The following is a 51,495-nucleotide window of genomic DNA, read 5'->3' on the forward strand; positions in this document are numbered from 1 at the left end:
GTGTGAATGAGTGTGTACTCTGCAGCTTTCTGTGTTACCTTTACATGTGCAGCCATGCATTCAGCTGACTGCTTAGTACCTGCTGCTTCTGTATGAATGTTTGCTTGCTTGTTTGTTTGTTTATCTTCCAGATAATCAGATAACAGTTTGGCGAGGTGTGGGTATTATCGAGAGAAGAGCCAAAACATTTTTCAGGGGAAACTGGTTCAAAGCACAAATTCAAATGAACCGGTTTTAGAGCTCAACCTCAGGAAAGTTGAGAGCGTCAAGGCTGGAACATGCTTCTCTATCTATACGTTAGCAAACGCATGGATGTCATTCAGAGACAATAGAGATTATACTTGTACAATTTGAGTTTAACACGTTCAAGCGATGTTGAGATTTGGGAGAGGTGTATGTGTCAGTTCCTCTAAGCGTCTCTGCAGCATGTGTAGCATAATTCCTTCATGACTTACCTGCCACTTTCACTGTGTGGCAGCCAAACGATGATAAGAATACGCTGGGACTAAAAATGCTGGTGCGTTTTAAATGTTCACTTCCTCTTTAGAAACAAAGCAAATCTCCTTTGATGGTGTAAACCATCTCTTTGAATATTAAAAATAAAAAAGCTCTCATGTCATTAGAGGGTAATTCCGAGTGTGTTTTAAATGCATCTTACAGAAATCTGTTCGAGCGGAAACAGGTTGACCCTGTAGACTGTTCGGAAAACCATTTCCATCTACCACTACTGACTAACTGGTTGCAGAAGGGGAAATATCCTGGTTTGTGGTGTATGGGAATATTGAGGACCCTCTTATCATAAATCACTCAGTGTCACGGTGCGGAGAAGGCATTTGCCAAAAAGAATGCGACGGCGCAGATTCCTTTGAAACCAGTTTGAAAGTGTAACCTGGCAATTTCACACTACAGAGGATTACTAACAAGCCATCACTTTTGTTTTACTTTCCATTTATTAAGAGCCAACAATGTTTAGGCTTTGGGTATCCACATCTGTATCTAATTGGCCTGTTATTCTTTGTTGTCCTTATTGTAAAGAAATTCCATGGAAAGACCATAAACATTAACATGTTTGTACCTCTCTCAATACTTTATGACTTCACTACTCTTTCTGTGGCTCTCAGCCTTGAGCCTATTTGTTCCTAATGAAGAGATAAATCTTTAAAAACAGCTCACAAATGTTTAGGCTCAGAGTATACACTGACTATATCACCCAAAATACATATAAAAATTTAAAAAAACATTTTGCCCACTACCCTGGTAATTATGTGTTAGACCTACAGTCGCTGTGCAAATGTGCTGAAGCAACAGAGGCCGAGAGAGGTTTGGACTGTTCAAACAGCAGGTTGATGGTTTGTTTAACGCCATGTTTGAGCAACGCTGGTTGACTCAAAGAGAGAGAGACAAAAAGAGAAAGCAGACAGGTAGGGTGCGTCAACAACAGGTTAATGGTATGTTCAGTGAAGTCCTACAGGTTCAACACAGTAGACTGCCTGGTCCTTTATCTGTGAAACAATTAGGTTTTCATTTACCGAGACAAACAGACAGGAGAGTATTGACTTCTCATTCCTCTTATCATTCTTACATAACTCAATCATTTCTTTAACAGCAACAGCAGGAAGATCTCTCCCCTCTGCTTTGCTTTTGTTCACTCCGTTTCATCATGGTGTACTGGGTCGCCATGCACTGCTTTCTTCTCTTTAAACTACTGAAGTTCACAAAGTTTAGTATATTTGTGAGGCAGAAAGTCAGCTCTTAGATGACAGGCTCAATCAATTGTTTTCCAGATTAAAAAACTGTGGTGAAAACTGAAGCCCTGGAGCCTGCAGTGAGGCTGAGAAGTAAAAGAAATCAGTTCTCCCTCTGTCTCTCTACAGCAGCAGCCAGACTTTGTGGAGCTGCATCATGATAACCTAAACACATAATTAGCTATGAGTTTGTCACATGCATGTGTACTTACAGTCAGTCACTCTTTCAGTCTCCAAATTCAACTAATTTTACTCAGAGGCCGGGGTCAGATAGTGGAGGCCTTGAATACCTTACACGAGGACAATTAGCTATTGTGACAACAGCGGGTCTTCTTTAAGAATTGTGAGCAGATTGTTTAAGCTAGTATTTTAAGAATTTCGGTGGAATTTCATGCTTGTTTTTTTTTCTTTTTTACATGAGAGCTGACAGTAGAGAGATGACAGAAAATGAGGGGAGAGAGAGTCCTCAACGGTCCACCGATAGACTTATACTGGGGATTCTACTTTTCACTGTCAGTAACTTAAACCCCTAAGACATAAGCATTTTCTGGCTTATTTACTCCTCTACAGTGAACTGAATATATTTTAATTGTGGAAAAAACAAGACATTTGAAAACGTCCTCTTGGGCTTTGGGAAACACATTTTCTTACATTTTATAGACCAATCTGTGGGAGGAATCTGACTGAATCTGATGCCAGTGAATGTTTATGAATATGGAGATTTAAGTAGTTTTATGTCTAAATCATACTCAGAAACTCTTTTAACCAGACCAACAGTCATTTTTTCTGTTTTTCCTTTTCTCCTGTTGTCTTCCCTATTATTTGTTGTTTTGCAGAGTCTTGCTGTGGGTTCCTGTTCATGTGGAGAAGAGGAAGTAAACGGCTGATCTCCACGTGACTTTTCTATTTTGCTTTCTTTGCATACCATTTGTGTATCTCTTTGTCTACAGCTGTGTCGTTCAATCTCTTACTGATTATTCATCTGTGTCTCCAATTAATATGACTCTAAGCTCAGGATGAAAATCACTGCCACTAAACTTCTGCAGAATCATCAAAATCTGCCAAATCCAGTTTTTTTTTAAAATACTGCAGTGTTATTTCCATATTTAATAAAACTTATACCCAATAGGAATTACTTTTAGACTGATAAAATGTTAAAATAAAATATCTAAACAAATATTTAAAACACATTCGATGTCCATTCCAAACATTTAAGAGTGTGTGTGTATATATATATATATATATATATATGAAAATTCTCTTTCATTGATTAAAAAGTTGCCTTTTAAAAGCACAAACTAACAATTACTTTAATTCTAAAACATCAGTTCATAAAACTAACCTCAGTGCTCAAAAGGTGGTACCTACTGTGTGTAGCTCCATCAGTGGGTTGTGATATCGGTGTGGGTGTGTGTTATAAATCCACACCCTCTACTGAACTGCAGTCATCCATACTGCCTCATCACCTCCATCTCTCTCTACCTGTTGACTCATAACCATCCACCCCTCCTCCTTCCTACCCAACTCTCCATGCACAGTTCAGGTCAGTCAATGAGCTGGATCCTCCACAGTCTGCATTTCTGGACTGAACACATCAGGATGGATCGGTCTGATCTAAAGGCAGCCTTCTTTAGCTGTATTTGAAGGGCATAACTGATGTTTGCAGCCATTAGTATGCCATAATCCACAGAGATCCCAAGTCCTGATCTCTTTACTACAGATAAAGCTTTACTATACATATTCCAAGATAAACGATTATCTTAAACGATTTATTTGTTGTGTGCATTTAGAAAACAACTCCCATTAAGCTTATCCATCTCGACAGCGTGCGTATTACACGTCATCCTAACTGTTATCCATCATATCACCCATGCCCTCTTCTAACGTCGTCCTTCTAGCTGTAATCTTTGCTCTCTGAAAGCATCTATGCGATTAGCCGACAGAAAAATTTAATGAACAGCAATACATCATTCTTTGTTTAATTTACCATCCCCGTCTGTATAAGCGGAGTTAATCACACAACATATTGTTGGGTAAGGCTATGAATGTTTTTTTAATCATTACAAACATCAAGGTCATTTTAAATAAGGGGTTCACGTGATATTATAAACATAAAAGTTCTCTTTTTTTTTTTTCCCCCTCTGCCTTTCATTCTCACTTATGTTCTTCCTTCTGTTCTGTATTTCCTCCCCTTGTCTTATTGCCTTTCACACATCATCGCCTCTTTCTTTCATCCCTAGCAGCTAGCACAACACTCAGAAATGACATAACCAAGTGTGTGTGCCAATAGGGCTCTGCGATGTGGCCAAAATCTCATATCCCGATATAGGTCATTTCATATCCCAGTGTAAATTTCTCTGCATGATAAAGGTAGGGTAAGCGATTTTCCTGCTGCTATAGCTAACATCCCAACAACAGCATGTCTTGGTGAACTAGAAAGTAAGCCGATTGTCTGTGGGAGAGTCATTAAACATTACCCGACAAGGCATGGGTACCGCTCCTCAATACCTTCATGGTATCAACCAAAAACGCCCAGTATCGAGTAGAAATGAAACGTCTCCAGTCGAACCAGTACTTCAATCAATACTTTTTGTAACCAGATCACAGCAAAAAAATACTTTTTGAATGGTATCGAATGGAATCGAAAGAAAGAGCCTCTTTTTTCTCTTTATGTGCCTGCACCATTATTAAAAAAAGACCTGCATGCGCAGAGTCCACGCGTTATTTTAGCAACCTTCGGCTGCGGCCTCAGGCATGTTCGTCACTGTTGCAATTTTATCACCACAAGCTTGGCTTTGCGTTGGTTTCATCTTCTAGTATCATTTAACACTTTTTATTTGCTATTCACATCACTTGTCACAAATCGATCACTGCGTTCCATCACATCAATTAAACGCATTTGTGGTGCAGCAGCTATCAGCTGATTTTACTCAGGGACCCTCTGGCTGCGTCTGATCAGCTGGACGTGCAGCCTCTCTTTTCCTCTGTTTGAGTCTTTAGTGTAGGCTAGTTAAGTGACTTGTTTAAAGAGACTCTCGTTTTATACTTTTGCGACTCACCACTAAAGGAAAAAGCATTCGCAGAGATCTTTTAAGTCAGTTTATTGATCGAAAGTTAAAATAATTTTCCGTTGTTTACTTTTAACACATGTATCAAAAAATTAAACTGAATGCAGCAAAATTGTTTGCCACAATTTCTTTGGTCACTAAACTATTTCACTCCTCCTCTCTCATTCAAATATAAAAAAATTCACAAGCTGGAGTCTTTCCCCATATAATACTAGCCGTGATGATGAACTAATTAGGATGAGGAGGATGTAGGGCTGGACGATATGGGCAAAAATGTTAACACAATAAAAAGTTTCATATATCTTTCGATATCGATAATTATCACGATAACTCAAGTATTGTTATTTCTTTCGAGTTTAAAGGCTGATTTTTGCTCCTGAGGGAAAGTTAAAGAATTGTGGTTTAAACTCTTCTTTATGGTAAACGCATGAGGCCAAACAATGGATCGCTTGCCAAATCTGAGGTAGAACATTCAAACCAGTTACGATAAAATCTTTGTCAACAAAAATGCAAAAAATTTAGTAAGAACTTTTTTCAGTCCCTTTTCCTCAACAAAATAAACATCTTAATAAAAAATTTAATTAAAGTAAAAGTAAAGTAAATAAAATCGAACATTGAATTTAAAATTGAACATTTGTTATATTGTTATTGAAAAGAATTATTATTATTAGATAATTATTACTGTTTTATCGTCCAGCCCTAGGAGGATCTGATACAATTTCCCAGTTATTTTATTATTATTTGAAACAAGAAAAAATAAAATAGATAACCTTGCTTGTCCATAACAACAATAAAAATAACAATAGGCTACCAATCAACTAGTATGGCTTCAAAAGATGGCATTTTATGCAAGGTATCGATTGAAGTACTCTATTGGTATCCAGGGGTGGAAGTTAACTTTTTGGCTCACCAGCCAGTGAAACTGGTAGATGGAAAAAAATCCACCAAACATATTTTTTACCGGCCAAAAATAATAAGTTGCCTTTGTCACGTAAAAAAAAAAAACAAAAAAAAAAAAACCAAACTTAATTTGTTTCAGTACGATAGAGCATAATTTTATACCATAGACGTTTTTCTATTGTAAAACTAAATACATTGTCATACCACACAGCCCTATATGGTAATGTGTGTATTTCTATAATGTGTGCGTTTCTATAATATGCGTAGTCAGTTTTGCAGCAAAGTGAGCGCATTCACGGTTTGTGTGTCCACGCCTATATTCACATGAGGCTGCCTATTTTCCTGTCAGCAGTGAGACTTCCTTGAAATCAACCGCTCCCTCTCTCACACACACACCCACACCCCCCACCTAACTATCAGGAACTATAAATTTTAATATCGGTGATGTGACTAAGCCTTGATAACATCACATTTTAGGCTGTAGATGTAGGGTGTGCTTTTGTGTGTGTGTGTTTAATGTAATTGTACACAGTTTAAGCCAAAATAACTACACAGTTATTATATATAGACATGACTGGTTATTAAACAGTAATGCAGTCAATAATTGTTTACTATTGTGTGTGTGTCCATGTAGAAACTTAACACGTCTGTAGCTCGTATCTGAAAGCTATTTGCTATTCCACACACACACGCGCGTGCATGCGCCGTCTAAGTTCACCTTCAGTACAGGATGGATAACACGTACGCACACAAATGCATAAACACATAACCACACACACCCACATTTCCACTTAATACACTCTGAAGGAAAGAGGGCGGGTCAACGGTTGTTTTGAGTGGCATTTTCCTTTAAAGAGGAGTTAACAAGGAGAATAAATGTAACTGTCAAACACTAATCAAATCTCCAAGAACATCAGGGGGAGCTACAACTACAAGTGGAAGGGAAAGGGAAGAAAAGGAGGAAGAAGAAAATAGGAGTGGATAGAGAAATATATATAGTAGGAGTGGGGAGAAGGAGAAAAATGAAAAATAAGGAAAGACTGACAACAGGGAGAAAAGATGAGGGTGAAAGAGTGAAAGCGAAGTGACGTATTGAGCATGTCAGGATGGAGGGACGGAGGGATGGATGACAGCAGAGATGCAGGAGTGTGGAAGGTCGATAGCTCATAATGTCACTCCTGATATAGCTGAGACAGAAATCAATAAGCTGTCTGTGTCTCTCCCGGCAGAACTTTAAGGTCTCATGAAGCTGCAGCAGGACCGGATTTTCTTCCGAGCTGTTAAGTGTTTCTTAATACAAACAAGAAGTTCAAACAGGATGTAATAAGGCCGGGAGATAAGATCTAAATTCGCAGACAGACTAAAGATTTAAAAATGACTGACCACTTGTAAGTAGTAAGCCATTCTTAGATGCATCGCGATGCAGACATGGAAGATTCTGAATCGATTAACAAAAAAAAAACAATTATTTAAATATTAATTGATAATGTAATGTTGACGGAACGCAAAAGGCGGAACTCACGGAAGTACAGCGGCGGTACCGTCTGTGACACATAACAGACAGACCAGGGTTCCCCCTGTATTCGGCCGCATGAATAACCACCCTACTAAAATGTCACACAATCATCAATATCAATGTGCAATTAATGATTTTAACTCGTACACTGTGCGAGCATGGTGACACTCGACTCTCGGCGAGCTCTGTGTGTGAGGCCGAGTGAATCAGAGAGAGCAGCAGAAGAACATGACAGTGAAAGTTAGCTGAGAAAAATATTAGCAGTAAGTTTCAGCCTGGCAGTACACGTGCAGTGTAGGTCAGTGTGTCTGTAGTTTCCCCCACTGCTGGAAAAGTGGTAGGCAGTTAGCGCTAGCTAACATATCCCCAGTACAGCATGTTTTTTGGCTGTTATGTAACGTTAATATTAATTAGCTCAGCTGTTTGTCATTAGTGCTAACTTACCTACTTGTCAAGGGTTGACAACATCAGGTACAAGCTTAGACTAAACTGGTGTCCAGCTCCGTCCTGTATACATACCGTTCCTTTACATCCTGATATTCAAGTTTTCAAAGTCACCTGACAATTAGGTGTTAAAGAAATGAAGGTGGTGACCATGGAGCTGAGGTTAATGAAGTAAATTAGGGATGCAAACTAGTCCTTTTATGCTAATGAGGAGATGTTTCTTTTGGATTTTAATGTGCAAATTAAATGCTTAGTAATTATCCAGAAATCCTTTATAGGAAAAAAAAAAAAAAAAAAAAAAAAGATGCATCAATAATCATTTTATAATCGCAGTTTAGTTTTTCTATATTAAATACTATAATATTAAAACCAAGTGAGCCCTACATTGTTACATAATAATTCCTATATGAAACCTATACACCTCGTTTACTGTTTCTACACCTGCTGTGAAGACAAATCATTCATCTGCACAATGTAGAGAAAACATGAAGCAATGTTTTTCCAGACACTGTTTTATTGAGCACTCCACATCTGATGTGCATAAAGTAATTTCTTGTTCTGATTAGGGCTGTGTAGAGTTTCAAATGCCTGAAGAATCATGTTGATAATGACACAACCAAACCATAGTTTTTGATATCTTACTTTGCTGAGTATTAACATGTTTTTCTGCAATTATTCAGTTAACAAAATGAGCCAAATTGAATTCAAAATATATATATATATATATTTTTTTTTTTAATTCAGGTGATATCTGATCAATGAATATAACTAATCTGACTGAGGATTTGGGCCGGCATACTTGGTTTTCAACACTTTGCAATACAACAATCCTAAAATCTTGTGCATAACTTTAAATAGCAGCTTGGTAAATAAAAATAAAATAACCTATAGTTTGCAACCAGCCTTTGTGCATTCACGTCTACTCAGTGATTCAAAGTGTGAGCTCTTCACAGGCGTGTTATGATGCCCTGAGGAGAGATTTATCTGAACAGCAACTCTCTACTTAATTAGACATGACTTCTGTGTGCGTGTGGGGCAGATGGCAGGAGTGCCCCCGTTGGTTCAGTGCCATGTTGGTGAAATACCAGGATATGATACCACAAGCTCTGATTCACACACACAATCCACTACAACCACCCCTCTTCCTCGTTATCTCACAGCAGAAGTGACTCATGTGTACTGCTCACTGTCCTCGCCACAGGATGTCTGCAAGTTCCATCATGTTACATCCAAAATGCTTTAATATCATAATGACACAAGAACTGACCAAACCCGTGGCCTCTCTGGTGATGTACGGCCCCCTCACAACAGCAACCTTCCCGTCTCTTTAAGACAGGATGAAGATAAAAACTCGGAAACATTTCCGTCTTAAAATGGGGTTGTTAAAAAACAAGACATCTAATCATAAAGAATTGGCAGCAGTGCACACGGCAGAGCTTCAGTGTTTTCTGTGAGTCATCCGAACATCCACCGTTACACAATAATCCTGTATTTCTGAAGGCTGAACCATCATCTGTGGTTTGATAAGTCACAATTATTTCCACATAACAAGACACTGGGCCTATTGCAAGAACCGCTTTGGCAACCAGATTTGTTCTTAAGCTGCACGAACGAGTGATTTAAGAGAATTTGTGGCATCCACAAATACAATTTTCTTTTAGGTATGAATGAAATTCAAGAGCGGTCCCGACCTTTTGTACGAGTCACGTAAATACAGCCTGCCTTTCTCCGCTGGGGAAAAGCCTTTAGTATCATAATGCCTTAAAGGTCCAGTGCATTTCGTTACTATGTTGAATACATACGAAGAAGAAGAACAAGTAACGTTAGTAGTAGTCATCTGGTTTAATAGAAAAGAAGAGAAATTTGGACAAATGGAGGACCACATGCATTATTTAGCACAAGAACCGACAAAGCCTTCCAGCCACTATAGCCTCTCCTGTGTTCTTAGAAAGGGTGGGGTGAGCGGTGACTTATGGTGCAAAGTCAGGTATTGCATATTAGGGATGAAACGATTACCGGTTTAATGTTAAACCACTATTATTGTACACATTTAAAATTACCATGATAATTGTTATAATCTCACGGCAAACACTGTCCAGCGTCTCCCAGAAGCACACGGGTATGCGCAGAATGCGACATGGGTTTGTTTTTTTTAAATGTAATCACAGTTAAAATTATAAAAAAAATAAAGGTTAACAAAACAATTTACTTTTAAAACAAAACATACTAAACAGACTCAAACATGACGTGCTCTCTCTCCTGCTGACAGCCATTTATGAAAAACGTACACAAAGCAGCGGACACGAGTCACCTCTATCCTGATGAACAGGTTAGCATGGTAGCGACCTGTCAATCACAAGGTAATATACTAAATGAACATCATGCCTTGTTAAACTCATTTAAAATGTTTACTGGGGTAATAAATCAGCTGAGTAGCAACATTTTTCCATTATTTCTTATGGAACTCGCCCCCTGCTGGCCGTTAGAGAAAATGCAGCTTTAACTTCCATCTGCATGGTTTCCCTTTCGACCCAGAAGCTGCCGCATGATTGTGATTAGAGAAATAACATTTGACAACCTCCCATCATGTAATTACAACTCTGGATTGGACATCGGTGCGCGCCAAGAGCTGCAAAACAACTGCAGTATGTTAAGTGTGTTTTTTTGTTTTGTTTTTTAAGACTAATGTTTTTACTGTTGAGTTGCTAGTTCAACTGTCCCGACGTTACGTTTTACTGGTTATTGTTGAGTCCTGCAATTGTATTTGTAGTTTTCAATATAAAACTTGTTGAAATGGTTTCAGTGTGTGTATCAGTCTATTTCACCATTTTTTGGCAGGACTTGAAGCTCGACAGTGTGAAAGTCTTTTTTTTTTTTTTTTTTTTTTTTTTTTTACACATTTGCTGACTTTTTTGTGAAAAAAAACCTTCCCACAAATGGAGCAGAACAGGTTGCCTTATATGGTAGTTTTAGGGGCAGTGATTATGCCAATGATAAAATCTCCCAAACATGCACATCCTCATGAACAGGTGGCATCCATCATGCTTTAACAAGCAATTTATGATGAGTTTCTTCAGTTTAGTGAGTTTGGTGAATCCGACTTGGAAAAGTCGTCAGAGGAAAAATGTAAGACAAGTTCCGGATAAGAATATTGATTGAATGTAAAACTACATAAATCAGGATTCCACGAGATAAACATTTCTCGTAACATTTACAGTTAGTGGACGGTTAGTGGTTTTGTGAATCTGACCCCATGATAAAAAAGGAGAACTACCACATCAGTAGTTTCACATGCATTTCACAAGAACTGACACATCTGTTTTTGTGCTAACTTGACAGAAACGCAGGATATGCAGTTTTCCAGCAAGTCAGTCAGCACTCAGCATTACAACCTGTCCAATAATTGGTGTTTGTGTATGTAAACCTTAATTTATCAACTAGGGCTTCAACTGATATTAATTTTCATTACTGATTATTCTGCTGATAATTTTTCCTAGTTAGTGACAAATGAGCACCATAATTTTGCAGCGATGTCTTAAAATTGTTTCGTTAGTCCAGCCAACAAATCCTGGAAAAGGCAGCGAGTCCCATCAAAAGTTTTGTTCCTCAAAATTCACTCATGGAAGAAGGTGAGAGCCAATGAATAGCAGAGAAAGGAGCACTGGATTTATACTCCTGCAGTGACTTGATGCTAGGGCTAAACGATTAATTGCATTTGTGATATTATCGCGATGTGATAAAACAAAATGTTTCTAATCACAAAGGCTGCGATTACACTCTGGTCACATGACACCCAAGAGTAAAGCAGTCTGCAGACGAGGCATCAACTTCGCACCTTACGCTGTACCTTGACTTGTTTTTGTACAACGGCCTTAAGCTTGACAGAAGCTGATACTACAGAAACTTTAGTGTCACACAGGGAATGGAATTAGTGGATGAAATCGTCGGGCCATCTGCCGCTTTGACGGACAGGAAAATGCACAACAGACAGACACGTGCAGTAAGGGAAGCGTATTGTGGCGATCGGCGCCTCCGTCACACACACAGCCACCAGTCAGCTCAGGAAATATCTGTGAAATGGCGTTTCAAACCAAACGCACATGTCTGAAAAGCCCAGTCTGTCCTGAGTTACAGCCTGAGTACAGCCAATACGCTGCTCACCAGCACTGGAGGCTGCGACGGAGGGGAACTCCGGTGTTGATGGAGAATTTCTAAGCTTGTCTATTAAACAAGAGAGGCATCACTTGTTTTGTTTTTTTGTTGGCCAACCTCAAACTGAGTGTTTACAGAAAGATAGACTCCTAGGAGATTTGAACTGAGATAAGGACTCATTAACTGATGGTTGAACTGTCGGTTTTGTATTGAGCGTTTACTGTAAAATACATCGCGGTGAACTGTGTTTTTCCTGTCATCTTCCGACCTGATGATAATATATCATTATTTAATGCCATGACTTGACTCAAATTATCTTTCTCATATTATTAAAATTTGATACTTCTCCACCATTGCTTATAATAATTCACACAATTCATGCATCACAACACAGGACTGACCCACAAGAAAGAACAGTGTATATTTAATCTAATATTGTGTTGTAATACTGATGATATGTAATATTGTGTCATACTATACGCTGATTTACTGCTTGTCCGTTTTGAATATGAAAATTAATTGCATATTAAATCGCATTTGCAATATTCTTTAAAAAAAATAATAATAATAAAATTCGCAATTACATTATTTTCCAAAATCGTTCCGCCCTACTCGATGCTGATGGCTTTGGTAATGCTCGTACCCTCAGATTTTCCCGCACATTTTCGAGTGGCCTTTTATTGTGGCCAGCCTAATGCACACCTGTGCAATACCCATGCTGTCTGATCACCATCTTGATATGCCACACCTGTGAGGTGGATGGATCTCGGCAGAGAAGTGCTCACTAACACAGACTGACAGATTTGTGAACAATATTTGACAGAAATAGGCCTTTTGTGTACATAGAGAAAGTCTTAGATCTTTGAGTTCAGCTCATGATGAATGGGGGCTAAAACAAAGTGTTGCATTTATAATATTGTCCAGTGTATTTGGGAAAAGCTAAGATTGATCATGTCGATGTCAGGATCCAGTCAGTACAAACTTTGGAGCAATAACTCCACTAACACCAGAGCCTTTGCTGGCTATTTTGGACACGAAGATGCGTTCAGGGCCAACTGAAAACTACAGGCAGCTAACGATGAACATCTGAGAGCAGTGAAACACAGGCAGACAGGCAGCAAAGGGCAGCCTGCTTAACATCAAAGAGCACACAGCTGGTAAAATCCACCCCCACCCAGCTCTGTTCCCCTCTCAGATGGCCCACTTCCAGTTTTAACCTCTGCTCATTCATTACCCAATCATCATCACCAGCACTCATATCCAGTCATTCTAAATCCAGTCAGTAATAACCTATATTTCAATGTTCCTAAACATCTTAAGCTTACTCACCCTCATTTCTCTTTATTTTAAATTCCACCTAGTTTTTGGTATTATTTTAAGCTTTTCCAGGACTTTATGACACAACCAGTGTAAGAAGTATAACAATTATAATAAAAAGAACAGTAAACATGCATATCATATTTGAGGAGGTGTAAATGTTAGGTGAAAATCTCCATTAGGAATGAATGGAGCTGCCAACTCAGGCCTCCAAGTCTGACACATTCCTTTTCATTAACTCAGCTTTATTGTATTTTTATTTTTTTAAACTGCTGGGTACTGACTCAATATGCATGTGTGACAGACTATGAAAAGAAAACGTAGAGGCAGATATAAGAATAAAAAGAAGCAAGTCAAATATTCTGAAAATTAATTTTAAACATGCATTGCAGACATATCAATTTCTAAATTTAAATTGCAAAAGCAGTCAAGAAAGTTATATATACACACACACACACACACAGACTGAGATTGTTCGGATGGAATAGAAAAGTTTATTTAATTAGACTTTTTACCTTCATGTCGTTCATGACGAGCTGGAAGAGCCCTCCCAAGGCGCTGCATTCCTTCTCTATACCCGCATCCATTTTTCCACAGGCTTGGAAAAATCCTCAACTTCCCAACACGCAAACTTTTTACCTCCAAAAAAAAAAAAAAAAAAAAAGGAAGACAGAGAGAGAGGACGCTTCCAGCCAAGTTTTGAAATACTCCAACACAATAATCAATAGGCTTTTTTATGTAATAGCAGGAGGAGAATTACAACACCCCGAGGGCAAAGTCCACCTTTAAAAAAAGAAGCCAGCCGAAAACAGCAGTGGAAACGGAGGAGAAGAAAACACACACAGGAGTAAAAATCCAGGTCGGGGGAAGCCGAGAGACTCACACAAACGTTAGGCTTCCAGTCAGCCGATACTACCAGCCGGCCAACTTGATACACGTCCGAAAACACACCACATCATGACTGAATCACCGAGCAAGCGGTCTGCGAAAAAAAAAATGTCTGACAGTTGTTTTAAGTTTAGCTCCGGCTGGTTAGGTCCCGGGTTTAAGGGGGGAACACAGCTAACCGCAGCTAGCTTCCTCGGCTAGCTAACGTTAGCGTCAACCTGTGACTGCGTGTATGCGTGTTTGGCTTTCCACACGAAAACACACGCACGCACGCGCGCACGCACACACAGCCCGTGATCAATCACTTCGTCCAAATAAAACCGTCCACGGCTCTTATCTGACGTCCAGCTGGGATTCAAACCCTCTACAGTCGTTCTTTCACGAAGTGCATCCGAGTGATTTCACGATGTTTTCTTGCGAGTTTTGACGAGAGAGACAGACGTTTTCCTCCAGTTACTCCAACGGGAGTCCTAACCTACAGTGATTCAGTGTGTCCCCGAACACCGCGGCAAGTTAGCCGAAGTGACACGTCCCACATCCGGCCAAGAGTTTCACAGTTAAATTCTTCAATCAGTCAATCAAAATGTGTGCGGCTCCTTTTAGACTGGGTGCAATTGAACAGAGGTGGAAAGCAACATTACTCAAGTTCTGTACTTTATGAAATATTGTCTTCTAGGTTCATCTGGTAATCCTGCCATTCACTTCACATACTTTAGTTGTGTTGGTAAAGGTTTAAAGGGTTCAGTATGCTTGAAATTAGTGGTGGAAACTACAATACTCAAGTACTGTACTTAAGTAGAATTTTTAGGGATTTTAATTGAGTATTTTCATTTTCTGCTATGAAAAGTCGTCGGGTTCATCTGGCAATCATGCCATTCGCTTCACATAGCCTACATTTAGTTGTGATTTTGAAGGTTAAGGGCTCAGTATGCTTGAAATTAGTGGTGGAAACTAAACTAAGTGCATTACTCAAATACTGTAAAAGTAAAATTGTGAAGTACTTGTTTTTTACTTGAGTATTTCCATTTTCTCCTATGAAAGATTGTCTTCGGGTTCATCTGGCAGACATGCCATTCACTTCACAGAGATTTTGTTGTGTTGGTAAAGGTTAAGGTTTCAGTATGCTTGAAATCAGTTGTGGAAACTAAACTAAGTACATTACTCAAGTACTGTACTTTAGGACACTTTTGAGGTATTTGTACTTTACTTGAGTATTTCCATTATCTGCTACTTTATACTTCTACTCCACTACAAATCAGAGGTAAATATTGTACATTTCATTTCACTACATTTATTTGATACCTTTAGATACATTCAGACTAATAATACAAAATGTTATCAGCAAATACATTATGATGTATCATAGGTAAAAAAATAAATAAATACATAAATGTATAAAAACACATCTCCCAACACTGCAATTTAAAGTGCTCCACTTCTTGAAATAGCCTTGTTGCCATAACTTTGCTGAGAATCATTTCAACTTCACTGGAGGGAAGTGATGTTAAAATTATATTGGGAATGGTTGTTAAAACAGCAAACAATAATATAATACAGCAGACTATAAATAAGATCAGAGCCACGGAACCAGGTTCTATAGAAAGAACCATCATTCTGAAAGTGTGGATCATACACATACAATAAGGAGAGGAAAAAACAGACTCTCTGGCGCATTAACACATTCACTTGTACACCAGGTTCAATGACTAATCCATGACTTTCATTGTGTCATTTATTTGGTGAAACTTTGAGACTCAAAATTAGCTTGTTGTGGGACAAAGGAGACATCTTACAGCTTCACGTCTGATTGAAAGACATTCCAAAGCTGCAGGTCCCCCTGCTAATCTGAGGCTTTAATTTTGAAGGGTTCTCCGTTTGCGGTAGACGCTCAGTTCGCCTCAATTGACGCTGCTGCGTGTCTGTAGCTGGAGGAGGTTTGTTGTGTGTGGCAGACGCGGCGGTCCCGCAGGGCGGAGCTATGACGACTAGAGTAAAGGATTTTGCCCAAACATAAGAACATACTGAGACTTTACTCGAACTTAACTAGAAGGTGACAACAGTAAAGTATAGCAGAGATTTACAGAAGAGAAAACATACTCAAACAATTGATAGATAAACAAACATAAACATTAACTACAATTTTTACCTATTAAAACGCAACTATTTAAGAAACAGTAAAAGAAAACAACAAATGAATGAAATGTAAAAGTGGTAGAATATAGACGCACAAACTAATTTATATAGGGCCTATATAGGCCTAAACATTTCTTTAAAGAAGAGGGAGCAGTTCGGTTACTTAAGAACAGTAGTTCCCAACATCTGCAGACAAGTACAGGCCAGGGAACAATTGCTACAAGGCCACAAGAAAACAATTTGAAAACAAAAAATGGAATAATATTTATGGAATTTTTAATTTTTAAAATTGCTGTAATTGCCTTGAACATGACCATGTTGTTGTCTATCTTGCATTTCCCTAATTTCTTTTGAGTTTGAGCTAACAGAGGTCTTCACTGTGCAGGTAAGTAGTGTGTCATCATCACCCACTTTCACCAGGAGTTAAATGAACCAGTCAGCTTGTTTGGTGCTCAGGTGAACATGATGCACGAGCCTGTGCAACCTACAGTTACCCATTACATGCTTCTCTGTACCCACAGAGAGGTTTAGCTTCCTAACTTCAGTTTTGTCACACACACACACACATATATAACTTACATCTTAACAGTTTTAACAGGTGATTTATACGTGTGTGTTGCCATTGAGCTTAATCAGCTGGTTGATTCGGGTACAATCAACATGACATGACCCACATAATGATATTCATATACACACACACACACACACACACACACACACACACACACACACACACACACACACACTGCATCTTTAAACAAGTTCGTTTAGTAATTTTCACATTTGTATTTTAAATATAAGTTACATCTTTAAAGTTTTACCAGGTGATTTATACGTATTTGTTGCCATTGAGCTTAATCAACTAGTTGATTGTGTACAATTACACAACATAATGATACACACACACACACACACATAGGTATATACACTATATGGACAAAGTACTGAGACACCCCTGTCCCTCAACAGTTTGTGCTTGGCCTTTTCCTGCTTCTATTTCACAAAGCGCCCACGCACAAAGCCAGCTCCATATAGAAATTGTTTTTCCCAGTTTGGTGTGGAAGAACTTGACTCGCCCGCACAGAGACCTGAGACCTGAGCCCTGTTCATACTGAGTTCATACCTACTGTTCATCATCATGGAGCAACCAGCTGATAATAAACACCAAGCGTTCACAGTTTGAGTGTCACAGTGTATTTTACTGATTCACCCGGCAACAAGCTGAGTCACGGCACCGCCAGCCCTCCTGCCAGTCTGACTAACATGGCAACCAGCATGTTACAGTGTTTTGCCGAATCACAGGACCTATCAAACGCCAGTCTGGTTTCCATGGAGACAAAAACATCAATGTGCACATAGCCTATAGCGTTGTATAACAATAAATAAACAATAAATCTTAATTGTTGTCCTATTTTTAAACTGGGATCTGGTTCAGTCAGTGAGTTGATTACATGTCTGCTGTGTTTTGTAACTACTGCAATGACATAATCATGCACATTTTCAGTACACAAAAAAATGCAGATCAAAGTGTTTTATGCTGAAAACATAAACAGTGTACAGAAAGAGTTTATGTCACAGAGAAAGCACATAAGTTAAACCACTAAAAATCTCTAAATCCCACTGATGTCATGCATCTCTCTGTCTTTGTTAGAAAACTCATGATGTCTTTTCTTGTTTAGCTGTGATCAACTTTCCGTGTTCTTACTGCACCCAAGGCAGCGTTTTGATTAGCGCCAGTAAGAAACACTCATACAGGCAGGAATTATGTTTTCTGATCTATCTTTATTGTCTGGATAAAGAGTCAGTTTATGACAGTTTATGTCAGAAAACAAAGGGACATGACGCCATTGACAGGTGTCCAAAAGAAACGCAGGTTAACTTGATTAAAAGAAAGCTGTTTTTTACCTTTATTTATTAATTCAGGGGAACTTCTATGAGAGAAAGCCTCTGAGGCGGATCACATCTACACTTGCAAAGTTCCTAATATAACCACAGTCTGATCAGCTGGTTGTGTTGAACCACTGGAGCAGTTGGGGGTTTAAGGACTTGCTGAAGGGCACCTCAGTGGAGGTAAATGCGGGAGAACAAGTACTGCTTGTTCACTTTTCCACACCCAGCTGGTCCAGGGATTAAACCAGCAACCTCCTGGTTACAAGCGTGCTTCTCTAACCGTCACCACTGCCCAATCAGTGCAATTTCTCTGGGTTTGAAAATTGTTGGAAACATTTGGGATAATGTAAGTACACAACTCAAGACAGGCAGAAGAAAAGTTACATATAAAATATTTAAAGCTCTTTTGAATCTTAGGAACATGAATTAATGTTCACCATAGTTGGTAAGAAAATGCGCCCCTTGAAATGTTGGCGGTCTTTAAAGGACATGCATAGCTTAACACTATGACATAACACTTATGTCACCTGGAAAAACACTTGTGTAATGCTAAAGAAGTTATCTCATGTCATTTTTTTCAACTTTCATCACATTATCATCCAAGACTACTGGTAATATCTTCAGTGTTAGTTTGTTCCTAATGGTAACGGCTGGACACAACTTCTCAGTGACAGTGTGTATGAAGCTGTGTTAGTATCAAGATCAGAGAAAGACAGCGTTCCTCTGTTCCAGGCCAGGTGAACTCTGATCCTCTGGAGCTAACCAGTCTGTACTGTCTCCAACCTCAACGTCCCAGTTGAGTCCCTGAATTAAAGCACTCAGAGACCAGGACAGAGACAGGGGTCTCTGCTGGACTCTTTCCCCTGCAGCCTTGTCTTCAGCTCTCAGCTCCTCCTCTGTGGCTCCGATTGTGTCTAAAAGAGCTGCCGTCTCTCTGCTCAGAGCCTCCATCTTTACCATCACCATCTGACTCCTCTGCTACTTATCCTCTGTCACAGCAACGATCCTGGCCTCCTCTGAGTTCTGCTTTAGTACTCAGACTTTAATTGTTATCAATGTCAGTGAGTGGGATTGGACATATTGGCTATTTAGGTTCCACCCGCGTGTTCATGCTTTGCAAGTTTGTGTCACACCTGCAAGCTTACCAGGACCAGTTTCAAACAAAGTCAGGTCAGATTAAGTTTTAATCTTTTAATCTTACATCTTCAGAGAAATAATGTGCGCCAAAATAGTTACTCAGAGCTACAGCGACACCTGCTGTCCAGAGACTGAATCAATATCAGGTTCAAACAAACACAGACATTTGCTTTGGTGTTTTGGTGCTTAACAATGGACATAGTTAATAGAAAGATATAGAGATAGAGCAAGTACTGCACGACAGGAAACATATGTAAAATATACAATTGACATTAAGATATGAAAAGATAAAAGAATAATAAAATTTGTGCAATTGTTAATATTAGTTATTACAGACATGACAAGGCAATTGTAATTATATAGCACATTTCACAAACACAACCAATTCAAACTGCTTTACATTAAGCATTAAAACACACAAAATGAATAAAACAGAAATGCCATTTATAAAAGAAATTTATTTTCTTACAGAGACCTGTAAAGACACGTGGACAATAATCAAGTCTACTAGAAACAAAGGTTTCTTCCTTCATAGACCTGTTTTAACGGACAATAAAAAAAGGCTCCAATAAAGGTTTGTTATTCATGTTGTCTGTATGTTTTAAATATCCTACTCCAGGTTTACTTTAAATCTTCTTATCTTTGAATCCCAAACAATATTTTCATACCCAAGAAAAACTAAATGTACTTTGTAGCAATAGAACAAAAGTACGTTTTCTGCTTTATCAAATGAGCAGCTCTACATGGTTCCTTGTTTTAGTTGTAAAAATATCTTAAAGAACTCAAAATACAAAGTAGTAGTTAAGTTGTCTGATCTAGTCAAGAATTAAAGTCAGATCTTTTTGTTGCATTTAAGCCAAATTCATAGACTGTTTCTGAAACCAGCCTCCATCTCCTGCACCAACTGTTTTTAACTTCCTCGTTCTACAGTGGAAAACGTCAGACTGCTGGAGACAAGTGATCCTACTTCTACTTGAGTCGAATATTTGTAGTACTCTGAAATAAGAAATAAGAATCATGTTAGACATGTTTTAAGTCTTTGTAACGTAAACAACAGCAGTTCTTGGGATCAAAACTAACATTTCAAAGACAAAATACTAATCTGGTTTAGCCCCCGATACTTTCACTTTGTACTCCAAACCAATAATCACTATGCCGTGTGTTCAGAGGAGTATTTCTGCAGCACCTTAGTGAAGGTTAAACTGTTGTACAGAAATTAGCAATACACATCTTTCCACTTGGTCCATTCCTCCGCTCCAAAACAAACAAGCCAGGTGAATAAAACTGGTAAAACACTAAATAATGCACTTCCAATAGATAAAAATGAGTATCCCAGAGGGGCTGTGTGCCACGCTTGCTGCTAACATTTGCTCAGATTGTTTCTCTGATGACTGAAGATCCAGACCTTTTTACCGGGAGCCGAATTATCTGCAGAAATCTCCTCCTCTCCAACACAAATGGAGCAGCTGATTAAAACCAGTAGAAACACTAAATAAAGCAGTTAAATCAGCGTTTCCCCAATGGTGTTTGGCAGACAACATATGCTGTGAATCATCTGCTAAGCTTGTTTCTCTGATAAGATCTAGACATCCCACGACTAAAATCCATCATCAGTTAAATTATAGCCAAAAACAACCAAGATCTAAAAACTGTAACTTAAACAAAAAGTCAATTTATGACAGCTTCTGGGTTTCAACCACAACGCTTAGGCATGCACAAAGGAGACATGAGGCCATTGAGAGGCATTCAAATGAAACGCTTGTTACCTCAATTAAAAGTACACAAATCTCTGGTTTTCAAATTCTCAACATCCCAGCCGTGAGTCCCTGAGTTAAAGCCCTCAGAGCCCAGGACAATGTGATAGTAATCAAACCTCTCTGGGTTTTCAGGAAGCTTCTGTTTCTGTCCACATGCCACACTGGTCAGATCTCCAGACAGGATGAGTTCTGGATGAGCAGTGTTTGGGTCCATGATCACAGGAGTGTAGGAGACCACCTTCTTCATCTTGTTCCAGATGTTGAAGGTCAGGTTGCCCAGGTGTTTGGCCTCGTCTATCAGAGCTCCTGAGACCAGCTCTGGATCCTCCAGCAGGGGGCGCTGCTGGACTCTTTCCACTGCAGCCTTATAGTTCTGCAGGAATGAGACGTCTTCAGCTCTCAGCTCCTCCTCTGATTGTGTCTGAAAGAGCTGCTATATCTCTGCTCAAAGCTTCAATCTTGACCTTCATCACCTGACTCTTCTGCTCCTCTTCCTCCCTCACAGCAGAGATCCTGGCATATGGCAGATGAATAAAATCAAGCGTTTATTGAATATTTATTGAACACTTGTTATATTGTTATTGAAAAAACTATCACCATAATTATTGTTATTGTTTTATTGTCCAGCCCTAACCTAATGTTGCCGTTGTTGTCCTGTTTTAAGTTTGATGTTGCTATTTGACCCTGTCTTGGCTAGGCCTCACTTGTAAAAGAAATTTTAATCTCCTACTTGAATAAACGTTACATGCTACCAGTCAAAAGTTTGGAAATGTTTAAAAATAGCCTTGTTTTTGAATGTAATGCACATTTTTTGTCCATTATATTAAATTACATATTACAAATTGATCAGAAATACAGTGTAGACATTTTCAATGTTGTAAATGACTGTTGTTGCTGCAAACTTGTATTGATTTGTAATGGAATATCTACAGAGGCCTATAATCAGCAACCATCAGCCCTTTGTTCCAGTGGCACGCTCTGTTTGCTAATCCGAGTTTATAATTTCAAAAGGCTAATTGTTCATTAGAAAACCATTTCGCAATCATGGTAACACAGCTAAAAACTGTTGTGCTGATTAAAGAAACAACAAAACCAGCCTTTTTTTAGACTACTTCAGTATCTGGAGTATCAACAATTGTGGGTTCCATTGCAGCCTCAAAAGGGCCAGAAACAAATAACTTTCTTTTGAAACTCGTTAGTCTGTTCTTGTTCTGAGAAATGAAGGCTATTCCATGTGGGAAATTGCCAAGAAACTGAAGATCTTGTACAATCCTGTGTACTACTCCCTTCACAGAACAGCGCAGGGTGGCTCTAACCAGACCAGAATGAGGAGTGCGAGGCCCCGGTGCACAACGGAGGGTCTAGTTTGAGAAACGCTCCTCACAGGTCCTCAACTGACACAGTCATTAAATAATACCCAGAAAACACCAGTCTCAACATTAACAGTGGAGAAGTGACTCCAGGACACTGGCCTTCTAGGCAGTTTTAAAGAAAAGGCAATAAAAAGAAGAGATTAGGGCTTAATGACATTTGTGTAGGCCTTTATATTATTTTGTTATGATGATGATATTGTTAACTAAAGTCAATATGCTTTTTTTTTAGGATTCCTCTGAACTGGATTTACTAAATTTATATTTATGGTTTTAAAGCTCAGCTAATCATTGTAATAGCAGTCCAAATATATTCATATTGACCATTTTTAATGATTCATGTAATCCCTGGACTCAGTCATGTAGGAATGTGTATAATGTAACAGAGAAAGCATCTCTGCTGTGCTATTCAGACTTCAGGGACAACTTGTCTCTGTTAGAACATATGCTTGACCCTGAAGCTGGATAAATAACAGGCTCTCTCAGCTGCATTCATTCTAACACACAAGTAGGCTGCATGAAGTAGGTGTGTTGCTGTGAGAAAAGATAATAAACCCGAGAAAGAGACGTGCTAGCCTCAAAGTGTTTATTTAAACAAGAACTGCCATCACATCATACAAGGATTTGTTTTGGATCATGTCACAAGCATAAAATAGGTGCCCTGTTGTTTCTACATTTGTGTAGGTGTAGCGGATAATTAAGTACACAATTTAAGAAAAATATTTAGCGTAACGTAAATTCACATTATGAATGCAAAGAGGGCTTTAGGGACGTTAATAGGGAGGGGTTGAGGTCCCTGAAAGTGAAGAACAGCGTTGAGTCTACGCCATAGACTTGACGCAGAAGTATAAATCGCCAGGATCAGAAAAGTTTCTTAAAGCTCTTATGAATAACAGTAAAATACATTCATGGTAGACCCAAGGTCTTTGAAGAACACTAACACAGGTCTTTGTTAGTTAACAACACTTGGACATGGAAAAACACCGGTGTAGAAGTTAATGTTTCATGTCACTTTTTCAACTTTCATCGCGTCATCATTATCAACACCAGTACCACCAAATAAACTCCCTGCCTTACTTACCATAGGGACCACTGGTAATATCCACAGTGGGAATTCATTCCCAGACGTAACAGCTGGAAACAGCTTCTCAGTGAAAGTGTGTGTGAAGGTGTGTATGTGTGTGTTAGTATCAAGAACTCTGATCCTCTGGAGCTTCTTCTTCACTGAGAGATCAGTGGGGGATTTGAGTGGGGAGTGTGTATATTTACCTTTCCAAAACACTAGTGTCCATAATCCAGTATTTGTCTCCTTTCCTTTGGAAAGACTCTGCTGCCACACCTACTAACCAGTATGTACTCTCCCCAACCTTCATGTCCCAGCTGTGAGTCCCTGAGTTAAAGCCCTCAGAGCCCTGGACAATGGGACAGTCAAAGCTCTCTAGGTTTTCAGGAAGCTTCTGTTTCGATCTGAGTATCACGCTGGTCAGATCTCCAGACAGGATGAGTTCTGGATGAGCAGTGTTTTGATCCAGAATTACAGGAGTGTAGGAGACCATCTCCTTCATCTTGAAGGTCAGGTTGCCCAGGTGTTTGGCAAAGTCTATCAGAGCTCCTGAGGGCAGCCAAGTCTTATCCAGCAGGGGGCGCTGCTGGACTCTTACCACTGCTGCCTTGTAGTTCTGCAGGAATGAGACGTCTTCAGCTCTCAGCTCCTCCTCTGTGGCTCTGATTGTGTCTGAAAGAGCTGCTATCTCTCTGCTCAGAGCCTCAGTCTTCATCATCTGACTCTTCTGCTCCTCTTCCTCCCTCACAGCAGTGATCCTGGCCTCCTCTTCCTCTTGTAGAAACTGGTGAAGCTTCTCAAACTGCTCCTTAATCTGCCTCTCTGTGTTTCGGACCTGGACCTTGATGTGTTCTGCTGTTCGATCACAGTTTCCTTTAACTTGTTCAAAGAGCTTCAGTTTCTCCTGTAAGGGTTTCAGGGATTTCTGTGGTTGTTGTGTGTTTTTGAATCTCTACAGATGACACACACTGGCTGCTGATGGTCCAGACAGAAGAGTTTGAGTTTCTCAGAATGCAGACTGCAGAGATCACCAGACTCTCCCTCACCTCTCTGATCTCTCTCCAGTAAGAAGGTCTCACACAGGTTCTTTAACACCAAGTTACGAGGCGGGTTTTCACTCTGAGATTCAGTCTTACAAACAGGACACTCACGTGTGTGTTTTGTTCTCCACCAGTCTTTACAGAAGCTGTGGCTGCATGACAGAACAACAGGGTCTCTAAAAACGTCCTGACAAACAGGACAGGAAAGATCCTCCTCTAATGATACCATTTTGTCTCGTCGACGCTGAAAACGCGCCAAAAACAAAAAGTTAGCCACTTCACTTACTTCTCTATAAAGTTATTTTCATTTGAGTTGTCCCAGATGACCTCATGAGATTCAGTACCTTTTTACATTTTGTTTCAACCTGTTTAACATGATTCCTCCATACACATTTCTCATCAAACCACAATCCTAGATACTTTCACTCTTTCATATTTTGTCCACACAATGTAAGCTGTGTGTTATTAATATTTCTCTTTCTGGTAAAGAGCATATAGCATGACTTTACGACTGACATCTTAAATCCCCAATCATATGACCATCTTTTAACTTTTAATATAGCGCTCTGTATGCTATTAGTCACATGTCAAATGCTTTTCCCTCTTTTCCATATAGCCCCATCATCTGCATAAAGTGATGACCCAATATCTCTATCAACATTTACAAAACTGTCATTTATCATGATGTTAAACAAAATAGGGATTATAGCGCTCCCTTGAGGAATACCATTTTCAATTTCAAAATCCTCCGACACAGCATCTCCAACTTTAACACGGAAGGTTTGGTTAGACAGGAAGTCTAAAACCCAGTTGTATAGTCTTCCGCCAATTCCTATTTTATGCATTTTTATCAGTAGCCCTTCTCTCCACATTGAATCATAAGCTTTCTCAATACCAAAATATACTGTAGCCATGAACTCTTTCACACTAACCGCCTTTTCTGCCTCATTGCTAACTTTAACTAAAGCGTCTACCACTTTATCCACTAAATCCACTTTGGCATTTGTTTAGCAGTCCTCTTTGCTCTAAATAATATGACAATCTACAGACAATTATCTTTTCCATCCATTTACACAAGTGCAATGTTAAGGCTATAGGTCTGTAGTTTCCTGCATTAGTTGTATTTTTACCAGGTTTACCAAAAGGTAGTATCAGAGCACTTTTCCAACCATCAGGCATTACACTGCCTCTCCATATCTTATTAAACAGTTTTAGTATAATTTCCAAGACTTCTTTTGGTAATTTTCTAAACATAGCATAGCATAGTTGATCTTGTCCTGGAGCTGTATATCCACTTCCCTCTAGGACCCTTTTTAACTCTCGTAATGAAAAGTCCATGTCAAGTGCCGATTCATCACTATCTTTTTTTCTTAGTTACGTCACTATTTGTTCTGAAAATATCCTTTTTCCGTTGTTTATGTATTTCATCTAAATGACTCCCACTATGTACACTTGCAAACGTCTTACCTAGTAGCTCAGCTTTCTCCTTCTCCATCTATCAGCACTGGGATTTTAACTGATTTTCTTTTCCCACTCATCTTTTTGATCATTGCCCAAATGTCACCCAATTTAACTTCTCTACCAATGGAGGAGCAGAATTGCCTCCATACATTCTTCTTGGATGACTTAATTATTTTCTGTGCCATAGCCCTCTTTCTTTGATAGTCAATCAGATTGTCTTGGCTCAAATGCTTTCTTAAAATTCTTTTTTCATTCTTCATTTTTACATCTATCGTTCCACCATAGAACTATTTTCTTTTTCTCATTCACTGTGCCCTTAGGGATGCAGGTTGTTGCAGCATTAATTTAATCATGGAAGTCACTGCGCACCTATTTACATCACCCTCCATCGATATTCTTTCAGAATACTCAGTACAAAGTTCTCTGAATTTTTCCCAGTTAGCTTAATGAAAACACCATCTCTCTATTACATAATATATTGGAAAGTGATCACTCCCTATGTTGGTATCATTCTTTACATTCCATTCACAAAATTACTCATATTTACTGTGACTAAAGTAAGATCTATACAAGAAACTGAATGTCTTGTAACATTAACCCTGGTACCTCTTCCATCATTAAGGCAAGAAAGTGATCTCTCCTCGATTAGTTCTTCAACTACTTCTCCATTAGTGTCTGTATGGTCACTTCCCCACAGAGTATTGTGAGCATTAAAGTCTCCACACCATATTTCTCTTCTATCAACACTTTCTGATATCTCATGGAATGTTTGCATTGATAATTTCTTGCACGGTTTATAAAAATTGACTACTTTGATATTTCCTCTGGGACTGCACATTTCTACTACTACACATTCATACTCATTTGGAACAGTTACCCTTCTATATGCTAAAGTCTCCTTAATAAATGTTACACATCCTCCACCTTGTTTTCCAATTCTGTCACATCTAACCGAGTTGTAGCCTGGTAGGTCAAAATCCAAATGTGGTCTTAACCAAGTTTCTTGTATACACATAACATCAGGTCTAACTTCCAGATCAGTTACAACCTTCTTGAAATCTTGTCCATTTGCAATTAAACTTCTGGCATTCCAGTGGAGGATATGAAATACCATATTGAGGCTAATCACCTTAAGACACTCCATCATAATTAGTTGGGATCAACAACTTCTGTGATCCCCAGTAACTCTATGGCTGCCTCTACAATTGTCTTGATTCTATCACTTTTTTTCTTCTGCTGTATTGCCACATTTACAGTATTACAGATGAAAGCAACAAAGTTGGTTTTACCCACAATCAGCGTATCTTCATTAATATCCTTTATCCATGGATTTGTTTCTGTTTGCCTCTGACTTGGTGTTGGAGATGAAACCTCAATTACTCGTCTCTTCTCAGACTCTTGGGCTCTATTTACTACTTTCACTTTCCTTGCTGCATCAGCATAAGATAGATTAGTTACTTTATATTTCTGTACCTCTCTAGCTTGCCTTTGAACAGGGCATCCTCCAAAAGCAGCGCTATGCTCACCGCCGCAATTACAACATTTCACTTTTGTATCCTGACCACATTTTCCATATTCATGTTCACCTCCACATCTAGCACATCTTTGTTTTCCTTTACATTGTCCAGCAGTGTGTCCCATTCTTTGACACGTGAAACATCTAAGTGGTGCTGGGATAAACTCTCTTACATCATAACTCAGATTTCCCATTCTTACTCTCTTTGGCATAACTTTTTCAAACTACAGGACTACTGACAGGCTATCAGTTTTCACCCCTTTTCTTTGCATTTGCAGTCTTGTGGCTTTCACCACTTTCCCTCCTTTCACTTCCTGAATTATCTCCTCCATTGTCATTGCCAAAGGAACATCATAAATAATACCTCTAAGCTTTGCTGCATTCCCGAGGATATGAGCACTGATCCTTTCCCCATCAAGTGTTTCTGCGCAGAGAAACCTCTCTCTTTGCAGTTGGTCTGTAGCAAAGATCAGCAGCCTCCTATTACTCAAATATTTGGCCTTACCCATTTCTTTCTCAATTGCTTTTGTTAGTTTTAGTGGGTGAAAATGCCCCCCTTCTTTTTTGAATGTTATCATCACTTTCCATTCAGTTTGTTCATCCTCCTTTCTCACATTTATTTCACTTTTTTGGACATGTGGCTCACCTCCACATCATAGGTTGAACTTTCCTGTTATTATTTAAATCCTGCCATGGCATACTATCACTATCTCCATCCGTACTTTTACCCATGATAATTACATTCACGGCACAGTTGTTGCTTAATTCGCCAAATACCAACGCTCGTTCTCAGCAGCACGCTCAAACACAATTCCGACCTTCTCCGCTCACTTCCGCCTTCCGCCAACTCCAAACTTGCTGCTCCCTCACTTCTTCCCTGTCACTTCCTTCTCCTGGTTTGTGCCAAAAGAACAGCACCGGAGTGTTTCACATCAGGGCTTTACATACACTGAACAAAATTGAAAACGTAACATTTTTGTTTTTATGCCCGTTCCTCAGAGCTGAACTCAAAGATCTAAGACTTTCTCTATGTGCACAAAAAGCCTATTTATCTCAAATGTGGTTCACAAATCTGTGTTGGTGAGCACTTCTCCTCGATAATCCATCCACCTCACAGGTGTGGCATATCAAGATGCAGGTGTGCTTTAGGCTGGCCACAATAAAAGGCCACTCGATAATGTGCAGTTCCCTCACACAACACAATGCCACAGATGTCGCAAGTTTTTAGGGAGCGTGTAGATGTGACATGTTTTATCTCTACTAAGAAATTGCAACATTTTGCATCCTTTTTGGAGGCTTGAGTACTCACTTTGTTTTTTCTTTTTTTTATAGCTTCTGTCACACTTTACAAGTTTGTGTCGCAGCCAGTGCAATAAAAAGCAGCTTATTGGGACAAGCAAACATTACACTAGTAATAGCACATCATCAAGGCCTGTACACAACAAAGCATCTGTTTCCAGTGAGGATGAAATATCAGAACTGTTGTAGCCTTCATCTTCATACTGTTAAAGAATGCTGTACATTTACGAGTAAGTGTAATTTTTAAAGAGTCTTCAATTTTTGGTAAAGGTTTAAACCTTGTTTAATATTGCAGTTGCTCTAAATAACTGAAAGTGTCTATGGCCAACAGCCAATATGACAAATCAGGTAAGATTTGGAACCTGCGACAATGACATGGAAAGTTTCAGCTATTATCCATGTGTTGTACTGCATGTCGACTTGCCTTTACCACTACGTTATATTTAAAAGGGTGGACATAACACCTCACAACAGTAAATCCACCAGCACAAACCGCCTTAAAAAACAAAATCACAATTGATTTGAATCAAGTGTGCCACCAACTTTAAAATGGAGGATGCTTATTTTGAATTTATATGAAAGAAGAGTATAAAATGGGTCCATTTTTATGGAGGTCATAAATATGGTCAACCTTTCAACAGCTTTGCAAGTCCCATTTTTGTAGCACAAAACAAAAAAAATGAAGTTTTTACAATACACTTCCCACTACTGGACATTGTCATCCTTTAACACGCTTAAGCATATTGTACGTACAAAGAACAGTGGGCAGAAAAATAGAATAAAGTGGTCTAATCAAAGCTCCACCTCTCAAGTGACTCCTCTGAACAGGAAAGAGGAAGCATAGTTTCCCCATTTTTAAAAAAAATAAGACATACAGACAATTGGATTCACCATAACAAATTAACGTCTGAGAGGACAGCTACAGAAAGGAACACAGGAAAACTGCATCATCAACCTGCTGCAACTCACACTGAATGCAAGTTTTTTAAAAACCAAAACACACGGGTCAAAGTGAAAATAACTTTTATTGGGCTTTCTGAAGGCAGGGGAGAAACCATAAATGATTTACTTTTGTGTATCTACATGGTGTGTTTTCAGCATCACCCAGAAAATGGCTTCCAGATCAGAGGAGGAGCTCAGCTGTCCTGTCTGCCATGACATTTTTAGAGATCCTGTCGTTCTGTCATGTAGCCACAGCTTCTGTGGAGACTGTTTGCAGAAGTGGTGGAGAGCAAACCGAAAACAGGAGTGTCCAATTTGTGATAGAAGATCGTCAAAGAGTCAACCACCTATTAGTTTGGTGAGGCCTTCTTACTTAAGGAGCAGAAGAGTCAGGTGATGAAGGAGCACATTGAGGCTCTGAGCAGAGAGATAGCAGCTCTTTCAGACACAATCAGAGCCACAGAGGAGGAGCGGAGAGCTGAAGACGTCTCATTCCTGCAGAACTATAAGGCTGCAGTGGAAAGAGTCCAGCAGCGCCCCCTGCTGGAGGATCCAGAGCTGGTCTCAGGAGCTCTGATAGACGAGGCCAAACACCTGGGCAACCTGACCGTCAACATCTGGAACAAGATGAAGGAGATGGTCTCCTACACTCCTGTGATCATGGACCCAAACACTGCCAACCCAGAACTCATCCTGTCTGGAGATCTGACCAGGGTGAGACTTGGACAGAAACTTCCTGAAAACCCAGAGGGGTTTGATTACTATCACATTGTCCTGGGCTCTGAGGGCTTTAACTCAGGGACTCACAGCTGGGATGTTGAGGTAGGAGACAGTACACACTGGGTCCTGGGTGTTGCAGAGTCTGTAGAGAGGAAGGGGGACATCCGCTTACAGTCTGGATTATGGGGATGCATAAAGATGAATACACAACATGCTAACCACCAGGTCCAGACACAGTTCCCTTAGTAAAGAAACTCCAGATGATCAGAGTTCATCTGGACTTGAACAAAGGAAAGTTGTCATTCTTTGATCCTGATACCAACACATGCCCCTTCACTGAGAAGCGGTTTCCTGTTACCACTGGGAATGAACTCCCACTGAAGATACTGCCAGTGATCTCTGATAATAATGGCAGCGACATTCATGATTATGTTTTGATGATTTCCCATATTGGTTGGTCAATTCCCCACCAATTACCTTTAAAAAAAAAAAAAAAAGGCTTTATCAATGCTGCCAAAGCATTGAAATATAATGGATGCTACAGTTTATCTGGGCATTTGTAAAGATAATACTAAGGCAGAGGAGTCCAGAATAATTGTTTTGTATTGAGTAGGTGCCATAGCAACACACAAACAAACTTCGAAATGAAACTTACCCATGCTGTATTGCAGATAAGGTCTGTCAAGGCTCCACCTCTCACCCAACTCATAAGACACAAGGGAAAAAAAAAAAAATGTTTCCCCAAAGGAAAGATCCTCAAACAGACAATAAAATCACACCAAAACCCACAACTTCCAAGGAGAGGACAGCCACAGTAGGGAAAATGTGAGCTTTGCAACCTCAACCTGCTACAACTCCAAACACTGTATGTGAGTTTTTTTTTTTTTTTTTTTTTTAAAAACACTATTCAAGGTGAAGTAACCATTATTGAATGTAAACAGGGGGGCTTAACCAATTTACTTTATGCCATGACATAGACCCTATTGTTCTGTTAGGTAGCAACAGCTTCTGTAAAGATGGTGGAAAGTGTAACAAATACCGGAGTTTACAATTTGTAAGAGAAGATCATCAAAGGGTCAAGCACAGTTTGGTGAATTAGAACCGGCCTTCTTTCTTCACTCGAGTCTGAGGCTCTCTACACTCAAAGCTCAAACTCTTCTGTCTGGACCATCAGCAGTCAGTATGTCTGGTCTGTCAAGTCTCAAAAACACACAACCACAGATTCAGACACATTACTGTCAGGATTGTGTTATGTCCTCAAACAGGTAACTGATTTTAAATCCAAATGCAGGATATGTAACTTAGCAAGTTAACTTCTAATTAACTTTTTAACAACCCCAAGTGTACACACTTACAGTGGCAGTTCAAAAGGAAAAGCAGGCCAAATGACAATTAAGGACTCCCCAAAGCCCAAGATAATCCAAATGTTGAACAAATGCAAGTAAAGAAACAAAAATGACAACACAGATATACACAGACAAACAAGCAGGGTGGGAGCACAAACAGGTGATACAAATCAGCGCAATCACGGGCAGAACAAGGGCAGGCAGGCTGATGGACAGAGGATACAAATCACAAACAAGACAGGGAACAGACAGAAAACAGGATCAAGGACAATGAACACAGTAGACAGACCAAAATCAAATAAACAACAACACAGGGAGAGATATTAAACTAAACGCCCCAAACAAGGATCAAGAACGTTAAAATAACAAAGCAGACAGAACTGTGACAATTGGTGAAGCTGCACAGGATCACAGAGAGGAGCTCCCTGAAACCCTTACAGGAGAAACTGAAGCTCTTTGAACACGTTAAAGGAAACTGTGATCGAACAGCGGAACACATCAAGGTCCAGGCCCGACACACAGAGAGGAAAAGAGTTCATCTGGACTTGAACAAAGGAAAGTTGTCAAACTGCTAATCCACATCTCATCCTGTCTAAAGAGCTGTGCTACTTTTTAGGCTACTTCTACTCCACTACTTTTCTTAGTGAAATATTCTACTTTTATTTGACTACATTTATCTCACAGCTGCAGTTACTAGTTACTTTTCAAATTAAGATTTTACATGGAAAAGCACACAAAATACAATCAGTTAAAGATTAAACCAGTGGCTGGTCTAGTTTTACTCCATTGTCATGTCTCAGATGTCGTGGATGGAACTTTTCTCCTCTAAGTGTTCAGTTGTTTCATTTTATAGGAATGTATGGATCAGAAACTTGTTTTTTCTCTCCCCTCAGATTTATTTTGTGACCCCTTTGGAGGGGCCTGAGCCCTAGGTTGGGAGCCACTGAACTAAACTACTTAACTTTACTGTATTAGGTAGTTTAAACTTGTTCCACTGAGCACTAAAACTGCATTGATTCATCAGTATTAATAATTTAACAAGTTTAAATGTTAAAACATATAATTTCTAATCTTTAAGTGCCATATTGTGTCTAAACATATTGAAATCAGGTGGGGGGTTTTTTACAACAAAATGTTAAGTTGATTTTTGCCGTGTCATTGCGCTACTGCTGACTAATGCTTCCATGCTATTAGCTGGGAACGCTAGGCCCACCATCTTGCATCTGCCTTGGGACACCTGTCTGTCACATGAATTAAACAACAAACATTTAAATTAGTAATAAAACAACTCCTTACTGATATGAATTCCTTATTGTGTGTTTGTCTCTGTACTTTATGGTTTTGCCTACATTTGAACATTTCTGTGGTTAAAATCTGGTAACATTTGTGCTGGCCGTTTGAACTGTGAAAGAAATAGTTTATTCAAAAACTAGTTTTACATGGAGTGGAGGGCGGAAATATGGTAAAAATACAATAAAAGATAAAGTTGTGCTGCCTCACTGGTCTCCCCCTAAAGCACATGTTGAACATGAATGTGCTAACTTGCCTTAAATGTCTAAAGAAGCAAGATTTGAACCTGTTAAGTCTTGCATTATAACATGCAGGAGAAATGACATACAGCAAAGTCCAAAAAGAGAGTAAAAAACACAACAAAACATATCTTCTGAAAAAAGTCCTTTTAATAGAAACCCATTGACAAATGAATATGGAAAAGATTTGACTGTCAGTACAGATGGAAAGTTATTATGATGATATGAATCACCCCATTCAAACAAACATCTGCAAGCAAGTTGCGTTAAAGATTGGACAAGATTTCCACTGCATAAAAAGATGGAGCCATTTTTATTCTGCTGTGAAACTAAATCTATTGCTGTGAATTGTCTTAAGACACTGCTGGCTCCTGTAGACTTCACCATCAGCATTCAGGCATTAGGTGTCAAATCTATCTCAGACTGATGTGTATTAACCCTTAAATAAAAACAGACATGAAATAATAAGTATGTAGTGTGTTTTAAAAAGGCAATTTTATTTTGAACTCAAACTGATAAAAAAAAAAAAAAAAAAACTGCAACTCTGCCTGTGGATGAACTGAAACGTTCTGCCAATTAATTCACTCTTTGCTTGACAAAAAGTTAAGTCACCAATTTTGATGATCAATTGGTTGTTCAAGTAATATTTTTATGCAAACATGCCATAAATTGTCCAATTACAGCTTCTCAAATGTTATTTGCTTAGTTGTCCATGATAATAACAATGGTCATTATATATCACAATATTACTCATGTGAAGAGAATTTTTCTTGTTTCCATATTAATGTGGAAATAACATAATAGTAATACTAAACCAATGCAAATAGGGCTTAAATACCAGTGCTGGTCATCTGTCATTCATATTAAAGTTCACAGTGAAGCCGGGCTTCCTTTACGTTACAGTTGCAAATTAAACATTTTCAGTGAGAAGAATTATACAAAATATATTTATACATGTTTCTCTTGTCAAGTATGAAATCTTTTCATAATCAAAGATTTACAAAGACATCAGGTAGGTAGAGTTGGCTGTTAGATGACTAAAAAGTATATTAACATAGGAAAATAAAGCACCATAGATTCACAAAACAAGCAAACCCATAATATACAGACATATACGTAGAAAATTATATAAAACAAAAAGAAGGAATTAACTTTTTACCAGCTTTTGGAAACAGCAAGTGTGACAGTGTAGTGTTGCAAACAGACGACTGCCCACATATTACAATGGAAACGTGTTAAGAAGAGCAAGGCTGGGGCAACGCGCATCATTTAGGTCATGTATGATAGACTTTAACCATGAAGTTACTGTAGTGATCAAGGCTCTCTTAGTGATAAACAACCGAACCAGAGCTGCGTCATATTTTCATCTTACTCCCTCGCCGCCTCTCGATTCCTTCTTTTTCCACCCTTTTCGATCTCCTTCACCGCCTCTGTTTGTGTCGGTCCTCATCAGCTCACAAAGTTAGAAAACTGTCATGTGACCGAGTTGTATTTACAGGTTATGACTGCTACTACATGATTTGAACCAATGAAAAATCTACCGCAGGATGTAAATAAGAGGAGTCAGGCATAAACTCAGCTGTTTGACTGTTTAAGAGCTGCTTTACAGAGAATCCAAATATGTGGCTGATCCGTTTGAGGTCATTTTGATGAAGTGCTGCCATTATTTGACCACCGGAGGGCAATCAATTCTTTACTGTAAAAAGTCTTACTCACTAATCATCATCACAATTCTTTAATAATCAAATCAGATGGTAAACATGTCAACTTTTATTTTTATTATTCAATTTTATTCTTTTATCTTATATTATTGTTTGGTACTTTGTTCTATTAAATGTTTGTATTATTTAAATCTCTGATATTATTTGCCTCATTGCACTCCTGAAATGTTTTAATCCTTGTTCAACCATGTAAAAGTATTTTGTAACTTTGTTTTTTTAAAAGGTAATGTTTATTATTGGTGACCCAAACGCACCATCTGTCTCTCCTCCTTCCATCTATCAAACTTACACATGACTGGTCTGTATTTCTGTAGGTTTTTGCCCGCACAACCGTCTTTCTCAAGCTGCTTCAGCCTTCAGGGTGCCTTAGTTCTGGAGACTTTTAGATCTACAGTAGACCTGATAAGATATCAGACCAATCTGAACCAGTGCAAGTCCAGGTGTGAAGGCCACTTGTTTCACACCCTGAAACAACTTAGCAGCGTGTTTGATTTCTTCTCTGTGAACATGCCCCGTGGTTTTAATCAGCAGCAGTTCCTGTTTTGTCTTGAGCTTTTGGCTTGGATCAGATCAGAGAAGGTCGGTTTGCTTCAGTTGACTCAACCTTCCTGTCCCAGGAAACCCACTACGAATCCAGACCACAAACCTCTGCTCCTGTCTGTGTGGTCACTCGTCTGTCCAACCATCTGTCTGTGGTCAAATCCCCCCCTCCCCGCCTCTGTCTCTTGGCGATGTCGCTAGCGATAGCCAGCGCTCCTCCTTTCAGGAACCTGACAAAGTTCTCACCAACTAGCGGCCCCATGGCGTACATGCCCGGCCCGTCTGCCGCAACCACGCTGTTTGTGAATGGGTCAACCTCAATTGGGTTCCTCCGGCACGTGATTGGCTCCTCAGGGTTGATGCCAAGTGGACGCCCATTGTCATTCAGAAAAGTAAGGTTGGGGTGGGCGCCGATCAGAACGAGTGCCTTGGAGACTTGGACTACCATACGCTGGCCAGAGTCTGACTCCAGAACGCACTTCTGGTCGGGTCTGAATGCCACGACCCTATAGCATGGGAAGCTCAGGTACCCCGGGTAAGAGGAGGGTGGCGAAGAAGTGCTGGAGGAGGATGGAGAGAGGGAGGCACGAGAGGGAGGGGTGGAGTGGTCATGGTGGTTCTGGACGTGGTCCTGTGTTTGAGGGCTCGGCTGGTACTGCTGCTGAGTCATCATCTGGTGAACCTGGAGGCCAAAGTACAGTCAGCAGGAAATTAAATTGCCAATAATTTGAATAACCAAGTGTTTTAAGTCATTTATCAAGCATGTGACTTTTCTGCAGGTTGTAAACACGTTAATTAAGTAATATTGGAAAACCATCAGCAGCTGCAGGTATCAAAGTCTCTTCACCTTGTGGTACTCTGGGTAGAGCAGTTTGGGCAGCTGGTTGAAGATTAGGTCAGGGTCAGTGACTGAGCGTCTGAAGGCGTGGTAGACGGGCGTGTTGAGATGGTGGGCGGCCAGTACTGCGTCAGCCGCTGTAAGCCCTGCCCCCACCACCAGCACCGGGTCTGAAGATTGGTCGAGCTCGCCGCGAGAGATGGCTGCTTCCAGCTCCCAGAAAGAGTGGCAGACGAAGGGCAGGGACTCACCCTCCACGCCGAGCCTGGCCGGGATGTCGTGGGTCCCCGTCGCCAACACCACATTGTGTGCCAACAGCGAGAAAGGCACCTCCTCCGAAACTGAAGAACCATCTAGCAGAAGGAGGAAACAGGAGGTGAATATGTGGCACTTAATTAAATTTTTAACAACATGCTGTAACACTAATAAGTGTTTTAATTCACTGTACCTCCCAGCTCTTCCCCCTCTCTGCGCTGCAGTCCTGTCACTCTCCAGCAGGGCGGCGACCCCTCCTGGTTGCCTGGCTGTCTGGTTACAGAAGTGACGGTTGTTCCACAGGCAAAGCTTTGCTCCAGGGACATCTGGGAAACGTAGTGTTGGTAGTAGGAGGCTATCTCTGCTGGTGTGGCCCGGTCGTTTCGTACATTTCTGGAAAAAAATAAACATGACGTTATCTTTAAATGCAAAATGTATACACAGATGTGTTATTAAATACAACATGGGACCCTTTTTTATAGATAGATAGATAGATAGATAGATAAATAGATAGTCATGGCACAAAGCATTTACAAGACACTTATAAATAAGTGTGAGCTACCAAACAATTTTTTGTTCAGGTTGTCAACTAGCTAAAAGATTTGTTGAAGTTGGCAGCTTGGCAACAACTTTCAAGTGCAGGTGTCAGAAGTATCAGCGCACTAAACAACTTTGTTCACAATGTCATGAACACTTTAATAGCTTCAGGTTGTCAGTTAGCTAACAAGTTTCTTAAGGTTGTCAGCTAGTAAACAACTTTGAAGTTCAAAGTTTTAAGTTAGCTAAAACATCAGCTAGTTGAGAAGTTTATTCTGAATGTATATCGACTTAAAGTCATGCATGTGTATCAAATTTTATTAACCATGTTGTGTATTTAGCACACAAGAGTTGTGAGTCACGTGTACTGCTGGTTTTATGGTGGACAGACCTGCGTTTTTCTCTCATCCAGTCCTTCAGTTTGAGTCCAGGAAGCTCCATCCAGTTAGCCAGGCTCAGAGTTAGCATGGAGCCCTCCATAGCCTGCGAACAGCACACACAAAATAAAAAATAAATTAAAAAAAAACAACTCGGCTGTATTTACCTGTATTGTTGTCAATATATTCTAGTAAAAGGTATTAAACCTAATTAAACTCTTGTTTCATTCAAATGTCAAGCTGCAGTCACGTTGCACATTGTATTGACAGTGTGTGCAAATAAGCAGCTGACAAGGGGGAACATGTTTGCATACATTACCATAATTTCCGGTAAGTAAATTTGTTTTCAGGAACATGGGCAAATACAAATACCTTGTTGTGTCATGGGTTTTAGCATGCCAGGAAATTTAAAGAAAGATTTTACTATCAATTAAAACAAAAGTCATATGATGCTGATGCCTGAAATGTGGGTTCATCTCTCTCTCTCTCTCATATATATATATATATATTTATTTTTTTTAAAAGATGGTCAGTGAGCTTATTCTAGCTACATACATGCCAGGCTCCTCCAGGCGGACCCTTGCCCAGCACCAGGTGAGGGATGGCACGCTCCGGCTCGTAGCGCCATTCCAACGGAGATGTGTGGTCCAATCCAAAGTCACTGTCTGGGAGCAGCAGCGAATCAAAGAGCACGGCCACCGGATTGGACGATCGCCCCTCCAACCCCTCACACAGGAACTCCAGATCCTGGAGAGACAGGAGAGACACTGTGAGGGTACTGTTCGCATTTATGATCCTTCATTGAATTGAAACCACTGTATTTTATTTTTTTTAAAACAGAAACAACCTAATATGAGAGAGTGTGTGTGTGTGTGTGTGTTACCTGCTCTAGCAGTGACAGGTGAGGCTGCTCTCCCAGCTTGCTGTGCAGCAGGGGGTTGGGGTGCGATGCCTCAGGTGACAGGTAGGGGGTGTAACCTGACAACAGGTATGACAGACAGATCCCCGATGGGCCATTACCTTAAAGACGGAGAGAGAGAAAGAGACAAAAAACTTAAGAGTGAAAAGAGTGCCACAGCTGTAAAAAAGGAAAACTCAAATACAAAATAATGTAATGTTTGCAGAGATTCATTTTTTTAAAAACACAATGCAAGCACTCAAAATGTAGTTTGACTCTTGCAAAACCTTTTTGTTAGATGTCAAGTTTTTAAAGACAGAGTTTCAAAAATGGCATGATATTCTTCCCATATATAATGTTCTGGTTGTTGGCAAAGAGTGTCTATACTTAGGTGGTAATAAAATAAATAAAGATTATTATTACTTGGTTTATATGCTTCTACCTGCAGTAATCTGCATTTATTTTATATTCTGAAGTAACAAACAGCCACAGCTAAATAAAAAATATATACTATCATTGCTCAGTCACTGAATGAATACGAGATGAAACTCATCGGGGCTGTAACATGACTCAGCAAATCTGAATACTGCATATCAAACCCTACAACAAGCCTATGACTCAGCAAGAACACACACACAGAAGCAGTAAAACCTCGCCTGCTCACGATGACTAAAGGATATCACACATTTACTTTTTAAGCCAACAAAATAAATCCTGACCTCATTTGCAGACAAATAAAACACATTATGTTGTAATCGTGATAATGTGTAACAAAATAGTTACCCTGAAATTTGTCTGTTTGTCTTTAATCTGTAAAAAAAAATAAGATTCATATGTCATAAGATAAAGGTTAGTGCATAGTAGTTTTTCCGATGAGCTACGAACTTGACCACAGGAGCGTTTAGTTTTCCTAAGTAAACACACTTCTAACATTGAGAATCCTTTCTAAATAAACAGTTTTAATTTCTACCTCATTACTTTGTGCAACACTGCATCTCCCTCTTCCTGCTGTGGCTAATGTGAACACTTTCTCAGACTATGTAGCTTTTAGCCTGTAATCAATTATTAGTAAACATTTTGTGAGTATTCGTCCCAGCGCTTTCCTCGTCAACGTGTTGCTCAACTCCACGCACCGCTGTGTTTTTGGTATGTTGTAATCCAGGAGCCAAGGTGCAAAAGAAAGACTTTAATAATGATCCTTCTATCCCAGACATTTTTCCACAGCCGGACAAAAACCCTCCTTTCTGACTTCTGTGCCATTTCACATTTCAATTCACTCTTATTTGCAAGACAATAAAAATATATTTTTTCCTTGCGTCTAGTTGCACTTAAAATGGTTAATACATCCTATGTTTGTCAAGTTTACCTAACCTAATTTAAACTATATGGACATCTTTTGTTTATTGGTGCATTCAAGTGTTTTTGAGAAGGTAGTAAAAAAGCACAAAGTTTCCAACCACCCAAGCAAGCTGCTGCTTCTTTGAGGTTTCCTATTGCACAATCAAAATGACGTGATGAAGTGCAATTATGACATCTTTGTGTGTGTTTCTTACCGATGATCACCACAGGAAAAATCTCTCCGGGAATAATTTCTTTATCATGAAGATCCATTTCGACTGAGAAGAGAAAGACATTATTATTATTATTATTTTTAGAATGTGTCTTATTAGCCCTGCAACATCATTATCATTTCCATTTTTACCACTATTATCTAAAGCTGGGAAAGTGCAGTAAGGGTGAATTAGTTAATCATTTCCAAGTCATGTCAGCGGTCACAATGGTCAGTCAGTACATTTCCACTGACCCCTTAGACAGACACACACACACACACACACACACACACACACACACACACACACACACACACACACCTCTGTCTGACCTCATTGTTTAACATAGCAACATGACCTCAACTAAACAAAGACCGATATCACAGTTCCCAACACAACCAACATATGAAATGAGAGAGAGTGTGTGTGTGACGGTGAAGAGAGGTGAAGGAGTGAACATAGGCAGAGATGAAAGAATGAGATACAATCAATTACTATTTATTGTCCAAAACCTAAAGACATGACATTTTATTTCAAATTAATCCGAAAACCTGTCTAGCCTATAAAGAGTCTATAAAGAGCCACACATGTGTCACACATCACTAAAGACATTAAGATTAACTCAATATAATGGCTGATATGTATATGACAGTAAGTAAAAAATGTAAATAGCCTATGTGAGCCTCTGAATCAATTCCAAAGCACATGAGTAGGACGTTAAAAGGTTTCTTTGTTCTGCTGCAAATACTTTCTCAAGAAAAACCAAGTCATGTGTCACCTGATCTTCACACACTGTTGGTTTTTGCATTTTTTATTGAACTTCTTGCTTGCACCAGGCTGTAACTTTTTGGTATTTTCGGTAATAGCCCTGATAAAGACCTGAGTTTTAGTGTTTTTTATACGTTCATCTCAGAAATGTAAAGGTTTTTCTACAACAATTTTTTTTTTCAAGTAATAAAGAAGTCAAAGTTCTCAAATGTTAAATGTTAAAAGAACCTAATAATAGTGTCTGAAATAGGCAAAGTGGCAGGAGGGCTTAGACCGACAGAAAAGGGTGAAACATAATATAGATCACGATGTCAACTGTCACTCGGGGGAAGTTGAGATGAGTACAGCGGCGCTAAGCGGTGGGTGTCGGCTGGTTTTAACAATCTGCAAAGTCATGCTTACACAAGCAGACAGGAAATAAAACACACAGTCAAGAGCTGAGAGAGCGAGGGGAGGAGGTGAAAAAGAGGAACGAATGAAGCAGAATGAGTGATGAAAAAAAGAGAGAGAGGTTGGGAGAGAGATAAAGAGGGTTACATAAGTGCAGTGCAGAGCTTGGCACAGAGCCCGGCCTAGAGTATGTTTCATTGCCAAAGACTTTACTGGAGAGCTCAGACACACACACACACTGTACATGACTACGTGCAACCCTACTAGCCCACTTTCCTTGAACTGACAGGATAATTAGTTTTCTTTCATTTTTGGCAGAAAGTACTGAGCATATCTGCCAAGAAAAGGTGACTAACGCCTGATTTACAGTACAGAACCACAGTCATGAGAGTCAGAGGAGCCCAATGCTTTCTGTGCTTATTCATTAAGAAACTGTAATTTTGCTGTGTTTATTTTAAATAACAAAGTGGATTAAAAGTAATTACATGTTGTGAAAATCAGACCTATTTTGTCCTTTAGGTTTGAGGACTTGTTGGCAATTTCACTGTTCGTGTTGTTGCCTCTCATTGTCCTCCTCATGTACTATAACTGGAAACATATTCTATACTGCAGACCATGTTTATTCCTCTGGCTGCAAGAAAAGGGAGCATCAAATCTGGTGAGAAGTTAAAGTGAAAATATGCAACAACTTTTTGTCATTTAACACACCTGATGTTCAGGTTTTTCCACTCTGTGCAACAAACTTCAGTAAGAGACAAAATGTGTCCTGCTTAGATTTATGGACTGAGAAGAGAATTCATCCATTCAGCTTCACTGTCTCAAAACCTTACAAAAATTTAAATCTCTATCTCCATGGCTCAATAGCAACGAGGAAATTTTCTAATAATAATGATGTTGCAAACAAAGGTAAGTTTTTTCTTTCGTGTTTACACTGCAACGTTCGTCAACTGATTTCTAAACTTTATCAGATAATACCACATCTTGTTACAACCTAGCAGCCACACTCAGATTTGATTAGCTAAAGTAATTTTCAAACCAAAGGCTTTCAGTTTTATTTATTTGCTGCATCAACACACCTGGGAAGACAAGAAAGTTCTACAATGAGCCAGATATTGGCAGTAGTAACAGTCAGTTACTGCCAGTGAAAGTTTATCCTTCAGGCGCATCACGTGATTAACTTATTAAAAGCGTATGACAACAATGACACCGCACTTCTTCCTTAGGCGTGCACAATGAGTGTGTGCGTGTAAATTAGTCAACAATCGTAAACACACATGTGCTGGGTGATGATGCAAGCCACGTTTTAGATCAGTTGGATAATCAGTGCTAACACACTTACATAATCATATAACTGCATATTAAAAAAATAAAAAGAAGCTCAATTCAACACCTCAGAAGCCAATACAGGATTTCAACAAAGAGTTTTTAAATTTTACCAGATATTTTGCAATTAACATAGTAAAATAATCCCTGCTGAGCCAACTGTGACCTTTACTTCTAGGTTTATAACTTCTCCATTACTGAAAAAATAAAATAATTGTCATCTATTCTTTAATAAAAATGAGTGTAAATAAAATGTGTATATGCTTCAAAAAGGTTTCTAAAAAAACCACAGTTTTGGTGGTTGTGTCGGCTCTATTATTAAAAGATTTTAAACAACGCCCAGCTAAAGTAATTTCTTTCATGGTTTTGTCGGATGGGACAAACAAGGGGTTCATGAAAAATGGCAAATAACAAGTGAGATAGTGAGCATCCATGTCTTGGAGCGCTGCTGAAGTTTGTCCGGGGAATGAACAAAGGAAGATCCGGCCCTAGCCGTCAACGTGACTCTCACAGGAGTCATATTCCTCTGATGCAAATATAGCAAAGTCAAATCTTATCCAGCTGCTGCTGTTATTTTAATGCAGACACTTCTTTAAATTTAAGCCGTCTTTTGTGTTAAGTGACGCCCCCATGACTCACAACAGCAAACACAGGAATGCTCCATCTGGCACCTGTACTGTTGCCCTTCTATAGTCATCCTGCGGCTGGACGGCCCATCTGCCATCTGCACAAGCCAGACGGCTAATGAGATTTTAATTATCTGCCCACTGAACAGCAAAACGCCTGCCGGAATCTGTGCAGAAACTGTTCTTTATAAACCGAATTAACTGGTGTGTAGTAATACAGACAGTCTAACAAAGTTGTCGATTAGTAGGTGGGTACAACGTTATCAATCAAAACTGACAAACATTGACTGGTTGGTGACTCACTGGTGACTGGCTAACTTTCTAGTCACTATTATTAACTCAAGCCTAAAACATCTTACACTGCATAAATTAGCAGCTAGTGGACTTTTCCTCTACTCATATTCTTTTCTTACTCACTGCTGGTTAAAGTAACTGAATATCCTGACAAAACACCACGGTTGAATTTCAGCATTATATAAACGTAACAAGTTGTTGTCAGTAGTTTACATGTCACCTGCTAAGCACACATACACGGAGACCCCAGGCAGCCACTCCGCCCCTCTTAAGCACTGAGCATCCTCTAACATGCTGTTTAATTAAAGACAATACTGCTGAATTAAATTTTCTTATTTCATGGCCCCATTTGGGATTTTGGGGGGGTAATGGATATATAATAATTAAAAAGAATTAAGCATTTAATTGCAAAAGTTTAGTAAATACATGTGTTAAATAACCATGATTATGATTTTTGCCATAATCCAGCAGCCCTAGAATTTAACTACATACATTTACTCAAGTGGATGTAGGTACCAGGACATCACCCATCGAGTTTGACATTTTGGCTGCCAACATCTTGGGTTATATTGGGTTTTTTTGGAAACACAAGAGGGTGTAGCTGGGGACGGATATGCATTGCTATGCCTGATATGCCGCCGTGGTAGCAACTTATCAATCACAAGGTAGCCACGCCCTAAAACATCCTGCTTTATCTATTTTCTTAACATAATGCTAAAGAAGACTTGAAACTAGAGATTGAGACCATAAACTCATTAGTGAAATGTTTACTGAGGTAATAAGTGAGAAGTAAGCTAATTTTGTCATAGATGCCTATACAATAAAATGTCGCCCCCTGCAGGCCAGAATGAATGCAGGTTTAATGCACTTCTGCATTGTCTTCACTTTTTTGTGTTTTTTTGTACTTCACCACATGTAAGAGGGGAAAATTACTTCACTGAATTAAGATTTTACATCTAAAACATATTCAGTTAGTACATTATGATGCACTGTTGTCTACATTTAACTACCTAGATTTAACTAGGTTGTTAAAATTAGCTCCACCATGACAACATTAAAATGCTACTTATTCATGCTGTTTTTTTACTTTTGATACCGTTTTAAGTCAATACATTTTTTCACTTGTAGACTAAATGTTATGTCAAAACATCTAAATTCTTATTCCCAAACTGACCCGGACAACAAACTTAAGTTTTCCCATTATAAATCCTGGGAGACAAATTTCATCAAGTGAGAGTCTCTAGGCACTGGGGGAAAGTAAGATTTACTCAAGCAGGCTACTGTACTAGGCCTACTTGTACTTACTTTACATGAGTATTTCCATTGTATGCTACATTACACTTCTGCAGATTTAGATTAATGTCCTACATTAATACAAAATATATTATGATGTATACTTTATTATTTAAACTACCGATCAGTATAAAATGTAACACAATGAGCTCCACTACCAGCTGCAACATTAACGATGCTTATAATGCATCACTTGTTATAATCCTGTAATATAATATGCATTAAGCATGGGTGCTGTAATGCGAAGTTGGCTATAGGTTGGTGCCAATATTCGCTTGTAACAGAGTATTTTTACACTGTGGTATTGCTACTTTTACTGAAGTTAAAACATCTGAATACTTCTTCCACCACTGTCTAAAGGCAGATTTTAGCCGGAAACACAGAGAGACGTTAAAGTGTGTGACTGGAAATTTTGTCTGAGACGCCCCCCCCCCCCCGCCGGTGAACTGCACGACTCCCATCACGTCAGTGTGAGCTGAGGACAGAGACCTGCACTCACTGAGTACCGTTAACACAAAGCTAATGTATAAAACAAGCGTAATAACCGAAACCCCGATGACACACGTGCTAATCTCAGACCCGCATACCGTCCCGCATGCGCTTCACGCATCTATGTCTTTATACAACCTAACGTTATGAATTCAAGATGAAGGTGACTCACAGATATTTCCTGGTGATGCGGCTCTCTGTGTCCTCCTCCAGCTATCGGAGTCTTACACAAAAGGGGAGAATATGTTTATATGTTATGTTCCCCTGCTGCTTCTCAGTCAGTCATTTCGCAGCTCTGCTCCACGCGTTTTATCCGGTTTCTTCCGCACGTGTGCTACACAAACCTCGAGCTGCCGCTCAGAGCTGTACTCACAGATTATATACCGCTTCAGGCAGTCCGGACAGCCGACCAATCAGCAGCGAGCACCCTCGTCTCTCACCCCTCCCTCTTCTGCGACATGGTGACGACACGAGAATGACGTAACGGACGTGATGTTGAGATGAAGAACTCCGACCTGTAATTTATTTATAACAAGATTGATATTGATTGAAAGATTAAAATAGCCTACTTCCACACGCACAAACACGTTTACTATTTTATTTATTTATTTGATGAACTGTATGAATTGAATTCACAATGTACTCACGCTTACGGTTTTTACTTTTATTTTTTATATTTAATTTAAACACACGTTTACTTATACAAATATTTTTTATTTAGTATTTTTAATTTAGATGTTTAATCATTTAAAAAAAATTACACACACACACACACACACACACACACACACACACACACACACACACTTTTACGTTTTTTAAAAATTTTTATTTAATGAACTGCATGAGATGAACTGTTCTTTTGTATTATCTTTTGAGCTTTGGCAATATTGTTCTTGGACATTCATGCCAATAAAGCAAAACTGAGTTGAGATTGTAAATTAATATATATTTTGAACCTCTTTATTTTATGTGGAAAATTTTACATTCACGGTAAATAGTCTGAGAAGAAACCGCAATTAGCACATTTTATGATAAAAATGAAACATAATGTTGAAAATTTATTTGGTTCAAAGAATAGTAAAGCATTCAAAACAGTGTATACAGTATGTTACGCTTTAAATATTTTTCTTAATGCCTTTGTTGTTTGTTACATGATGCCCCTTGTTCTTTGTTTATAAAGTATATGTCAGGTTCTATTATTTTGCCATTTTATGTACTTTTGTTTTGATTAAAGATCTTTGTAAGAGATTAATTCAATTTTTTTTAAATCTCCAACCTTTAACAATATTAACATGTGCCTTGTTTCAGAAAGAAATTGTACATATTACACATGTTGTATCATATTGGAACCGATTTGTAACTGCATAGACTGTATATAAAGTGTAAATGACACCGTCTCTAAAAAAAGTCTGGATGATTCCTCACAAATACTTGATTGTTAATAGAAACTGTTCTGCACCTCTTTTGACCTCATTTACACACCACCAACTTCTGGCTAAACTTCAGCAGATTCATTATTGACCATGTTTACAGGAAATTTGCATTGATGTGGGAGATTGACTTTTATAAAAGCAAAATATCCCAAAGAAAATAAAAGTATACTGTGAAGTGCATTTATTTCTTTGTACTATTCCTCCATGGAGGTTGTCTATTATATAAATTTAATTTTTCAATCCAATACCAAAAAGGCTGTGAAAACATAAGTGGACCTCTCTGAATAACCATACATAATATAGACTAACCGTGGCAAAATTATTGTTATTTGTGTATTTTTATGTACCCTACTTGTATATTGTTCTGTATACTTACACTCAACAAAATTATAAACGCACATTTTTGAGTGGCCTTTTATTGTGGCCAGCCTAAGGCACACCCATGCTGTCTGATTAGCATCTTGGTATGCCACACCTATGAGGTGGATGGATTATCTCGGCAAAGGAGAAGTGCTAAGTAATGCAGATTTTGACAGATTTGTGAACAATATTAAAGATAAATAGGCCTTTTCTGTACATGGAGAAAGTCTTAGATCTTTGAGTTCAGCTCAGAATGAATGGGGGCAAAAACAAAAAAGTGTTGCGTTTAGAATTTTGTTTGTTCCTTTTACACTATAATGCTTTTCTTGCAACAAAGTAAAATAGAAGAAAAAGAGCTCAGACCAAGAAGAGTAGAGAAGTTCAACATAAAAATCTACTTTTTACAACAAAAAGGGTTCAATGCATGTAATTGAATTTAAGTGGTGGAAAGTAACTAAATACACACATACATACTCAAGTACTGTACTTGAGCACAGTACTGAGGTACCTTGACTTTACTTGAGTATTCAATTTTTCTGCTACTTTGACTCCACGCCATTTCAGAGGGAAAAACTGTAATTAATATTTCACTATATTTTTTAAGTTAGTTTTTAAGTTATTTTGTATGTAATATGAAATGTAAACAGAGCAGGGGCTCTTTTTTTTTTTTTTTTATCTTAAATTCTTTCAATTCAGTTCAACTATATTGCCAAAGCTACAAATAAATTGCAAAAGAACAACTCATTTCATACAGTTCATCAACTAAAGTAAATAAAACAGTAAAAGTGTTTGTGTGAGTAAAAAGTAAAAATATTAAAACAAACCTAAAAAAACCCCACATCAATGTGAAATTAAAAAATAAAAAGGAACAATTACTAAAATAACAATGAAAATAATAATTAGAAAATTTTATAGAACAATTTTTTAATATATTTATCTGTCTAGTCTGAGTTTCCACTGGTTGTCCTCAGTTCGTAGCATGAGGAGATATTTTGCTGCAATGATTTATAATTCTTCTCCTCTCAGACTGAGGCAGAGCAGTATTTAATAAGAGTTTGGTCAATTTTCATGCAACCTTTTTCTGTTTATATATTTAAAGACCGTTTGTCTGGTCATAGCTTAATTTCTTTGTTTAGTTACAAAGAACGTACACTAAAAGAGGAACAAAGACAAAACACTTTCTTATGCACATTTTTAAGTATCGCTTTAGAAAAGGTTAGAGGAAACGGCAAAATTATAATAATAAGAATAAGTCCTGATGTAGCGAACATGTAGCTCAAGTCCGATCAGCTGTTTCCGCAGTCTGCGTCTTGCCGGTTACTCCGATTACGCACAGAGACATGGCTGGTCCAGCCCGCTTTAAACACATTCCTGAAGATCTCTCTCCATTTTTCTCAGATCCAAGTCTTGTTTCAACTACTGACATAACTATGCTTGCCGTAGCCTGGTTTATTCTCTCCAAACCAACTAATGGAAACGTACCTAAATCGCAGTTTCCTTTTCTCTCTTTTTTAGCAACATTTCAAAAGTCCGCTTAAAATTCCCAAGACAATTGGATGGAAACATGGCTACTGATGTTGTTTCTGTCATGGGATATATGTTGTAGAAGTTTCCACTTAGCTTTTGTTAAAATTATACAGTCAAAATCTTAGTCTTGAAATGTTGTGCAAACGTTCGTGGTTCCCAGAGGATGAATCTTACTGACTTGGCACCACCAGCTGGCCAAAGTTTAAAATTATCCAGTGAAACGTCTCTGCTCAGTGGATTGGCAGAACAGTTTGCACCGCCATTCGTGGTTCCCAGATGATAAATCCTAACGATGTTGATGATCTACTGACTTTTCCTCTTGTACTACGAGCAGGTTGACATTTTGTTTTGGTTTTGAATGAAATGTCTCTATAAATACTGAATGGAATACTCTGAACTTTGACAATCATGTTCCCCTCAGGATGAATTATAATAACTCTGGTGATCCCTTCACTTTTCATCATTATGTCAAAATTTCAACTTGTCCAATATTTTGTTAGTAACTTGCAAAATTAATTACATTCCCATCTGCCTCAGCTGTAACAGTTAACATTTGTATTGTGAGCATACAATTATTAAAAATACATTTTTTTATTATGGAACTGAAAAGGGATATAAAAATGTTTATTTAATGTTGTGTTCATTGACAGAGTAGTTTGATGTATTTTTCATCATCCCACTTGTGGAAAATTTGGACAATCCCCCCCCTTTAATATTTTATTTCTTGGTTTAGTCATCTATTAAGTATCATTGTTATCACAGTTTCATGATTGACAGCAGCATACTCTGCACGGACCACCTGTTAAACTGTCTCACTGCCACTGGTTTCTGGCTCTTTCCATCATTATGTAACAGGCTGACCACTTGCTGCTGCGTTGCTTTTCTCATCACTTTGTTTGTTCATTGGTTGGGTCAGCTCAGCAAAACCACAGGGAGCGAATCTCTGATCAGAATATATAAGACCATCACTGGCTGTATGCATATGGGAGACATGTTAATACGCCCAAAAGCCCTCTGATTCAGATGGTGCAATCAAGAGTTTTTTAGCTTTGCATGACATTTAACTAACAGGAGAAAAGGTTGGTCAACTGGCACTTGATGTTGTGGTGCTAAAAGGAAAAGTCAGGGGGTCCTGAAAAAATGACTCTTTATCCTTTAGTGACTATGAACACCTAGCAGAGGTGTAAACTGACCATGGAAAGTAGTTACAGTTGCAATTATTTTATCCTTCATCACGTTGATCACAAGGCAAACAGTAGAAATGCACCATTCACATAAAGTAATTTCCATAAAGTCCGCTTACCAGCCACTTTCCTGGCTCCTGTTGAGTTTTAAAAAGTTACAACAAACTTAATGTATTCCAGTGTTTCAGTGCTTTCCTTCAAATGTAAACCTGCATTTTAGGCCAAACGATTGCATTAGAATGTTGATTAAACCATTGTTTATATCCTCTTTGTAATGTAAAGAAGACGGACACCTCTTTGTTTAGTGCCAGAAGGACAGTTTTTTGACTGTTTCATTGACACTTAAGATAGGGTGTCAACCATTTTGTAGACAAGCCCTGTTGTTCTCCATGATTAGTTTAGAGCAAAAGACTGTTTATTCCTGTAGATTGAAGGGGGTTTCACGTCTGGGAATTGGCGCTCTTTTGTTCGACCAAAAGTAACATAGAGCAGTAAGGTACACCCTTCCTAATTGGGTGACGAAGAAGTAACCAAACGACCAATGGCTATGGTCCTGGGCCATTTGGAGGAAAAGACCCGCCCACATACCTGGAGGATATTAACAATTCATTTTGCGAGAATCAGGACTGTAAACTGTAAATCTGAAAAGAGGAACAACTTTCCAGTCCACTGCAGTGTTTTTGTTTTGTTGTTTGTTCTGTAATGCCATCTTTTATTCACCAATTTTTTTATAAAATTTTCTTGTTAATTTTCATTGGACTGAGCCTCTCCTTTCTCAAAATCTGAAAAAACGCAACAATTGGTGACCCCGACGTGATTTTGAGAAAAGGAGGACAGGACAAAACTTCAGACGGAGAACGGACGACTGCCTGATTCTCACACGGGCCCAAATATCGAAAGGTAAGAACAGAGACCTGTTCATGGTATGTTACTGTTTGTCTGAAGCTTAAAAGCCTGTATGAAGGTCCATGGTAAATAGTGCACATTAGAAGTCCGTGGCGGACGGCCTGGTTAGACCCAGTTAAATTTTAAATAGAAAGACCGTGGGGCCGGCGACAGAGACAGTCTCTGTGAGGCACGAAGGCGGGAATAAGTCTTTTTGAAAAAGCCAGGGTGAAGCCCTGTGAGGGAGTAGGGGTTGGTAAACGGGAAGCGCGGTGACGACGGCTTCTTAGTCCCATACAAAGACCTCTCATTTTCTGCCTTTGTGATCCTAGAGGTAAAAAATAAAACCTGTATGTAGGTCGAGAATTCTCTGAATTTTTCGGAGTCTTTCGGGAGTATAGAAAACAGTAGCGCCGTCTACCTATTTTTGCGCTACCTAGAGTTTCGAAAATTCAGGGTTTTTTCCTTTTGTATCGCCTAGTATTAAGTGTGAAAAACCTGTATGAAGGTTCGGTACCTTCCGAGGTCACAAGAGTGAGCCTAGTATTGTGTGTGAAAATAGGTATCAATTGAATATAGGTCTGTACATACTGTAAATAAGTAAAAACTTTGTAAATAAGGATTGTTTGCATTGAAATCAGGAGTCAAAAGGAGTGAAACAAAGCAGTGTTTCAAATAACTGTTTTGTGGTGACTGAGCAATGTTTTGTTTTGTTTGTGTTTTGAAAAAACTTTGTTGAGATATTGGTTGATACAGATATTCAACTCTTATTGACTCTCTCATGACTGCTTCTGAGGTGAATTAAGTTGAAAGCAATCAGTACCTTGAGTTCTATTTTTATTTTATTTTTGCATAGGGTAAAAACAAACAAACAACAAAAAAAACACCATAAATAACACATCTTAGAAAGACATTCCAGATGTTTTCCGTATAGAGTTTTAAAGAGTTTTTGTGAAGTAATAAGTGTTTGT

General features: G+C 38.9%; 2 protein-coding genes, 1 long non-coding RNA gene and 1 pseudogene across 5 annotated transcripts in view; all 4 read right to left on the reverse strand.

Moving 5' to 3' along the window:
- Nucleotides 1-14,540, reverse strand: part of mtss1 (MTSS I-BAR domain containing 1) — a 69,295-nt gene extending 54,755 nt beyond the window's left edge. For 2 of the 3 annotated variants that reach the window (XM_046076358.1, XM_046076356.1), the window contains exons 1-2: nucleotides 14,026-14,540; nucleotides 13,658-13,773 (exon numbers count right to left, since the gene is read on the reverse strand). In XM_046076358.1, the coding sequence (XP_045932314.1) occupies nucleotides 13,658-13,729 (72 nt within the window). In that variant the 5' untranslated portion in view covers nucleotides 13,730-13,773; nucleotides 14,026-14,540. Of the gene's footprint in view, nucleotides 1-13,657; nucleotides 13,782-14,025 lie in introns of all 3 variants that reach the window. The other variant, XM_046076357.1, reaches the window with a different exon arrangement.
- Nucleotides 14,541-20,957: 6,417 nt separating this feature from the next.
- On the reverse strand, nucleotides 20,958-24,649 carry LOC123957042 (annotated as a pseudogene).
- A 6,535-nt stretch (nucleotides 24,650-31,184) lies between these two features.
- On the reverse strand, nucleotides 31,185-32,093 carry LOC123986909. The gene is made up of 2 exons (XR_006829014.1): nucleotides 31,714-32,093; nucleotides 31,185-31,549 (listed from the first exon to the last, which is right to left on the reverse strand). It is a non-coding gene; the product is annotated as an uncharacterized LOC123986909 (long non-coding RNA).
- A 1,268-nt stretch (nucleotides 32,094-33,361) lies between these two features.
- Nucleotides 33,362-45,519, reverse strand: osgn1 (oxidative stress induced growth inhibitor 1). The gene is made up of 8 exons (XM_046029522.1): nucleotides 45,305-45,519; nucleotides 39,953-40,015; nucleotides 38,385-38,521; nucleotides 38,057-38,248; nucleotides 37,516-37,607; nucleotides 36,781-36,980; nucleotides 36,342-36,685; nucleotides 33,362-36,176 (listed from the first exon to the last, which is right to left on the reverse strand). Exons 2-8 carry the CDS (start codon nucleotides 40,008-40,010, stop codon nucleotides 35,580-35,582), a joined length of 1,620 nt encoding a protein of 539 aa, XP_045885478.1. The 5' UTR covers nucleotides 40,011-40,015; nucleotides 45,305-45,519; the 3' UTR covers nucleotides 33,362-35,579.
- Nucleotides 45,520-51,495: the final 5,976 nt, after the last annotated feature.

Source organism: Micropterus dolomieu, linkage group LG18 (genome assembly GCF_021292245.1).
Source record: "Micropterus dolomieu isolate WLL.071019.BEF.003 ecotype Adirondacks linkage group LG18, ASM2129224v1, whole genome shotgun sequence".
NCBI lineage: Eukaryota > Metazoa > Chordata > Actinopteri > Centrarchiformes > Centrarchidae > Micropterus > Micropterus dolomieu.

Bases quoted from the DNA above. Each gene is read 5' to 3' on its own strand.
- osgn1 (XM_046029522.1), bottom strand. From the start codon at position 40,010: ATGGATCTTCATGATAAAGAAATTATTCCCGGAGAGATTTTTCCTGTG. The intron at 38,522-39,952 runs GTAAGAAACACA...TCCGTCTTTAAG, and splicing joins TTTTCCTGTGGTGATCATCG to GTAATGGCCCATCGGGGATC. The intron at 36,686-36,780 runs GTACAGTGAATT...TCCTTCTGCTAG, and splicing joins AGAGGGGGAAGAGCTGGGAG to ATGGTTCTTCAGTTTCGGAG.